General features: G+C 38.7%; 5 protein-coding genes across 5 annotated transcripts; 4 read left to right on the top strand and 1 right to left on the bottom strand.

Annotated features, from left to right (window-relative positions):
* The first annotated feature begins 14,649 nt into the window (after positions 1 to 14,649).
* Positions 14,650 to 16,048, top strand: LOC126617630 (uncharacterized). Its single transcript, XM_050285651.1, has one exon. The coding sequence runs from the start codon at positions 14,744 to 14,746 to the stop codon at positions 15,815 to 15,817; it is 1,074 nt and encodes a 357-aa protein (XP_050141608.1). The 5' UTR covers positions 14,650 to 14,743; the 3' UTR covers positions 15,818 to 16,048.
* A 1,779-nt stretch (positions 16,049 to 17,827) lies between these two features.
* On the top strand, positions 17,828 to 18,899 carry LOC126618106 (E3 ubiquitin-protein ligase SIRP1-like). The gene is made up of 2 exons (XM_050286203.1): positions 17,828 to 18,209; positions 18,295 to 18,899. The coding sequence occupies exons 1-2, from the start codon at positions 17,828 to 17,830 to the stop codon at positions 18,897 to 18,899; spliced, it is 987 nt and encodes a 328-aa protein (XP_050142160.1).
* A 17,474-nt stretch (positions 18,900 to 36,373) lies between these two features.
* LOC126619595 (uncharacterized) lies at positions 36,374 to 39,747 on the top strand. Its single transcript, XM_050288004.1, has 4 exons — positions 36,374 to 36,915; positions 37,676 to 37,912; positions 38,021 to 38,238; positions 39,204 to 39,747. Exons 1-4 carry the CDS (start codon positions 36,640 to 36,642, stop codon positions 39,382 to 39,384), a joined length of 912 nt encoding a protein of 303 aa, XP_050143961.1. The 5' UTR covers positions 36,374 to 36,639; the 3' UTR covers positions 39,385 to 39,747.
* Positions 39,748 to 55,933: 16,186 nt separating this feature from the next.
* On the top strand, positions 55,934 to 59,911 carry LOC126620170 (probable LRR receptor-like serine/threonine-protein kinase At1g12460). Its single transcript, XM_050288666.1, has 2 exons — positions 55,934 to 58,067; positions 58,159 to 59,911. The coding sequence occupies exons 1-2, from the start codon at positions 56,896 to 56,898 to the stop codon at positions 59,642 to 59,644; spliced, it is 2,658 nt and encodes an 885-aa protein (XP_050144623.1). The 5' UTR covers positions 55,934 to 56,895; the 3' UTR covers positions 59,645 to 59,911.
* Positions 59,912 to 60,895: 984 nt separating this feature from the next.
* LOC126620130 (probable aminotransferase ACS10) lies at positions 60,896 to 63,693 on the bottom strand. The gene is made up of 4 exons (XM_050288611.1): positions 62,999 to 63,693; positions 62,759 to 62,887; positions 61,878 to 62,038; positions 60,896 to 61,773 (listed from the first exon to the last, which is right to left on the bottom strand). The coding sequence occupies exons 1-4, from the start codon at positions 63,473 to 63,475 to the stop codon at positions 60,918 to 60,920; spliced, it is 1,623 nt and encodes a 540-aa protein (XP_050144568.1). The 5' UTR covers positions 63,476 to 63,693; the 3' UTR covers positions 60,896 to 60,917.
* Between the last annotated feature and the right edge of the window lie 8,396 nt (positions 63,694 to 72,089).

The following is a 72,089-nucleotide window of genomic DNA, read 5'->3' as shown; positions in this document are numbered from 1 at the left end:
AAGGGGAAAATTCCTACAAGCAATAACTCTCTAAATGTACTTCTTGCACACAATTGGTGCCCTTATAAAAGAAAAAGTAACAGGGCCGTTGGTTTAAAAATCAAATAGGCACCATTCTTCGGATTTCGAAGAGGCACCACTCTCCACACGTAATATCAGCTCCTCGGGTACCACAGATAACTTTACCAAAGATCTGTGACAAAGTTTAGACACATAAATTTTGAAGGTCCAGCTACCCTACTATTACCCACAAAGGTAAAGGAACAGCACCACTGCTTGATAACTAGAAAGTCCCTATGTGTGTCAACCTTCGTGCTCCATGGCAAGGTAGACTGGCAAAAATGCCCAACCTTTACTCATATTCGAGAAAACACTCCCAACAAGACTGCTTGTTCAAAAATCGAAGAGGCACCGCTCTTCGAATCTCAAGAGCCAGACTTCCAACATAATTACGTGCTCAAAAATTGAAGAGGTACCGCCCTCCGAATCTCTAGAGCCAGACTCCTAATATGATTACTTTCTCAAAAATCAAAGAGGCACCGCTCTCCAAATCTTAAGAGCCAGACTTCCAACTGGATTGCTTTCTCAAAAATCAAAGAAGCACCCTTCTCCAAATCTCGAGAGCCAGATCCCCGACAGGATTGCTTGTTCAAAAATTGAAGAGGCATCGCTCTCCGAACTTCAAGAGCCAGATTTCCTTAGATAAAGCTTGTCTGCAATCTTCACACGCAACATCAGCTTTTCAGATACCACATACCATTTTTTCAAAGTGCTCTGACAAAGTTAAAACACGTGAAGCTTGCAGCTCCCACTACATTGCTATGACCAAGACGGGTAAAGGAATAGCATTATTACTTGCTCAAAAATCGAAGAGGCACCGCCCTCCGACTCTCGAGAGCCAGACTCCCAACAGGATTACTTTCTCAAAAATCGAGAGGCACCGCTCTCCGAATCTTAAGAGCCAGACTCCCAACTGGATTGCTTTCTCAAAAATCGAAGAGGCACCGTTCTCCGAATCTCGAGAGCCAGATCCCTAATAGGATTGCTTGTTCAAAAACCGAAGAGGCATCGCTCTCCGAACTTCGAGAGCCAGATTTCCTTGGATAAAGCTTGTCTGCAATCTTCACACGCAACATCAGCTTTCTAGATACCACATACCACTTTTTTAAAGTGCTCTAACAAAGTTAAAACACGTGAAGCTTCACTACATTGCTACGACTAAGAAGGGTAAAGGAATAGCATTACTACTTGTTATTAGGGAGACTCCTATATATGTCGACCTCTATCCTCCACGGACAGGTAGACCTGCAAAAATGCTTAACCCTTCCTCATATTTGAGAGGGCACTCCCAATGAAGCCTCTCGAAATACTAAGCTTTCTTCCCCCCCCCCCAATAATACCTATGCAAACCAGCCACACCAAAGCAAGAGTATCTCATATTATCAAGGTCAAAAGCAAGAGTATCTCATATCATGCTTTTTCCTTGTCTTTTCTTTTACCCTTGTTCTTACCTGCAAGACAAGGAGAAAGATAGCAATAGTCAGCACTTGGAATCAAGCTTCCAGTCAGGAACTGACTGCCTGGAACCCTTTGCCTGATAACTTACTTGGCATCGCTCTCGAGTACTCATCTTCAACATCTTATGCTTCCAAAAAAGATACCACATCTGCCTGAGGAACAGATAGGGCAAGTGAGAAGGATACAAGGAAACATGTGAAGACAAGCGTAACAAAACACGTGTTGATTCATCTATTACTTCGTTAACAGCAAAAGTATCCCATATCATCAAGGTCGAACGTACTCTTGATTTGATGGACTTGTTTTGACCCTCAAATTCTTGAGTCAGCCTTATACTCTGGAGGAAACCAAAAAACCCTCCAGCCCAGTTCAAGAATAAGCCTATGGAAAGTTACTTCTTCAAAAGCAAAAGTATCTCATATCATCTCTTCTCCATTTGCTTCTCCTTATCCTTGTTGCTGTTTACGACACAAGGAGAAAGAGAACAATCAATCGGAAGCCGAAGTCGAATCTTCGATCCAGGTTGCTTTCTCGGAAGTTTGATTGCTTACCTTATTTGTTACCTCTTTCGGTAAATCTCCTAGCTCGGTGACTTAGGGGACTCCTACTATAGGGTTTTGTATCACACTTGACCAAGCCCGAAACTACAAGTAAGCTTCAAGCGAAATTGATACATTACCTTGTTCATCTTCATCGGTTAAAGATACCACCCTTGGATGAAGGAAAAGTGCTTTCAGAGAAGATGCCACATCTACATATGAGACAGATAAGGCAAATGAAAATGATACCACACTTCGGTACTTAGAAGTTTCGTGATTACTCAATGGCTTGGATCTTGCAAGTCCCCAGCTGAGGAGCTTCCTTTACTCGAGAACTTAGGGGAGTACTATTTGTACCATACTTGACCAATCTCGAAACTACTGAGCACCGATCAACGTTATACCATCAAGACCCAGAAGAGTTTCCCTCCAACCAGGAGGCCAATCACAGCGCGACACGTGTCGACATCAGAAGCCAATCATAGCGCGACACGTGTCAACATCAGAAGCCAATCACAACACGACATGTGTCAATGTCAGAATGAAACTAGAAACTCTCTTCTATAAATAGAGATCATTCTCTCACAATATTTCCTAATGTCATTTGTACTAAATCATTCACTAGTACTCACTAAAGGAGAGTTTGAACCTATGTACTTGTGTAAACCCTTCACAATTAATGAGAACTCCTCTACTCTGTGGACTTAGCCAATCTGGGTGAACCACGTACATCTTGTGTTTGCTTCCCTATCCCTATCCATTTACACACTTATCCACACTAGTGACCGGAGCAATCTAGCGAAGGTCACAAACTTAACACTTTTTGTTGTACCAAAGTCCCCACTGATTTTGTGCATCAACATATACAATGGGAAGTCTAGACAAATTAGATGAAGGCATAATACAATAAAGTAATGGCTCTCTAGTGGTGTAATTATTATTGACTTTGTCAAGTCAAAAGATAATTTTGCGGATCCGCTTACTAAAGGTTTATCTAGAAAGCAAGTTAAGCATACATCAAGGGGAATGGGTTTAAAGCCAATAGAGTAAAATGAAATTACCAAACGGAAACCTAACCTAGTTGATTGGAGATCCCATGGTCTAGGTTCAATAGGCAAACTGGTTTGGCTAGATTCAAGAAGAAACACACTTACATACCCATTCATATGATGGAAGAAGTGTGGTGACTGCTAATGGTGTAGGATACATTAGTTTAATGATAATGATACTTGTAAATCAAGTGGAATAGTAGCAGCCTATTCTTAATCAATATCACCTATATGAGAGTAAATGTGGGGTCACATTAATGAGAATTACATGGCTACATTCTCTAAAGCCCTCATGAACCGAGATTTGTTCAGGACCAAAAGGAACACAAACGTATGAATTTGCGATGTGTTGATGTGGCATATGTTTTGCTTATTGTCTTGGTGTACTGCGGAGATGAACAGTTCAAGATTTTATATTCACTGCGTCATCTAGTAAATCCGATAAGTATATACTAAGGTAGTTTCAAGTCCAAAAGACACCTCTCCTGATGTAAGTCACATCTTTTGCTTACTCTCGTATCTTAATTTCTCTAGGACCACATAATTGTCTCAAAATGTAGGGTATTGTAAGGGTTTTGAGACTTTTGGTGTCCCACATCAGGAAACACTAAAGGCTCATTGCCCTTTATATAGATTTAATGCTTTAGTCTAGTAATTAGAACATGGACCATTTGGAAATGGATTGAAGGCTTGGGCCTTATGGTTGTGTGGATTAGGCTTGTATAATATAGCCTAAATGCAATTAATATTAATTAATCAAGACAAGGGCCTTTGGGCCTTGGGGCACATGGTGCCTTGGAATTTAAAATTAATCTGATTCATTAATTTTAATTTTCGGATTAAGTTTTTAATTAATTTATTAATTAAAAACATTTTGATTAAAAGACACAGCTCTTAGAAAGAGTTGTGTACTTTCAAATACGCTGAACATGTATTTGAAAGGGTGTGAAACAACATATATATTTGCAATCACAGCATCCAAGTTAGATCATCCTTTCTTCCTCTTTTTCTTCCGTAGGAAATTTCCAGTGAGTAAGCTCACAAAGCAAATTCGCTAGATTTCTAAAACTCAGTGTGGGTTGTAGAATTAGGTAGTTGAATCCTGGTCGAGCAAACGTTGTAGAACCACAAGCACAAGAGTGGGATGGAAATATTGTTCGAAAGACATAACTTTTACGCTAGCCTCTACCTTCTGTAATCAAGTTAGTACCATTGATATTCTTATATTAATTTTTGTATTTATTGTGTAATTTCATTCTGCAGATCAAGTATTTTTTGTTAATAAAATATTAGAATTTCAAGTTCTGTTTATTTCTGTTATTTTTGGTTATTTATGAATTGTTCTCCAACAATAACAAACACTACTATAAAGCAGGAATTAATCCTAATAATCCCAAGATTAAAACCCCGAGTAGTGGTTAAGCTAATGACTCAATATATAGTTCATATCAGAACCGGTGGTTATGGAGTTGGGCAAGGGTAAATCGAGCGAGTTGATGGAATCGGTGGCTGAGTCAAAGGGACGAAGTCATCTTGGAACGTCTGCAATTGACAAAAAAAAATTGCCAAAAAAATAAAAATAAAGACAAGTGGACCTGTTTCAAACTCGTTGAGTTAGGCCCGTCTTTATATTTTCAAAGGAAGACTTTTGATGCGGTCCTTAATTATGAATATTGTTTGATTGAAACCTTGTTGGTTTTTAATTTTTGATCGAGGTCCCTAAAATTAATATGATAATTTATTTCTATGTACGTTACTATATTTATTAAATTAAAAATTAGAAATTTTAGTTGTTTATATAAATGAGATTTTAAATTAAAAAACCCATAATTTGTGGGATCAAAAATATTAAAATATAAATATACCGTTGTGTGTGTGTATATATATAAACATGGGCACATTCATCACAACTAACCAAAAAATTTATTGTATCAAAACATGGGTACATTCTTCAAAATCACAAAAAAAAAGAAAAAGATATTAGGCTTAATAACATTAGTAAATTTCTTCAATTAAACTTGACATGGATACATTTTAAAATCAAAGAAAAAAGAATGCATCCATATAAGTTTAAAAATGGATTAGAAAAAAATTGAATAGAATATATATATATATATAAGTGAACATTTTACATATAACAAATTGGTATATTTAAGAATGAGTACGTTTTAAGATTAAAAAGTTTTACATGAATGGGTACATATAATTAGAATGGGTACATATAATTAGCATGGGTACATTTAGCAAAATAAAAAGTACAAATACAAATAAACTTTTAAAAATATGGGCACAAAAAGAAATTAATATATGTGTACAAATTAAAACCGAAAAGAAAATTGGTGCAAGTTAAAAAAGAATTACAAATTAGAAATGGGTACAAACTAAAACTAAAAATATATGATAAAAAATTTAGTCATAAATATAAATATACTAATTCTAACATTTTTAACATTAAATGAATATATTTAGAAAAAAATTATTATTGAAATAATTAATGATTTATTAATACCCAAATACCAGGACAAGCACATGTTGGCCGACTGACACACCCCGACCGAGATCGAGGCATGCTGGCCATCATCGGAGGGTGACGTAGCCATGTGCATAGTGCAAAGCAATAAAGATAAGAAATATACGAATAAATAAAAACCGAAAGCTACTAATGTGCACTAACAAACAGGAAGTGCTATGAGTGAGATACAAGTGTAAATACTTATAATCAGAGCATAGAAAGTCTAGGTGCAGTCCAGTAAGACAAGTCCTAGTTATACAGTACCAGAAGATGTCCTACAAATATTTTATTCTGTTAGAACCGCCAAGATCCTCGTATGCCGCCAACAACAAGTCTACCTAAAACCTGGAGGGGCGCAAAACCAAAAATGTGAGTGGGCAAAAACAAATCTTTTCAAAATCATTTCATTTATCAAATGCTCTAACCCCCTCGCCGTAAAACATGTATAATTTTCCCAGAAATAGAATATAAACATATGCATAATATAAATAAATAAATATATATATATATATATCATTTAAAATCATGCTTCACATAACCATATTCATAAGTATGTCACACCAAAATATAACCAAAATAAGTAGCTCAGGTGAAAATAAATTCATGAAAAATAACATATTAGCTGGAACCCCTGTAGAAGTCCATACAGTCGAAGTCATAGCTTATTAATCAATCTAGTCAGAGTCACTGCAAGTGACCTATACGGCACTGCACTGCACACGAGTTGGAACCATAGTAAAGGTCTGTACAACAAGACTGGGTGTAATATAGTTATGCTTAATATTACGCTCTCATAATAGCTGTGCGATAAATCGCTAGTCACCTACGAGTCGGAACCACCTATAATGGTCTGTACGACAAGACTGTGCACCTCAATTAGATCCAATGTGACCATGTGGTGCGAAAGGTGACATTATATACAGGCCTGTGTCATATCTCTGGCTAAATCAATAACACCGAGGTGTAGGTTTATGAGCTCAAAGTTTCTCAAATTAATCACAACCGTTATTCACATGCACAATTCATGAACTCACCTGGAACTACTTGACTGTCCTCAACACCACAATTATATATATATGCAACATCATATGCATAATCTAAATATAAAACCTTCGGCATGGCAATGTAAATCATAACTCATTTAAATGCATTTTCTGGGAAAATATCAAGCATATACATATATACTTAAAACCAAAAGCCCACTCACTGGTATGTCGAAGGGTCGTAGCCCCCGAGTCGCCCTTGATTGCGCTCGTCCTCGGGATAAGTCTCCCCTATATGCGAAACAACTATAAAAAGGTTAATTTAAAGCACATAACCAATACTAGCTAATAACTTCTCATACATTGTTCAAATGGAATGTTTGAATATACCAACGTGATCTACACAACCTCACAAACATCCCCCTATTTTTAGAAAAATTTTCGAACCACCCACGCGCCGCCACGCGCCGACCAAGGCAAGGCCAGACGCGCCGCCCATGTGCGGGCACGTGCCAGGCACACTGACGATAACAATGATGCCGTGAGGAATATTCTATTAAAAAGTAACAGAATCTGTTAGTTTTACCTGACAGCATCAGAATATTCCATCAAAGTTGACGGAATATTCTCCTCCTTCTTCCTTGGTTCGCCTGAGTCCGGCGCCGGTGACCTCTGTGTTGCCGGTTTCTGGAAATTAGAAAAACCTTTATTTCTCTTCCATTTCTTAACCAATTTCCATGAAAATTGAACCAAATAGATCCTTATAACAAGTAGAACAAAATCTTACCAATTTTAGAACCTAAAGTTCACGGGATCTTGCCGGAAAAGCTTCGATAATCCGGCCACATTTTTGAACTCGTCGATCTCCACTTCCCGACGTCCAAATCACCTCGTTTGTCTTCTCCGAGCTTCGTGGAGATGATCTAAAGCTCCCTAGAAGCTTAAAATCTCCTAAAAATCCCGCATTTACGTGTGCATAAACAGTACCTAAATCGGAGCTCGTGAGAAACTAGGGTTTTCGAAGGTTTCAGGCCTAAAAATGGTATATATGAACTCAGAAATTTGCAAGGAGTTTGAATCTTACCTTCTTGACGTCGATCCGTGCGTGTATGGTTGGTTTCAAAGTTCTTCCGTACATTTTGTACGGATTTTCTGAAAAATTCGAGAGGGATGAGAGAGAGAGTTAACGGGACAGAGGGAGAGTGTGTGTGTGTGTGTGTGTATCCACATGGGTCACCAACCAAAACCAAAGAAAACACTTTGAGTCCTAAGTGTTCCAAGACTTAGGAAAAATTAAAATTTGTGCAAATAAAACTTAACCCACATAACCACACAAAACGTCCAATGGTAAATAGGTAATTTCACGCCTAGAAATATAATATTTTGGGATGGGCTGTGACATTGACACTCGAGGGTGACGAAGTCATTTTAAACATGCATACACTTAAGAATACATAATTAGAACGAATTAAACCAAAGCACAATCGTGTTCAGAGCATACAACTAACCAAGAATAATGTAAAAAAAAAATATTATAGAAAGGTACGAATCGAGAAATGGGCCCTACATAGAGGAGACTCGAAGGTGCCTAAGCGAAAGTGCCCTGATGCCGGGATCATGTTCCCCGACTATAACTCCTGAGGGGGCGCAAAACAGAAAATGTGAGTGGACCAAAGTTTATACTAATAATATTAATAATAAGAAAACCATTTTCTTTATGAACATACTAACCCCCAATTTTGAAAACACATATAATACTGAAAACTCTAGCATGCAATGGAAAAGGTTCGTAAAACATGTACGTGTAAAACAATACTCGATGACGATGTTATCGCCGCCCGAAGGCAAATTTGTAAATCTCGATAACTCTGTACTCACTAAGGGTATCATAATGGCCCGAAGGAATAACCATCACCAAAGGTGAAGTTGCACGACACTGAGTTACGTCGGTGAAGAAACCATAGTCCATCACTCGAAGGTGAAGCTGTATGACTCCGGGTTACGCCAGAGAAGAAGATAACACACATATATATATATATATGTATGTATGTATGTATGTATATGCAGTGGGTCCATCACCCGAAGGTGAAGTTGTACAACTCCGGGTTACACCGCTGAAGAAATGAGGGATCCATCACTCGAAAGTGAAGCTATACAACTCCGAGTTACGTTGAAGAAGAAACATATACATATAACATATCACATCGACACTAGCCCCGGGATAGTGAAAGTGGGGTTATGTCATCAATATCATCAACTGTGTCCTATGGCCATAGACATCTATATACCCAGTTGTGTGTATGTGTTATATGATAACCTGTTAGATAAGCACCAAAAATATATCTCAAAATCTTCATATCAAACCGGAGCTCAAAATCTCAAAGCCTCAACTCATAAATCCATAATAAATTATATTCAAAAGCCATAAAATTCCATATATGAGAATCCAATCATTTATATCCTATAGTAAAACGTAATTTTGATAAATCATAATATTTCGTAAAAGCAATTTAAATAAATCATAAGTATGGAAATCCGTAAAAAAACATAATATAAAGCATATTCCATGCATGAAATATGCATGCAAGCCTAATATTTTATAAAAATATACAAATTTAGAAAAGGTCCACTCACAGATATTTTGTTGCGCGGAAGCCGCTCGAGCTAGGTAGGATGGAGTCACTTCCCATTGATGCACCTAAACACACATAGGGACCATTTAGTAAAACTATACTAAAACAAAGGAATTTGGGAAAACGAACAATGGATTTGGATTCGGCATGTCGAAAAACCTAAGGAGGGACTTTGGGTTTCCCCAAGTGCCGAGTTAAGTCGCCGACGCCGCGCATGGTTGCCACAGTGAATAGTGGCAGATCATAGTACCTCTAGCGGAGGTGCATGTGCTTCATGCGGTGACCATGGCAGACCTCTATACGTGTCCACACGTCGACCATGGAACTTAGGTCCGGCTCGGGTCGGGTCGGATATGCGCTAGGGTAAATGGGTTAGGCCTGGGTTACTGGTTAATAGGCAAGGGTTAATGGGTTGGGCCGATTACATGGCCCAAAGGTTTGGGCCGGGTTTTGGATTGGGTTTGGGCCTGGATTAGTAGCTGGGTTACGCCGGTTTGGGTTGCATGTCAGGTTTGACTCGATTAGCTCGTGGGTCGTCAAACCCAATGAAGGAAAAAGCCGGATTTTGGGATTTTGGCCTGGAAACTCTCAAGCTCAAAACTAAACCAAACCTTGCAACCCAATATATCAAATTGAAGCTCGGGAGATAAGGAATCGAACTTGTCGAAAAACTGGGGAAGTTCCCTCGATGTATTTTTGTGCTATTTCGTTCGTTCAAGACATGTACACAAGATCAGTATCAAACCATAGGAATAAAATGAAAGGTTTTTTAGGATTTCTGGAGGTTTACCCCTAATCGGAAATGCAAGAGACTTGACGAAGAATCCTTTGAAAAATGTGATGAATAGTATCATAAGCTCCTGCACAATGTCAAGCTTTAGCTCTAAGGTGTTGATCCTAATTTAGTGGTTGTGGCAGGTCTTAGTTCATGGTGGTGTGCTCGTCAGAACAACGAATGTTGGTGGTGGTGTGGCATCCATACTCGTGGCGAGGGAGAAAGTGATGGTGGTGGGGTCGTTGTTGCTGTTGTATGTTTGTATCTGTGTATGTGTGTTGCTCGGGAATGGAGGGGAAGAGGGTTGCAAAGAAGAGAGGTGAGGGAGAGTGTTTCCCAGGGGAAGACAAGGAGGAAGAGAGGGAAAAAAAGAGAGAGATGGAGAGAGAGAGAGAAAGTTCTAGTGAGAGAGAATTCTAAAGAGAAGTCACGGCAAAAGGAACACCCCAGAAAATGGGGAGAAATCTGCCACATGTTGCCATCCTTATGGTCCATGATGGAAATATCTCCAATTGTAAAATTACCAAAATACCCTTATTGTTCTGAGTCCCGTAAAGTTTTTGTTTTAGCTCCAAATTCACTTCCGCTTGCGCCCACACATTCGTAACGATGAGTATTACGAGGCTACGCCAAGGGAATGAATCTTACGTGACACGACAATGCGGTCGATAAAAGTCAACATTTTTGCCTTGGAGGGCATTTTCATAAATTCACGCATTAAAATTATAAAAACCGTAATATTTGGGAACGGATCGTTACAAACAGTATGTGGGTTGTTTTTAAAAGTTACTTTAATAAAAAGCGAAATTGAGTCTTTAATGAATATTTTCAATTCCTTTAATATCCTCAAATTTAAAAAAATTGACATTGTTTAATCTTATATACTCACTTTACCGCTTAGAGAACAAAGTGATCGTCACCACCTACTAGTACAAACACTAACCTTACAATGAGTTTGATATTTCATAGGCGATGAGTTTAATACTAAGTTATTCTCATATCCCTAGTATAAATATAACGTTGCATAAAAAAAACAAAAACTACCAGATATACCTTAATTCTTAAAGTATTTCAAATTAGATTTGTCAATTAAATATCACTTAATTCTTAAAAGATTTCAAACTCAAATTGAAATTTAGTTTTAGAAGCCAATAAGGTGGCCTTTCATGTATTTCTTAGTAATAAGTTTCAATGTACTATAAACAAACCTATTCATATAGTAAAAAGGAATTCCTATTCCTAGTAGGAATTGGATCAAACCCTATACCTATTCATATTGAAAAATGTCACCTATTCATATATATAGCTAACAGCACCTCAGCTGCCATATACACAACAAACTTTATTTGTTATAGTTAAGATGCAGGACCTTAGTAACTATGCTATACATATCATAGCAGAAGAAAGGGATTGCCCCGATTATCAATCGCTTGAGGCTCCTTATGGCTCACTTTTTTGGAATTTGACAAGAAGCGACGGTTTAAATACTTGAGGCGTCACGCCAGACGTTACCCTCGAAAGAACACAAGAATTTGGTTTTGATCCATATCAAGCGAATCAGGATCAAGCTGCGGAAGCAATGGATCGAAGCAGAGAACTGACTCGACTGGAACAAGAGTTGGACTCACTGTTTGTCAGGCTGAATGATAGGCTTTCTTTTCATGATCTTTTGCCACTGGACGAAAGGGCCACAAGGCTGAGGGAAGAGTGGGAGTCACTAACTGTAAGACAAAGGAATAATGACGTGCTTTCTGCTGATATTCAAAGACTGGATTCGTTTCAACTTTCGCATATTGAGCGTTGGGGTTGAAATATTAAGCAATACTACTGAAGCTGCGCTTGCAAGAAAACGGAATAGGAGGGCTGTTGATATTGTGTTAGAAGCGGCTAGGATCGAGTCGTTAAATGAAGCAGTAGCGTTGATGCCAAGGCCTGCAAGCAAAGCAGCGGTTTGGAGAAGTTGGTATTTGATGAACGAGCAGATGGTTCGAGCAGCAATCAATACTTTGTGGTTTGCTAGGAAAAGATGTTGAGTGGAGAGCAAGTTACTCGGTTGCCGTGCTCTCATATGTTTCACTGAGACTGCATTGAGGAATGGTTAAACCAGTGTCATACGTGCCCGGTGTGTAGGTTCAAGTTGCCAGCAGAAGCAAACTCAAACTGATGATGATTTTACAAATAAATGTATGGATACGATTACTGGGAGACAGATCAATTACTGTATAATTCAAATAATTAGATTGAATTAGCTTGGAAATTTCAATTTTTTCTTGAAGATAATCTCTACGAAAAATCATTCGAATTGAAAGCCGTTTAGTCAATCAAATGTACCAAATAAATCAGCGATGTAGGTACCACTAGAATATTGTTAGAACTCAACATCTTATCCACTCGAATATTGGACCACGCGTCCACTAGGATATTGGACCTTTAAGGTTGATTTTATGTTGATTCCAAAGGTTATTGAAGATTTTACTTGATAAAGTTTGTGTTGTATCTATAGGGATCAGCTTAGTTATACTATTCTCTCTTCTTATTTTTCATTGAAATTTTCTTCTTCTTTCTTCTTCTTTTTTGTTTGTGACATTCATGTTTCTTCCCTCTTCTACAATCAATAAGCCAGTATCCGCCTCTTCGGGAAACCTATCAGCGAGTGCTGAGTTTATCCACTGCCTCAAACTCAATTCTTCAGCAAACATTTCATCTGTTACTCCTTTGACGTTAAGCACAAGCTCTTACATCTCTGTTCTGTTAGATAAAATAAGCTGCATCAGAAGACATTTTGATACATTAACATAACTCATAACACAGGTGTGATTGCAGACATACAAGTTTAGGTTAGGTGATCTCACCTCTTTCACATTTTTGATGTTTTGATGTAAATATCTTTCCGTAAGTGTCCTGTTCGACTTTTATGAAGCCCTGAGCAGCAAGAACTGCAGAGATATGCATTATGCTCCCATCCTAGTTTGTTACTAGGTTAAGATGTGTTAAACGTTACTTGTGGACCAAGCAATGTAACTGATCTCAAAGACAACCGTACCTTGTAACAGACTCAGTTGTTTTGTCAAGCAGGTAATCGACGATAGGTTTTTGGGTTTGTATTGGTCCTGTTTTCACCAAGAGTTCTGCAAAAATAGTCAAGGCGGTGATTGAAACCTCACCAAGAGTTCTTACTTGAATGGTGAAGTAAATTTAGTTTCGACTTGGTAACATAGGATCTAAAGTTTTTTTTCATACGTCTTTGGAACGAAAGTGATGTCTAATTCCACTAATTGCAACTGGAAGGTAACCGATCCTATCCCTTCAAATTAAAGTTAGTATGCAGGCATGCAGTTTCCGTTGCTTGTCACATTAAGCTGGGTGGTTAAACTTCACTACTTGCACTAAATAGACCGGCAGAAACTGAAGGATCCAACTTAGAGAAGGGGGGAGGTAATACCACCATTGTACGGTGGGAGTTTAAGTGTTGAGTGAGGCATGCATCAACTGTGGGTGTCACTCAAGTGTAAAGGGTATAGATGTGGTTAAAGCCAAAGTCAACATGAGAATCTATTATGAAATGGTCAAAAATCAAACTCTAATAGTTGAACAGATCAAAATCAAATAATCAACTGCATGTTCATCAAACATTAACGATATATAACTAAGATACTAACGATAAAGAGAAAATGGTATTGACATAGCAATCAAATTCCTAAAATATACTAAAAACCCGTTTATTTCAGAAACTAAGATTTGAAAAAAAATGATCATTCCGCCCAATTTCTAACAAAATAAGATGGTAAGTAAGTGATGCTTAACAATAAGGGATAATATTTGGAGTGTATTCAACTTTTGGTTTTGTCCAATAATATTTTAACATTTATTTTATCGTTTTAAAAAATAATGGACATGTTATTTAATTTTTCTTGAATTTTAGAAACAAATAAAGGTTCTTTTCACAACAAAAAAAAAGAAAAAAAGGAAAAAGAAAAAAAAAGATGTTTGTTTAAACATCGACAAAATTCGAGTCATGCTGTATAAAAGAACTTAACTCTTCTCCACCACTATAATAAAGGGAACTTTAACGAAAAGCACCCGGTACTGTTCACTTTAACGAAAAACCACATTTTTACACTAAAAAGTCAATCCTGGTACTATTCACTTTACCCTTTATTTTGTCCTTATCATTAAAACTCAAAGTTTTCAAGCCCTTTTCATTAGTTTTCCTTATAATAAATGGTCTCTTGTGAATCAAAAAGTGAGTACATAACTCACCATTGAGTTATAGAATTTAGCTTAAGAGTAAACTGTAACAATGGTCCCTCAATTTTAATCAAATTTGAGTAATGGTCCTTCAACTAAAAATCTATTATCATTGGTCCCTCAACTCATCAAAATATGTAGCTATGGTCATTTTCGTCAACTTGGTCAGAATTTAGTCAAAATGAGTTATGTTGGAAGGACCATTCCTATAATTGGATTAAAGTTGAGGGATCATTGCTCCAATTAGGTTAAAGTTAAGGGACAATTTCGTCATTTGGATTAAAGTTGAGGAACTAATGGTAATAAATTTTTAGTTAAGGGATCATAGCTGCACATTTTGATGAGTTAAGGGATCAAAGATAACGAATTTTTAATTGAGAGAATTAAATTAAAGTTCCGCAATCATTGCAACCATTTCCTCCCCAGCTAAATATTCCGTATACATCGCGAAGACGGAGAACCTGCAAATCTCTGAGAGCGACAGATATGCAAGCTTTCAATTCCAACAACGACGGTGACTATGAAGTTTTTGTCACGGTAGAGAATACAGTTATCCCACTTGACGAGTCGCCTCCGACTCCGCTTCCGCTTCCTCGGATCACGATTCTTTTCAACGTGGTCATAAGCTACAATGTCGATTCGGATATCACCGGGCCGATCAGAGCCTACAATGCAAGGCTCCGACTTGATCACCCTTTTCACTCCTTCACATCCTGTCCACGAGATGCTGTATCCAACATGATCGCCGCCATGCAAATCCCCTTCCCGTTAGATCGTCTCCGGTGGAAAACGCAGAGTTTTGGCGGGAGCACCGAGCCATTAGAGAGCGTGGAAGCCATGATAAGCAAAATAGTTAATGGGGTCGATGCCATGGTGAGTGATGGGAAGCTGGGCATAATTGTTACAATAGAGAAGGAGATTAAAATGGTTGCACACCAAGTGTTTGATGAAATGCAGATGTTGGAAGTTCAGGCCAGGGAACTGCGGGATGAGTTGGAATCAGAAATACTGGGCAACCATCAGGACAATCGTGCATTGCTTGCGATTTACGATGATGGACTTCAACTTCCACAAGAGGGTTGGGCCGGGCAACTGCGTGAAGAGTGGGGATCCGCGGTATCACGGCTTAATCACATTAGTGTTATGCTTTCTGCTGACGATATGCATGGATTGGAGGGTGCTATAGAAACCCTATTAGGACTTCGGGATAGTGTGATAAGAACCTGTGCGAAAATGCGCCTAGTCTTGGCCTTGTTGCGGCAAAATACAAGGGATAGCGATGATAGGTTGTTGACAGAAGCGGTTATGAGGGAGTCATTAGATCAGGCTGTGTTCAGGCCAATGCCTGCAACCAAAGCATCGGTCGACGCCTTGAACAAGTTTGTGTTTGATGGTTCGAGTTGTGATCAGTTGTGCGTGGTTTGCTTGGAAAAGATGTTGAGTGGGGATCAAGTCACTTGCTTGCCGTGCTCTCATATTTTTCACGGAGACTGTATCATACAGTGGCTCAACTCGGGTCACACCTGCCCTGTTTGTAGATTCAGATTTCCGACAAACTGATGACCGGCACAGGTATATCGGATTTTAAGAGTGCCATTAAACTTTGAATTTTACTTTATAACAGTTTGCTTAAGAACATTTCGGAAAATGTCTAGCGGGAAGCTATATTGTGGCAGTTCAAATTTGGTTCCATTGGGCATCATTTTTCAACAAATATACTCTGGCGTACATATCTTTTTCAGTGTTTGTAAACTTCAGTTTCATCTTTGTAATTGAAAGAAATTAACTTCAGTTCCAGTTAGCATCCTTAGCGGAGCCCGAACATTAGGACATTTAGCTTGTTGAAACCGAAAATTAGTCATCCACTTCCTACGGCAAATTAGAAATCCTAGTCCCTAAAAGGAAACTAATTCGTTCATCCTAATCGTAGAAGAGTAAGACACTGACGAGCTTATATATGAGTTTACTAAGGCTAAATCATGAGTTTAGCCGATATGAAGAGAATATGACTTTCCCAGATGCTCTTGTACATCTACAAGGCACGTCCTTGGACCAATTTGGCCTTGTTTATGCAATCAGGATGTGCCCATTTGATATGATACATAGACGGTACACAGCTTCTTTACCACAGACTGGGTGGACTCTGTTGCATTTTCTGCATCTACGAGACTCCACCGTGCAAACCTCCTTTCAAGATTCATCTCTCTCTTGAAGAGCTCAAGTAAGAAACTCCCAAAGGTGGTTGTTGATGCAAACACAAAGGATTAAGAAGCGGTATCCGCTTTTGTTAAAAAAAATGTGTTCTTGTTAGGATTTGTAGACACAAATGGAGGCTCATTGACAGACAATAAACGAACTGAGACGATTACAGAATCTAAGATTGAGGACTTCGTCGAGATGGAAAAGATATATCTACAGGACCAACTGAAGGGGATAAAGCAAAATCTTATGACTCAAACGACACGAGGTTAGTGAACGACGACAAAAGGTTGATGAACGACGACAAGAACTTGATAGAAACGACGAGTAATTGAAGAATTGAAGGAGAAGCAACAACAATATTTGAGGAATTCGTGCGTAAAGATATCTCAGAAGTCAGAGCAGCAACCATTCAATTGTTAGTTTGGCATTGTTGTTGTCGCAGTTAAAATTTAAGTATTTGAATTCTTTTTCTTTTTCCTTACTATGAATTAGGATTATGGGAGGGAAAATTTCACACATTACAAAACAAAAACGCACGGCTGCAACTCTGAAATGAAGCCTGTACACAGTCCATGAAAAATCGCATGGCTGCAACTAGCATTTAAAATTTCGACGTGGCCAATATTTTCATGGAAATATCCAAAAAGTAAAAAAATATATATATATGGAGGCGGGGGAAGTCTAAACTTCATTTCATATTGTGTAAGTCCTTAAGTTTAGTCTAAAATCGACATATATCATCAATATTTCTATTACATTTTTTAAATATCGAAAAAACTCTTATATTTCGTCCAATATAATGTTTGATACTCCTTAAAGTTACATTTTAAATTTCCATCATTTACATAAAGCAACCGATATAGATATTTGATATATCCGTCGATATTTTCACAAATTTGCATATCGATCTTTCTACTGATACCGATATTTTCAACATCGGCTGCAACCTTAATTTCAACATGAAACAGTTATTCATCTACCTTCTCTCTCGACTTTTACTTCAATATTTCTCCATTAACTTCTGCATAGTTGACACCAGATTCATACGATAATTTTGGGTTGTCACTTTCTAATTAATATTTCCCACCGATTTCACTGTTTACTGCCCCAAATTGGCACACCCAATTTCCTAAAGGGATTTGGAAACCAGAAATATAAAGAAACCCTAAAATTAAACTAATTCTAAAACCTACTTGTCTTAGGTTTTTATTAATCAAGGCAAATAAGAAATCGCCGACACTCAATTTCCTAAAAGAAAACTAATTTCTAACCCTAGTAGGAGTGAGACTTCACTCAGCGATATATCACTATAAATACAATAATAAAGGCCACAAGCCGCAGCTTCACCTAATTCAAAGAAAACGTACCATGCAGTCATTCAATCCCAACCACGACCACGGCGACGACTACAACATAGTTGTGACGGTAGACAACTCAGGCCACCCAGATGATCACTTGCTTTCAAAGTTTCCTCAAGTCTCATTTTCTTGGGAGGTTTTCCAAAGCTACCATGTCACTGGCACCACCAGTTCGATTCGAGACCCGGTCGCAACACTAACATTCGATATACACTTGTTACCATCTCAGGACATCGTATCGAATATGTTACGTAACATACAGATCCCGTTCCCGTTGGATAGGCTACGATGGAAGACATGGCGTGGTGTTAAACACACTGATGATAAGCCATTGAACGACGTTAATGACATGCCTTTGCCATTGGATAAGCCACGATGGAAGAAGGGACGTGGTTAAACACACTGATGATCCACCAAACGGAGTTGATGATTTGATCAGCAACATATGTCACTCCGTTAAGGATATGCTTGTTGCAGGACGCAAGAAGCTGGTCGTGAGGATCAAGATTGAGAAGCAGATTAGTACGTCAAATCAACAATATGATACGATTAACATAAGAAGAGACCTCGAACACAAATTAAAGGATTTCCTTTCTGTGCTTTCGCGTTCAGGTTTGCTACAACAGCCACGTGACGAGGTGCACAGCCAAGCTTCGATGAGATCCGCTATGGCGTATTGGAATGAAATTAAGTCACGCGCAGCCGCTGCAGGGTTGATCAATGATATTAACAGTGCCAGTACTAGTCACAGAGGAAATTATGGAGTAGAGGATGTTAATGCATTACTGCTAGAGATAAGTATCGTGATGGAGGCTGCATCAGGTGAATATCAATCGTCACAGTCTAGGCCTAAGCCGGCGAGCAAGGTGTTCGTTGAGGCCTTGGACGCGTTTAAAATAACCGATGGAGTAAATCATGTTACGAATGCTGAATTATATGTGGTTTGCTTGGAGAAGATTTTGAGTGGGGAAGAAGTTACGCCCTTGCCATGCTCTCATATGTTTCATGCAAAATGTGTTGTTCAATGGTTCAAATCCGGTCATACGTGCCCTGTGTGTAGGTTCGAGTGTCCGACTGATTGACGTGGGTTCTAAATTTAATTATCGTAAGCAAGATTTCTCTGTATTATTTTCTATATAAAGTCGGACTAGTGTTCGAAATTATACCATTATATCCTTAAATATTTCGAAAACTTGCATAAAATCTCGATGCGTGTATTGACTTTGATCCATTTGCTCTTTGTTTGATAACAAATTAATTATATAATAATAATAATAATAATAATAATAATTAAGGACAAATTTAGAAGTTCGATGGCACACTTGCTTCTTGTAGCAATAACTTACGCATGAAAGGTGACGATATATTTATACATATTTATAGTTTGACTAGGCTAATCCTTCGTAACTTTTCATTTCTTTTCATTCGCTTCAAGTTTCCGTACTTTCTGTTTTTCTTCAACAATATTATGCCGATTTGGATTAAAAAAAACTTGTGTCTGGAAGACAATGTAAATTGGGGCATGGCCTGAGTACTAGATACCTTCTTTGTGTGCATTGCTTTACAAGCAAGGCACAATCTATTCCGTATCCTGCCAAAGCCTTAGTCGGCATTGTTCCCTTCTCAAAACCCAAATTTTCTCTTCAGCCTGGCTATGACACCGAGAGCAAATCTTCTACTCATTTTTTGTGTAGCCTCTCCGTGGTCCTCTTGATTAAAACGTGTAATTTTATAATTACAAAGTTTAAAAAAAAATTAAGTTGATAAAGACATATAGTATTAAATTGGCTTTTTAGCCAAAATGATTTTTGAGATTTGCATAACTCCTCATTTTGGGCCATTTAGTACTACGGTCTAGTGATATTCCTCTTCACTTATAAGTGAGGAGCCTTAGGTTCGATTCTCGTCAAAGATGAATTTGAACCAAATTTTAAAAATTATTATAACTTTTAAAAGTTTTTACTAACTTTTCTGTTTTTAGCCATTTGATCAAATTTTAAGGGCCCAGATCACTTGATCCCTTGGCTTTGGAGGGAAAGATTCGGAGATGATCTCTTTCCTATTTTCACAAACAAAAAGTGCATGATAACCCTTTTTTTTGTCAAATATAGATTTTGTTAGAATAGATGTTAGATTAGCGACTGACTGAGTTCAAACCCATGCCGTCATGTAAGGGTTCAACATCTTTCCATCACTGTGGTAAAAGGCCACTTGCAGTGCATAATAACTTTTTAGAATGCCAATAATAACACCTAAAATAAAATTAGCATATGGGCACACACAAAATGTGTGTGAAATTTTTTCATTGCTGTTTTTAAAACGGAAGGAGAGAGAAAGAGAGTGAGAAAGAACTTGGGAGAGAAGTGGGAGAGCTTTATTTTTTTATTTTTTATTTTTTAATTAGATATATGTTAAAATCACATGAAGGTGAGATTTTGAAAAAAAAAATTTGGTTGTGTGAAATTACATTACTACTCATATTTCTTATTTATGGTCAATTTTAATTAGAATGTTAGAATGATAATTTCATAGAATTTTAGTTGACAATGAGGTTCTATTAATATGTAGTTTAGATAAATATAAAACTTTGTCTAATCAAAGACCAATACAGAGCGAGGGAAAAGGATCCTCGCCATATCTTTTTCCTAGGAATCTGTTGACCCTAGAAACTACCAAGCCTACATGGCACGCAAGCCAAGTAACTAATGAGCTAACTACGTCATTCGGTTGTATGTGGACGTGCCAACTCATCAGCTAAGCTCGGTTGATGAGTAAAATATGTTGATGTTGCGTCAGATACGCTGTTGACTTCTCGATCTTACGATTGCGGCCAAGGAAGGAATATGTCTCGACCTTCGGGTTCTAGAGCCTGAAGACAAGGTTGCTAGTTCTACGAAGTTCACAAATCGTCGGTGTTGGATTCAATCACGGTGATTATATTTGTAAGAGTATAAGCACGCTGAATCGACACCAGACTATATGGACACAAGTATTCAAAGCAGATGTACGTCTTAATCGTAAATGTGGTTCAGCCGTCGGAATGCCGAACTCTAAATCCAACTTGTGAGTATCCAATTGTAAAACAACTCGACGTTCAATGCTCCGAGTCTAATGATTCGTAACACCTCACTTCGCCGATAAGGCTCGTGAGATGACCTTTGCCAATAAGGATTCGAAAACCCTTCTCGACCGAGACTTGGATAGATAACTGGTCGGCCTTGATGCAATGTTGTTTATCTAAACTGAAGGTGCTTTGCGGTCAACCGATTCTACGGCAGTAATGCTGTTTATCCAAACTGAAGATGTTCGCTGGTTGCCTTCACAATGCTGTTTATCTAAATTGAAGATGTGTTGGCGGAAAGGAAAATAAAAAAATCTCAAGGTTGTTAAGAGGTTTCGCGTAGAGCAAGAGTTTGAGCAGGGCAGTTTGTATGTTGAGTTGGAGACCTTCGAATGACGCACCCCCTCCTATTTATAGCAGTCAATCTCCTCTTGGTCGAAGCAGAATTATACTCGGATTTTGATTCTTTATCCTAATCTAACCAAGCTTCGGTCAATTCTACCTCCACTAGGACTCTGAAACAAACTCCTTAGCTGACCACCTTCACTTCTCAAATCTCAGCATCCTTATTCCATTAAGACTCCTTATCATACTAGGACTCGACCCATTCACTCTTATCCAAATTAATCATTTTTACAATAAGACACGACCGCCCTGACTGGGCAACCCATAACCCCTGGCCGGCCCATAGTATTTTCGAAAAAGCTTTGGACCAAACATAAACCTATGCTCGGCCTAATAATGTTTTTTTGGGCCCAAACATTGCCCCTTCATTTATGAGGTTTTCGACTTAGAACTCCTTAGCCGAGTTTCGACCTTGAAGAAGTGAACCCTAGGTATCTCTAAAGGATAATGAAAAGTTTCCAATATTCCATCCATCAGGCGCATTTATGAAACACAATCGCACGGTCCTAATCTTGTCAAACATCCTGCCACGTGGCATCTTCTGGGTACATTTTTCCTCTAATGATGACACTTGAAACGTGCATGCAAACGCTAAACATCACTTTGTCATTAACTCTGCAGCTACACATACCCATGCCACCTTGAACCACGAACTGTTAGGTTATCGAATTATCCTTTCAACATCAAAACCGCCGCCACACGTTACCACGTCACCTCAATTCCCAAGTTCTCCGGTCTCTTCACACGGGTTTCCCGAATATCATGACGATTGAGAAAACTGACTGCTTGATTTTACCATTTCTTTTCAAAATCGAATGATTGACCTCCTTCTAAAACTCTTATAAATACCCAAAATCCTTCATTTTCCCATTTACACTCTCAGAACTCTCAAACCTTTTATTCCCAGATCAACCTGCAAAAACTCATTTCCAACCAGAAAATTTCCTTTAAGTCCAAAACTACTTCAAGCTCTCAGCAATGACGTCCAACACCTTCATCTCCAAACTTTCCGACGAATGTGCCATGTGCTGAGACTTTATCGACTGGAGTGCCATAAAAAACCTACGATTCGAAGGTGACTCGAGCGCTTCTCACCAGATCCTGGGACCACTCTTTAAAGACAATGTCCCAGCGTCCATTACCAACCTCCTCAAGACAACTACCCGGCACCTTTGTTTCAAGGATATGACTAGTCGAAGTGGGAATTGACCAAACCCCAAAGAACCTAGCCTTCCATAACCGTGACCTGGGTAGCGTAGGTTGAGAGGATAGAGAAGTTCTTCAATAAAGAATGGAAGGTTCTTGGTATTTATGATGCCATCAAGCTCTCGACCATCAAGATTGCCATGGATAAAAAACTTCTCATGGCGGTTCTAGGTTTTTGGTGCTCAGCCACCAATACGATGGTCCTTCTACTCGGCCATATTGGCCCTACTATTCTCGACATCTCAACCATCCTCGGGATCTCCCTTTCAAATCTCTCGATTGACATCTCCATTTCTGAGTGTCCCTCCAACCTCCTCCAACCTCGACCTCAAAATGCTTTTCGATGAACGCATGGTCGAGTCGTTGAGGAAGAAAAATCAAGAGCCATTGAAATAAGAAGTTCAAAAGTTTCACAAGAACTTCTTCAACTAAAACACCCTTATTCAACACTTCATTGGCCGATGGGAAGAAAACCTTAAGAAGGGAGAACACAAAGCCTTCCTTTTCTACTGGTACAACAAATGAATTTGTTGTACCAAGTCAAATAAATGTTTGGTCGAGAACATGCCGGTCGCTGAGGCGTTAGTCAATGGTCATGTCCTGGCTCTTAGCTCGACTATCCTTGCCAACCTCACATTCTGCCTAGCCGAGGCGACGGTCAACATGATTAACCCCCACCAGACTGGCCCAATCTGGGTCTTTCAACTTTGGTTGCAAGTTTATTTTGCCATCCTCAGGCCAGAAGTCCCCAACTTCAGACCCACTGAAGCATTAGGCCTGCAATTGAGCTCTAGACCCACTCCTCCTCACTCGGCCGAAGAAGTTTTTAAATTTTTTTCGCCCTAAAAGACCTTTCTGATAACGAGTTTTTGATCTGCTTTCATCAAGAATACCCTTTTCCATCAAGCTCTCATCTTCGTCCTGGAATGAAGTCGACGACGCTGTCCTCCGAAAAAGCTGGGGACTGTTTGTGTTGATGCCCGACCTTTTCCTCGAATGTAATGCCAAACGTGCAAGTTGGGAAGTTTACTATCCCCATTTCACTGCATGGCAACTTGGCTACCTCCAAGGCTACCCACTGCCTCTATTTACCTCCCGTTCTCTCCTGAGCCGATGATGCTTCTCTAGTTCTTCAGAAAGAGAATGCAAGGAGGCCAAGCAAGAATTTTAAGAAAGATGCAAGAATTTCCACCTTCGGCCGAACATCCTAAAGACATTCAATACTGCCACCTTTGTTGAATGGTGGGCCGTATATACCCAAGACTTTTTGGGCGCATCGGTCGAAAACGTTATCAAGAAAACTTTTAGTGACAGCCATAAAAAGACTTTTGCCCCGATCCCTAAAGAAACAGCTCAAGGTATTTGTTTGTATCTATCATTTCACTTTAGTCATTTGTTCAAACTTACTGTTTTAATTTGAGCTTCTTCAGGTAGTCATGCGGACGCAGCAGCTACGGTCGTGAGCAAGAAAAAGCTGGCCCATTTGCTAAAGAAAAATGTGACCGCCTCACTGATTTACCGAGCAAATGGTCTCGCCCAGAGGCCGAAACAGCTAGCGATGCTCCCCATCCTAAAAAACATGTCCAGAAGTTGGCGAGAAAAGGGGAACAGGAGATTCATGTCATCTCTAGCTAGACTATAGGAACCACCGTTGAGTCTCATCGCGCTCATATCATTCGTGCCTTGATGAATATGCAAACGAAACCCCCCACTGGTCAAGTTCCTGAGGTTTGTCCTGTTGAACAAGTTGTGGTCGAGCCGATTGTTGATCTGGTGGTCAAGAAACCCTCAGCTCTAGGGTCGACCGTTGCTCCCGTCTTGAAGGAAAATGCCACCTTGGCAGAGAAAACTCTCTCCCCAAATCCAAAAACAAAAACAACGGTCGTTCTGAAGGAAGAGGTATGACTATGTTGTTAGTAACTTTTACTTCCACTAGATTCTGAATCCAAAACTATTCTTATTTCAAGATGACGACAGCGAAGAATTACTGCTAACGAGTCGCCATCGACCAACTACTCTTCCTACCAACAATCATCCACATGTGGTTGAGGCGACTGACCAGGTTGAACCTCCTGTAGCCGACCATGGAAAAAAGCCCCTTGTCAAACCTGAAGTGGCGGCAGAGACACCAATCTATCCGCAAGATTAGGACCTTGGCATCCTCATCAAGAAGTTACTTTGGCTTTTGTAAGGCTTGATCCATTTCTTTCGTTGATTTTACTATAACAAGTCTGAATCGAGAATAATATTAAATGTCAGGTGCCCGATTATTCATTTCACCGAAAATTCTATGCGTCGAAGGGTGTTATCTATATTTCATGGCCACCTTAGTGGCCATCGAACGTAGATAACCTTCATCGACCGCTTGAATTGAGAAGTTGTCTTAAATACTGGGCTTAGCCATTAAGATCTCTAAGTTCGAGCAATAAACCAGAGGACATGGCCGAAGTTTCCTCCCAGCAGGTCTAAAGCAAATTCTTTCTGTTATATTCTTTACAATTTTCCTTTCGTCTAAAACATTTTCATATGCAGCCTTCATGGGAAGTTGGGCTCGATGTTCTCCTTTCAAATATTGCGGGAGTAGCTGGATCATCTACTACGTCGGCCAAGCCTTCGACAACCGAGGTCGATTCCAATTCCTTCGCCAAGTTGCAAGAACTCATATCCCTTTCTGCTTCACAAATCCTTCAATGTAACGACCTTAACTCCATAGGAAAGTGCCTGAACGTTTTTGCAGCTAGTGGTCTGCTGAGTACCGAGAATGTCATCCATCTATCCGATATCTTGAAGTGGACTCGGTAGTTCTTTATTACTTTTGAACTGGCTTTCTGGGCTGAAAACGACCTAAAGGCTGCCACGACCTCTCACAAAGCCAGTCGGCCAAAGGTAGAGGCCATTAAAGCAAAGAAAACGTAGTTGGCCGACTTTGATCATCAAATCGTCGAGCTGCAACGTCAAATTGCCGAACTTCAACGGCAAAGGTTGGCCGTTGCTTCGGACCTCGAAAAGAATTTTGAAGCAAATAAGGTTTAACGAACGGACTTCGCAGCTGGCGCAAGGCAGATCCAGTAATTTCAGCTTAATAGAAGGACAAGGCAAGCCAAAGTCACCATGGGTGAAGTAAGGTGGTTAGTGATGTGGTAAGAACTAACACACAAATTAAACCCTTTTTAGACAGTTGTAACATGAGCAAATAGGGATCATTCTAGACGGGGATTAGGAGGGCTGCTAATCTACACAAATTAAACTTTAAATCACTAAAATAGACTCAAAAATAGAAAACTAAACTTAACTACTCAAAATAAGCTAAATTGACTCAAAACACACAATCTAAGTTAAATTGACTCGAAACAAGAACTAAAGGAATGTTTGGACAAAAAATTAAACTAAAAAGACTCAGAATACTAAATTGGGGGTTGTTTGGACGAAATTTAAAACTAAAACTAAGTAACTTGCAAAAAACAAACTAATTGATATGAAATCGGGGTGAATAAAGGGATGAATGGCAAGCTAGAGGGTCATTCTCCACATATGACATATATGCATACAAATCGATTTCTAGTTATTTTTCCTACAAACCATGAATGACAATGCCCCAAGTTAACCATAAACTGCACAAATTAACCATCATATTTTCCTAAATTCATTAAATTAGACTCAGCGACACAACCAAATTATTCTTATCAAGTTCCCTACATGAACTGCATAATAGAGATACATATCAAAGATCATTAAGTTCTGTGAAAATCATAAGCATTGACATGGTATTCGTAACTATGAACTGCATGATACTCCTGCCAGGAATTTACTTAACACAATCGTGACTTGCAACATTCACTACTTGTAAATATAAGTTCATAACTATTAGGTGAAACTCCCTTATATTTTCGCATCAAATCCCTGCATGCAAACTAAGTATGCAACCTTAATCAACACACAAGAACAAGTTATCAATCAAACAGATAAGTAAATTGCATTCACGATTTATGAAACAATAACTGGATGTAAACAATTCATATCACACATATGTTCATGGCTTTGAATTATCCTTTAGCTAAAACGAAATTAATTCCACATGTTTGCAATTAAACAAAGACAATTAAAATTAAACATTGAAAACAAAAGATAGAATACACCTAGAAACGCTCAAACAATCCAAAGGTTTTGAATGGCAGGCACGGCTCCAAGCTTCTTCTTCTCATCCCTTGCAAAGTTGTGGCACTATGTATATATTTTTATCTCTGAATTTCTCTCTAACAACTCTCCCCTGAATTTTGCGGCAAGGGTGTATTTATAGGGGTAGGGCACGACACAAAGTTGTAAAGGAGAATGATTAGTAGTTAGCATTGTTTTAGGACTCCTAGAAATCAGATAAGAGGTGGTTTAATATGAAAATGAGTCCTCCTTGCAATTGGAATTAGGATAAGATTAGGATAGGATAAGATAAAAGAAGGTTAGTTTGGATAATGTTGGATAAGATAAGGTTGGTTAAGATAATGTTCCTACTTTTTAGCTGATTCCTTATCCTCCAAGTCTTGATTTGATTTCTCCAGATTTGTAGCACATTCCTAGCCTCTTTAAACTTCAAAAACGTCCATCCATTATGCTTCATTCATATGTTGTCCATTCCAAGCCCAAAACTGCTTTAAAATGCTCCAAATTGCCTTTTCTTGCCACTTTTGCCATTTGGACCTAAAAACACACAAAAATAGCTTAAATCATTATAACAAACAGAAACTAACTCACTAAATGCAAAGAAACAAGATAATAAAGTCGCATAAATATGCTCCTATCAGTTGGAACTGAAGGCCGCTCTTGAAGCCTTCCTTCCTTCAACCCCTTAGGATTTTGGTCTTTAGGAATCTTTTGTAACTTCACTTGTACATCCCTTTGCAAAATCAATGAAATGATCTTTTATTTTCACATCTCCCAAGTGACTGGATAGTATTTTTTTTTAAAATTTCCCATTGATTGACAACTTGCGAATTAAACCAGTTCGATCCTTGAGGTCGTATGCCCCCTTGCCGAGAACTTTGTGAACGATGAGCGGTCCTTCCCAATTCGACGACCATTTGCCGAACTTGGGGTCATTAATTCCTACGGGCAACACAGTTTGCCAAACCAACTTGCCCTCTCCGAATGTTTTTTGTCTGACTCACTGATTATAAGCTCGCTCGGCAATCTTTTTCTGTGCCACCAATAAATTATAAGCATCAAGCTGATTTTCTTCCAAATCTTCTAACTCTTGTCTCATGGCCTGACTGTACTCGGCACTGAACAAAATACTTTGTTCAATCACTCGTAACGAGTTTATACTTAGCTCGACTGGTAACATAGCATCGTGGCCATAGGTTAACGCGTCTGGAGTCGTTCCAGTGGCCATCGGGGTGAAGTTCGATAAGCCCATAATGCTTCGTTTAACTTTAAATGCCACATACCAGGCCTTTCTTTTACCATTGTCTCGAGAATACCAATTAAAACCTTATTACTTGCTTCGGCCTGTTTGTTCGCCTGCGGGTAATTAGTGTAAACTACTCGAGTCAAATTTTTAGATTTGCCGTATACTCCTGAAACCTACCAGATGTAAAGATCATACCCTTATCTGTTATGATTGTTTCTGGTACGCCGAATCTAGTCATGATGTTTCTTCTACAAAATTATAGACTTCTTTAGATGTTAACTCGGCATATGACTTGGCTTCGACCCATTTGGTGAAGTAATTTGTTGCAACAAGTATCCACACATTCTTTGCTAACTCAGAAGATGGTGCAATTTTGCTGATTACATCCATGGCTCATCCCTTGAACGACCATGGTTTAGTGACCGAATTGAGCAATTTGGGCAGAACTCTCTGTATAGGCCCATGAATTTGACATTGTACACATCCCTTTGCGTACTCAATACAATCCTTCAGAATGCTCGGCCAGAAATAGTCGTGTTGCCGAAGCAACCAACGCATCTTTCATCTAGATTGATGAGCCTCGCAAATACCTTTATGGACCTCTGTGATTGCTTGAGTAGCCTCCTGAGGGCCAAGGCATAACAATAATAGACCGTCCTCACCCCTTCGGTACAATTCATTTTGGTACATTACATAATTCGTGGAGTAAACCCTTGTCTTACGGTCGTGTTTGCCATTGGGATTGTCAAGATATCGTATAATTGACTTTCTCCAGTCATCTGGCATTACTTCGACTGCGCAAACCTTTATAGGGTCCTTCCATTCTAACAACGATGGTAATGACATGACTCGTGTATGGATCACGTAATCATATTGGAGAACTTGTTGATTAACAAATGACGGGTATGCTCGTCGTGTCACAAGTATTTCTCGACCTAGTTTGCCCTCTAGGAGTTGTGCTCCAGAGGTTATTTGAGCTAATTTTTCAGCATTAGTGTTTCGAACCCGTGAAATGTGTTTGAAGGTAAAGTCGTCGAAAGACTCGGCCAAATAGTTAGCAACCATGTGATATGGTGCCAGAGTACAACTCATGCAACGAAAAGTCCCATTAAGTTGGTTAATCACAAGTTCGAAATCACCAAGAATAAGGACTCGAGTTGCCCGCAAATCGTGAAGGACACTAAGGCCGATAAGGAGGCCTTCGTATTCGGCTTGATTATTTGTGCACTTTAACTCAAGCTTGAGAGAAAAATACCAGCGGTTGTGATTGGGGGATTGAATAACGATCCCAACGCCAGCTGAGATGGAAGTACTAGAGCCATCAAAGTACATTGTCCAGTAATTGTCACATGTTTGCAACATGCCGATTTCCACGTCATTGCCCCCAAAATCATATAGTGAAGGATGTTGGGCCAAGAAATCGGCCAACGCTTGGCCTTTAACAACTTTTTAGGGCACATACTGCAAACTGAATTAGGACAACGCCATTGTCCATTTTCCAATTCAGCCTTTTACTATCGGCTGAGTAAGCATGTAATGAATGACATCGATTTTGGTGATAACCTGAGTGACCGACGGGAGCATGTAATGCCTGAGTTTTGATGCGGCGAAAAATAAGGTTAGGCAAAGCTTCTCGACGGCGGAATAATTAATCTCTGGTAGGTTGAGATTTCGGCTAAGATAAAAAAATTGCATGTTCGTGCCCAACATCATTGTCTTGTGCAAGAAGGCATTAGATAGACTCCTCGGCCGCGGAGATGTATGGCTTGAGAGGTTTGCCACGTCGTGGTGGGACCAAGACGTGTAAAGTTGTGAGGGAGACCTTAATTTGTGTGAACACCTTTTGATGTTCGACACGTCATTCAAAGATGTCAATATCCTTAAGTTTCAAGAGCGTGTAGAAAGCTTTCATTTTTCCTGCCGAGTTGGCAATGAATCGGCGGAGAAAGTTAATCTTGCCGAGCAACTACTGTAGTTGTTTCTTGGTAGTCGAGGGTGGAACGTTGATGATTGATCATGCCTTATTCTCGTCCACCTCAATGCCACGATGATGTATAAGGAATCCTAAGAAATTGGCGGCTGATACACCGAAAGCACATTTGGCCAGATTTATTTTAAGGATATGGTGGCGCATATACAAGAAAGCATGTCGAAGATCGTTTAGATGTGTCTGCCGATGCTCTGATTTGATTACAACATCATCAATGTAGACTTCAACGGTGGCACCAATCAAATCATGGAATATAGTATTTGTATGTGTCGGGTGCCCCCGGACAACGAAAAGCAATCTTATGAACATCGGCCTCGGCGATGAAAATTTAGTTATAACCAGCATATCCATCCATAAAGGATAAGATCTCATGGTTTTCTGTAGCATCGATTAACAAATCTAAAATTAGCATTGGATATTCATCTTTAGGAGTTGCTAGATTCAAATTACGGAAATCAATACAGATACGTAGGGCACCACTTTTCTTTAATACTGGGACAATGTTCGCCAACCATTCGACGTATCGAGCTGTCCGAATAAACCCAGATTTTAAAAGTCAAACAAGTTTATCCTTTATGCCGAGTTATACTTCGATGGAGAATCATCGAGGTGGTTGGCGAAATGGTTTGCAACCAGGTTTGATGTGTAATTCATGTTCAACCAACGTTCGATCCAATCCAGGCATCTCATGGTAACTCCAAGCAAAACAATCCTTAAATTCTTTAAGCAAATTACAAAGCTTAGTTTTTACATGTTGGGGTAACGAAGTACTAATGAACAAAGGTCGTGGGTCTTTACCCGTTCTAACATTTATTACCTCTAGAGGATCCTTGACTTGAGGTTGATTATCCTCGAGCTCGGCTGGTGCAGCCTAAACTTTGTTTAGTGAAATCACTGGGCCATTGTCTCATTCGACCAAAATACTAACTAAGTTGACGCTCAAATTTGGTTGTTCGGAGATAACACACCAATGGGCCCATAGTCGTTCCATGGTAGATAAAACCACGACACGTTGTTTGTCCTAGCAATTTTCAGACATTAGTATCTGCGATCAGATCGGCCAATCCAAGCCTCGTCGAATCTTGATGGACAGTCTCGGCGCCTACCTCGATTGCTTTCTATACCGAAATTCAAGTCGGTCGTCCTTCCTCGTTCAACCCTGTAGGGTAATATAATCGACGTGATCATCGTAATACCATGCTTGAATCATATTGGCTTCAAAAGGTTGATTATCGGCAGGATGCACCACAATGGATTTACAGTCCCAAAAAATGAGAACCTGATATAGTGAAAAGTGAATGCAGTTTATTTGATGGATCCAATCCCGACTAAGCAATGCATTGTACTTGGTCTTGGAGTCAACGATAAAGAATGCGGTCATGTGATTGCGACCTGCAACGCTTACCTCCAAATGAAGCATTTCTTTGGTCTTAGACTTGTCACCGATAAAGTTATTCATGGTTATTCCTAATGGGATAAGTTCATCGTTGGACCGTCGTAGTGCCTTCATGACGGATACTGGCATGATATTGACCATAGCCCCACAATCAACGAAGATTTTAGAGATTGGATAACCTTCGATGTGAGCCGTGACATACAACCACTTCAAACGTTGAAAATTAACCGAAGAAAAGTGGGGAAACAGTATGGCCAGAGCTGCTTTAAGTTTGTCAGCTTTACTAGCTTGCCCATCTTCTTCAATAGTGATGAAATCAACTTGTGTTGCTTCCTCGGCAACTACAACCCCATCCAAGGAATTTGGTTAGGGTGTAGTTGGTTGAAATTCAGCAAGTAGGACATAGACCATGTTGATTTCCATATCGTCGAAGACTGAAGGGCCCATCGGGTCTTGGTCATCGTCCACTGGGTTATCGAGTATGGTATCATGCTTTGGAGCTTCTTTGACCTGATCATCTTTTGCCTCATTGAGTACCTACTCATATGGTGTGTCAACTCAACCTGTTTCATTCTGGCTGTCATCTTCGAGCTCGGTCGTTGTTGGGGCTTAGTTTTGTCCTTGCAGAGCTTTACGGGCTCGTTCTTCATAGGCGATTCGAACGTCCCTTGTGTCTAAGTAGGCATCCAAATATGCCACATGATCCTTCTCATTAGCCGTAAGGCTGAAAAGACATACGACTGAGAAAACTTCAAAATGATGTCATAAGTACTCAAAGTCTTCAAAAAAGAAAGGGAGCTCGGCGATGTCTATGTTCGTGTACGGGTCGACCTTGAAGCCAAAGACCTGAGCTTTACATATATGCTGGAACCTGGCCTTCATTGATGGGTCAGTAGTTTTCTGAATAATCTGTTCAACATCAAGGCAAGTGAATGCCAGGTCAAGGGCTTCTTACGACGCCTTGGGTAGGCCGTATAAGTCATTGGCAGAATGTGTCTTGTGAAATTCTCGCATGTATTTCAAAGATTCTCATAGGAATGGAGGATGTAAATTCCATCGGACTTTTGTTAACAGCTCTCGCTAGGGTAGTGGGGGAAACTTGATTTCGGCTTCTTGTCTGAAATGCTCAAAAAGAGCTTTCATCTCCCCGGGCCAAATGAGGAGTTTGATGCACTTCTCGGATTCATCGATGATGGTTTCAAAGTCGCGATCAATTACCTTTTTCCCTTGAAGTAATTTGGCCATGATTATTGGGGTTTGTTGATCATTTATGCTGCCTGCTGCTTCTTTCGGCTGCCATTTGGTAGCCGAAGTAGCTTGTGCTACCTGTCGTCGAGCCATGCAGTCTATCCACTAGTGTCAATGTTTCTGAGATTTGGATAATGCAATATACACGCCAGTAGGAGAATTGTAACTATACCAACATTGGTCGCGTGGCTCATGTGGCTTAAAGGTTTTCTGATTCACCGATGAACTCGAGCTACTGGAGTTACGTGAATAATAATCCTCATCATAAAATGGCGTGTTGAAATCAAGACACCGTCTGGCTGAGGGGGGGCGTCCGTTCGTGCTTGATAGCTGAGTCTATCAAACAACTTATGGCGCTGGCCTCCGCCAAGTTCATTTGAAGGTGTTGCCGCGGCCTTGGATGGTTGTCTTGGTGTTTGAGCCTGAGGTAGTTTCTCATTTGGCTCGATTAGGACGACGCATGATTTAAAACAGCTACACAAAACCATCGATCCCTCAGTTTCCTCTGCACTAGCATCTGACATGGATCCACTATGGCCAATCCCGAAAACTCTGTTGGTGGCTCGTTTGAAAATAGATCAATCTTGAGTCACGCCCGAGAGTTCTACTTTGGGACGTGTCGTATTGCAACAAACTCGACCTTCCTTTCCTTTTGTTTTTGGATAAATGAGCATCTACCATGCCAACTGTCGCCGAAGGGAAGGGATCAACGTCAACAATCATTTTTTTCTTAGGAAATTTTAGCTTGCCTTTATCAATCCAGCTTTGAATAGCATCCTGGAACACGGTGCAGTTGTTTGTGGTATGCTTATTCCAGTTATGGTACTTACAATAAGTTTTGTCTTTCAGCTCTTTGGCCTTATGAATGTTATGTCCTCGCCGAAGTTTGATGATCTTTGCCAGCAACAACTAGTGGAAAATTGCATCGGCCTTGGTGATGTCGAAAGTGTAAACTTTTGATGCTTTATTTATCTCTTCAGGGACCGAGCGAGTTTTAGTATCCTTATAATTAATTTGAGCCAATGCCTTGTATACATATGGCTTATCTATCATTATCTCGGCCACGTTCACATTGGCGTATTGGGAATCTTCGCCCTCAGCCGATGCGTAGCTAACCGTAGGATTCTTGTAAATTGTTCCCCGGGATAGGGACTTCGAGATCTTTTTTTCTCAGAGTAAATAATCATATTGCTCGACGTGCTGGGCCAGCTCGTACATATCTCGGAAGTTTTCCCCCAAGAATTTATTTTTATATTCCATATCCAAGCCGTTCAGAGCGATTCTGACAAATTCAACTTCGAGGAAAGGTACTCGGCACCAATTTCTAGCCGACTTAAACCTCGTTAAGTATTCTATTAGCTACTCGTCAAATGCTTGAGCCATCCTGGCCAGTGATGAAACTGACATTTCCATCCCTGGCCGATAGAATTGTTCATGGAACTTTTCGACCAGTTCCTCCCAACTTTGGATGAAGTTAAGCGGGAGGTTGATGTACCAAGCAAATGCTGAACCTGTTAGTAAGAAGTTGAATAGTCGCAGTTTATGGAAGTCGCTATTAACATCTCCGCATTGTGCAGTAAACTGAGCCACATGTTCTAACGAAGATAGGGACGACTCGCGAGTAAAAAGGCTGAAGTCGGGGATCTTAAAGCCTTTAGGATATTCAAACCTTTCCATATAAGCCGGATATGAATGGATGAATTTCGGGAACTTCGGCCCTTTTTTCAATGCCGAGTCGATCATCATTTGGACCTCGATCATATTGACAGATGTTGTTTTCTTTCTCGGGTCGGATCCATCTGATCTACTGCTCGATCCTCCTTTTTTTTCCAATTCAATTATTTTGAGCCAAGAAGATCCTGTTTCGACTTGTGGCGAATTACTCCTAAATGGAAATTGTTGAAGCTGACCAACGGGTCCATCTTCGAAGGCTTTACTGACCAATAGCTCACACAATCTGGTATATATGTCACCATTACTTCGTATCACATCGAGCAAACTGTTCATTTTTTTGCTGACTGACTGTTCAATCTGTCGAGATTGCTCATCAAGTCATCTTCGAAGAAACAACCTAGTCGGGGGATCAAAGCGTTCACCACCATCTTCATCCCAGTCTTCCATTATCCCTTCAATTAAAATGCCTGTGGTTTTGTCGGGCATTTCTGTGTTGCAAGGCTAACCGCCGAGGCAAACTTCCCTCTCCGATGTGTTGCACTTGTAGCCTCAGGTGTCGCAGTGACAAGAGGATTTTGTACCTGTGACAAATCTTGTCCGGGGCCCTGAACTGGTAAGTCGGTCGTTGACTTTCCCATGACTGTTTTCTTTTTTACTGACCGTGTCTTAATGGTCATGAACTCCAAAGTTTTAGCACTTGGTCCCATTGGGCGTGCCAAAATGTTGACCCTAAAAACTACCAAGCTTACGTGGCGGGCAGACCGAGTAACTAATTAGCTAATTACGTCATTCGGTTTTATGCAGGCGTGCCAACTCCTCGGCCGAGAAGTAAAATATGTTGATGTTGCGTCGGATGCGCTGATAACTTCTCGATCTTGTGATTGCGGTCGAGGAATGAACACGTCTCGACCTTCGGGTTCTAGAGCTTGAAGACAAGGCTGCTAGTTCTACGAAGTTTACAAATCGTCGGTGTCGGATTCGGTCATTGTGATTATATTTGTAAGAGTATAAACACGCTGAATCGACACCAGACTATATGGACATAAGTATTCAAAGCAGATGTACATCTTAATCGTAAATGTGGTTCGGTCGTCGGAATGCAGAACTCTAAATCCAACTTGTGAGTATCCAATCATAAAACAACTTGACATTCAATGCGCCGAGTCTAGTGATTCATAACACCTCACTTCGCTGAGAATGATCGTGGGATGACCTTTGCCAATAAGGATTCGAAAACCCTTCTCGACCAAGACTTGGATAGATAATCAATTGGCCTTGATGCAATGCTATTTATCCAAACTGAAAGGGCTTCGCGGTCAGCTGATTCTACGGTGGCAATGTTGTTTATCCAAACTGAAGATGCTCACTGGTTGCCTTCACAATGATGTTTATCCAAACTGAAGATGTGTTGGCGTAAAAGAAAATAAAAAAATCTCAAGGTTGTTGAGAGGTTTCGCGTAAAGCGAGAGTTTGCGCAAGGCAATTTGTGTGTTGAGCTGGAGACCTTCGCATGACGCACCCCCTCCTATTTATAGCAGTCAATCTCCTCTTGGCTGAATCAAAACTATACTCGGATTATGATTCTTTATCCTAATCCAACCAGGCCTCGGTCAATCCTACCTCCACTAGGACTTTGAAACAAACTCTTTATCCGGCGACCTTCACTTCTCAAATCTTAGCATCCTTATTCCATTAAGACTCCTTATCATACCAGGACTCGACCCATTCGCTCTTATCCAGATTAATCCTTCTTATAATAAGACTCAACCGCCCTGACTGGGCAGCCCATGACCCCTGGCCGGCCCACAATATTTTCGAAAAAGCTTTGGACCGAACATAAACCTATGCTCGGCCCAATAATGTTATTTTGAACCCAAACAGAATCCTGAAAATTCCATGATAGTGACCGTTCATCGTATATCATTCCTAGAGCGAGTGCTTGAAAAATAAATAAATACAAATTCACCCAAGTCATTGAGCCCCAAACCTACCGTGGCGGTGAGGAAACGGCAATCCAAAACCCGATCCCATGTGGCCCCGCTTACATATTACCGTTACTCCACCTGTTGCTTCCTTCGTTCTCATCGCGCCATTAAAACGTTACCGTTTCTTCGGGTGGCAGTCTCGTAAATGCAGCTTCTACGTTATATAATATCTATATCGCTGTATATAAATGTTCGCCATGTATTCCTATAGGCTGTGAGAGTTTGGGTGTTCGTTTGCGTGTGCTTTTCGGTTCCAATTCGTACATTCGATCGCCTCTGCGCAGCTACCGGTCTTCATGGACTCGCGGGCTTTCTGATCCATTACCAAACATTCGCATTGAGCACACTCTCTCTCTCCTAGGGCTCCAATTTCCCCCAAATTTCTCGCAATTTGGAACCGAAATTGGGACCAATTGGGGGTTTTCTGCGGCCTGATAAAATTCCTAGGGTTTTCCGATGACCTATGACGATTGTAAGGATCGGGGAGAGGTGGTGCCGGAGCTGATTTTGAGAATTGGGGGCGAAGACGGCAAAGGGGACTATATGAAGTTGGGGGATGGTGATCGTGGCGGTTGTGGGACGGCGGAGGGGTTTGAGGCGGAGGTGGAGCCACCTTCTACTAGAAAGTTAGCTTCTTTGTGGTATTGGGTTAGGTTGGTACTGTTGGTTATGTGCTTGGGGTTGTTGGCTGGGGTTTTTGCAAAATGGGTCGGACCATATTTCATGGATAACGTAAATTGTTCCCCTTCTTTTATTTTTCGTCTGTGTTTTTGTTTTGGATTTTGCTTAATTGTTATCATAGGGCTTTTATGTAAAACTTTGGTTGATTGTGTTTCGGTATTCGGTATCCTTATTTCTGTAATTTTGGTCCATGTTAATGAAGCGATGTGTGAGTTTTTTTATTGGAATTCATCAATTTGTTGTTCTGAATATACAGTCAACCCAACTTGCTGATTTTGTTACTGCTGTTGTCTTTGATTAAATGGTTTTCGTTTCTTTTTTCGGAAGAATTTGTACATTTGAGAATGCCCTTTTTCCTTTTTTTGGCAATTCCTATGTTCCTGGAATGAAAGACACTGCTAATTTGTGAAGAATTAAGCTTTTTGGTGAAATGGGTAGTCATGTGCTACATTTGGGATTATAGTTGGGAGCTTGTATTTTCGGTGACTTTGGCAATGTTGATGGCTGTAGTCATTTATGTGGCAGTGACATTAAGTACCGAAGCACACTCACTATGTTTCACTTTTAAGCGGATTTCGAATATTTTAGACTAGACAGTAAATAATTGCATCTTGCCGTTAATTCATTGCATGGTGTCTGCCTAAAACCATTGCTGCTTTAGTGAATAAACATAGGAGATTAAGACTACATCATGATTATTAGATGTTATAATCCAGCGGTCTTGTTTATGATTTCTGTATATTCTTCCTATTTCAGCTAGCTTTGTCATAATGTCTTATACTATGCTGACTATTGATGAAATCATTTATAGGAGATTATTCCAATTCTTAACTGGGAGACAAGAACATTCAGTCCTCCAGTGCTTGCAGTTCTAGTCTTTGCTTCTGTGGCATTATTTCCCACTGTACTTTTACCATCGTCACCTTCTATGTGGGTGGCTGGCATGACTTTTGGTTATGGCTATGGATTTCTTCTAATCATATCAGCAGCAGCTGTGGGTGTATCACTTCCATTTTTCGTTGGCTCTCTCTTCTATCACAAAATTCAAGTGCGTAACATTCCATTTAACATATTGTTTTTTTTTTCTTTCAGGTTTATGCTCTGTGTTTGCGTGCACGCACTTAATGTGGTTTAACATTTCTTGATGCTTATGCAGGGGTGGTTAGAAAAATATCCAAAGAGAGCATCTGTTTTAAGATCAGCTGGGGAAGGAGACTGGTTTCATCAGTTTCGAGCTGTAACATTAATCAGGATTTCTCCATTCCCTTACATTATCTATAATTATGCTGCTGTGGCAACAAATGTCAAGTACGTTCCTTACCTGTTAGGGTCATTGGCGGGAATGGTGCCAGAAACATTTGCCGCCATCTACACGTATGTTAAATCCACTCCCCCTCTCTCACTCATAGGTTCAGCCATGTCTTTATGTCCATCGTTTTAGGACTCTTGCATTTTTTAACACATCTTATGGAATAAATATACGTATGAGTATATTGGCAACAAGACATGTTCACATGTGCATAGGTACCTGGATTGTATTTATTTGTATAATTCTTCTATGTTTGAAAATCTTATGAGGAGTCCAGGAAATTAATGTTTTCGTAAAATGAGATCTTCTGGTAGATGGGGGTTTGTGCTTAATCTATACATGTTGAACTGATTTAGTAGTTTTAAGAATATAAGCATATAAGTGCCTCATGTATTAAGGTGATTTTGGAAGTGCATTAAATCTGTTTCCAGAGCTAGATTCACAATTAGGAATTTCCTTGTTTGAGAAAGAATGCCAACTGATTCAAATATCTTTTATTGGTGAACCTCCATTGATCGTGTTCAATGTAAATGTGGCGTTGTAAACGCATTAAACAATATAGTTTCACTGGGTTGGATGGTTGAAAGTTGCAGTTACTGTCCTGGCCTTCTTTAGTAGTTCCCTGCACCAGTATGCACTTGGTGTCTTCACACCACGTCACTATTAATTTCTGATTATTGGTAATGGTAGCTAAGGGAGTTATCTTGTTTACTGCAGTAGAATATGCCTAAACATTTATACCGAGTTGTAGTGGCCTTGTTCCGATCAATTGTAAAGGCATCTTCTCTGGTGTCTCAATTCATTGTAACCAGTTTGTTAATTATTCATACCATTCTTCCTAATCTGGAGGCAAGACTTTTTCATGCTTTCATGTTATACTGGTTTGTTTTCTGGAGTGTGAAGCTGAATAATAGTTGAAGTACTTAGCCATCTCCCGTCTTTTTCTCATGAAAATTGCTCCGTTTAGATTTTGGACCAATCAATTGTGCTTTAACTTATCCTCAAACTTCCTCTCCTATTTTCATTGCAGTGGGATCCTGATACGGACGTTGGCAGACGCTTCACATGAGCGCCATGGTCTTTCAGCCCCACAGATAATCTTCACTGTAGTTGGCTTCTCTTTGACTGTGGCTACCACAATTTTCTTCACGGTTTATGCCAAAAGGCAGCTTAAGGAATTACAAAAGGACGAAGAGCCACTGCTGCACTAAAGCTTATGGTTCTAGTTTCGGTTGCAGGAAGACAGAAACGCGGTGCGGGGATGAAGTTATTTTACTATACGGCTTCTTCCGTTGATCTTGTCATTGTATTGAATTGATGCAAATATAAATAGTGTGGAAGACGCGGAGGAGAAGCAGCCATGACATGCATTCAAGATGCTTGACACTATTATACCAGGCAGGCATTTTTTCTTTAAAACAAGTGTTGATTTGTTCTCCCTCTCTCTCTCTCTCTCTTAATTATCTGATGTATATGATTGAAATGATGCTTCAATGATTGGAATTGAACTCTTGCAAGATTCTTGACTGTATATAACGAAGGACTCATTAGTATATTGATTTAGATTCCCCTCTCGCTCTCTAGCATGTTGATACGTTGGCTATTATCGATACTTTGATTACATAGTTGATGTGCGTCAAGTTTACCATTAGAAGTCTACTGGTAAATAGTAAATAGTTGTGGCCATAGCGTCATTTCATTGAATGGTAGGACGAGTCAGCTGGTTTGGCTTAAAGGTTTTCTCCTTCAAATAATGAAAACGAGAAACTGTAAGATGCCTTGTTACTTGCTAGTGGTCCTGATTACCGATTCGTGTTTACCTAAGAGAACAGAAAACAATTTCGGATTATCGAAATTTTCAACTTAAATTAAACTATTAAATATATAAAATTGTCATAACTTGCAAAGTGTATTCCGCCAGAGGTTATCATCTCTGGTTGGTCATCTTCTGTTGACCGAAAATCTATGAATTATAGCCAATAAAAGGTGGATCAATGGTTAGAGACGAATTTCAAATTCGTATTTCACAAGGCACGTTTTGGGTTTCATTCCGAGCGTTTGTGAATCACATAATGGTGGTTAAAAGGAGGCTGAAATGCTTATGAGTATTTGGACCCCTGGAAGGGTGGACTGCAATGACAAAGTCACCAGCTGATTTTTTTTCAAAAAAAAAACAAAAATCTATAGTAGATTATAACATGATTTATCATAAAAATGTTAATAGAATAGGACAGAGATCCCAGCCGAATCTCACCCCACCAAATCTTAAGAATCTGAAGATCTGGACAGTTGAAAATTGATCCAACGGCTACAAACAGGAGGCCCTCTAAAGGTGATAATAATTATAGCCGTTAGATCAAATTTAACGGTCTGAATCTCCTGATCCTTTGGACTTTGTGGGAGATATCCAACTGGGATCTCTATCCAATAGGGAACTGGATCATTTCCTGAGCTCAGGATTGGGATCCTCCTGAGCCGCTCATCCGGACTGTTAAAATTTAATCTAACGACTCCAAACAGAGGATCTCTCTAAAAGTTATAATAATTGCAGTCGTTAGATCAAGTTTGAAAGGCTCGAATGAGCTGTTTAGGAGGATCCCCATCTTGAGCTCAGGGGATCCAGTTCCGTCCAATAGAATAGGCGATTAACATAATGTGACAAGTATGGTACAGATTCTGATTCTTTGGTACCAAAAATACAAGTCATACCTTCAATTTTTTTATCTTCGATTCTTTTTTTTTTCTTTTGAAACTTTATCTTTGACTCTTTCTGCCGACAATTTAACAGAATTTATATATTGATTGATGTGCCAAGAGCATATGTATGCCACTGCCATTTAGTTTTTTAGTTTTTATTTTATTTTTTTTCGGTAAAAAGGTAAGTATATTACCAAACAAACGAACTTACTATCTGTACAACCAAAGGTCCAAAAATGAAAGTACATAAACAAGCAAACTGGACCAGCCAAACAAACCAAAGCAAAGCAAAGCCCAAAACAGAAAAAACTAAAGTAAGCGGAGAATTCGACGACAACCGCCATTACAACAGTACATCACGATCCGCCCAATTCCACGCCTCCAACCTCACGTCGACTCGCCGATTGTAGCATCCAACCCCAAGCACCACTTGGTACGCATCCACAATCGAAGAAATTCAGCTACCAGAAGAAAGAAGTCCGTGAAAATTCATGAACAACACTGCCAAGAAACATTAAATTAATACTTAATTCTTGACTTTTGTTGTATGCAAAACCAAACATTAACTAATTAAGTGGTTTCTATTCTATGGTTGTAGGGTTTTTATTCTCACACACGTAAAAAAATTAAATAAAGTTAAAAGGGCTTTAAACATTTTAGGGTTTTGGGAAATATTGTGCAATTTTCACACCAAGGATAATTTCTTCAATTTGGAACTTGCTATAGAAGTAAAACTCTCAATTGGGGATTTCTACAAGTTTAACTAGCAGAGCTTCCATATTCAAAACATATAATAAAAAAAAAACTAATGAAAAGGGTTTGAAAATTTTGAGTTTTAATGATAAGGACAAAATAAAGCGTAAAGTGAATAGTACCAGAATTGACTTTTTAATGTAAAAATGTGGTTTTTCGTTAAAGTGAACAGTACCGAGAGTTTTTCGTTAAAATTCTCAATAATAAAAGCAATCAACTAAATTTACAATATGCAAATAACACATCCTACAAGTTAGAAAGTTCTTCAAACCAAAATAACTCGTCCGGGAGACCCGAAACCCCAAAATTTGTCAAACGTTGTGCAACACTATTTACTTGCTACATTATTAAATTGAAAAATTAGCATATCATTAGCACCTAGCTTGTTGATTCATAAATTGGTGCGTATTTTGGTATTTGATTTTCTCATTAAAAAATTTAATTTCTTGTATGAATCGATACATGTATGAGAACTACTTATTATATCTTGGCTAGCAGTCAGAATTTGTCCAAATCTTAATAAAATTAATTGAACCAAAGCCTCTTGTTTCATCACATATTGTGTTTTGTTCACAACACACAATTCGTTCCAAGTTATTGTCCCATTACCACCTACAAAACAATACATATAAAATAGTTCCAATTACCAAATATAATAAATAATTGTATAAAAAAAAATATCTGAATTCAGGAATAAAGATGATGATTCCATGCAATGCAACAACAAATGTTGTGGAGTAAAAAATAATCAAGAAAATTATAGAGGCGACACGTGTACTTTTAGGTGAAAATAATAAAATTACTCTCGAGCCACACCATAACTCTCACGCACAAGCAGCGGGCAATCACAACTCAATCAAGGTCAAAAGTGATCAAAATAGGTATTTATTCAAAATCTAATTCATCCATTCTCATCAAATCCTCCCCACAAGGTAACCCTAAATTATTCATTCAAATTAGGATTAATTACCTAAATTAATTGATTAATTTTCTAATTAATTAATTAATTTCCTAATTGATTGCAAGATATTATTTTGACATAATATTTTGCAATTACACCAAAAAACCACCATAAGTGGCCAAACCCCTTTTCTCCAAATAGGGGCCAGCCACACCCTTATAAATAGCTCTTATTTCTCCCAAAAACCTAAGTCCAATTCTCTTCTAAAATTCTTCAAATTTCTCTATACACTTTCTCTCTCAAATTCTAACTCCCCCCCCCCAAGTCATCGTGGGCGCATGAGGCCTTGACCTAAGGTGTTAATTATTTTGCAGTGCATTTTCTTCTAAGAAGGAGAAGGTGGAAATTTGCATCCACAAATTGGTGCTTTCATTGAGAGTTTGATTCACACACTCGAAGAAGACTCTCACATTCAAAGTTTCATAGTTCTTGTTCATTTGTAGATTTTTCGTACGTTCTTATTCTTAGAAATTTTTTATAAAATTCTTTGAATAAACGTAAAAGAAAATTGTTGTCACAGCCCATCCCGAAACATGACACACCCCGGCCGAAGTCCAGACGTGTTAGTCATCACGTAAGCGTGATGTAGCCTTATGCGCAAAGCGGAAGTGATAAGGAATAAAGAAAACGACCAATTTAAAACCAAGCAACTAGCAATTCCGTTTAAGAAAGGATGCTAGTGAGGGTCTAAGTGTATAAATACACTTTCAGAGCAATAAGAAGATCTAGTTGCAGTCAAGTAGGACAATTACTAAGATACAACTCCTTAAGGTGAATCTTACTTTTCGGATTCTGTCCGAACACCGTTGGATTTCTCGTGGCCACCAAACTCGGCTACCTAAAACCTGGAGGGGCGAAAAACAAAGTTGAGTGGGTTAGTAAAACACATTTACACAAAAACCTTATTTTCCTTTGAATATACTAACCCCTCGCCGTAAAACAAGTATATAGATACTTTCCTAGAAAATAGAATACATAAATATGTATATATCTGAAATCATGCTCAAAATCAAGATTCATATTTGTATGTATGCCATGTCTATATATAACAGAATAAGCAATTTAGGTAAGAATAGTTTCATAAAAATATAACATGTTAGCCGGAACCCGTGTGGTAGTCTGTACAGCTGAATTCATAGCTCAAAAGTCAATCTAACCGGAGTCACTACAATGACCTATACGGCACTATACTGCACAAGAGTCGGAACCAAATGCAAAGGTCTGTACGACGATAATGGGTGTAATATAATTATGCTCAATACTACTCTCACATAATAGCCGAGCGATAAATCGTTAGTCATCTACGAGTCAGAACCATAAATAAGGTCTGTACGACAAGACTGTGCACCTAAATTGGATCCAATGTGAGCATATGGTGCGGGAGGTGACATAATAAATAGGCCTGTGTCATATCTTTGGCTAATCATAATCATCCTAAGTGCAGTTTTATGAGCTCCACAATATTCAATCACATATCACATCATCGACAATTCACATAACCAAACATAATTTACCTGAGCCTCCACACCATCATGCAACTATATGCATAATTATGATAATGCATTTACTAAAATAAAATATAGGCATGGCATTTCAATCACATTTCCTTAAATACGTTTTCTGGGAAAAACGTCAAGGTGTATATATATATATATACTGAAAATAACTGCCTACTCACTGATATGAAGCTGGGTCGTAACCCCCATGCCTAGCCTAGCTATGCTCGTCCTCCGGATAGGTCTCGCCTATAAGAGAAGCAACTATATAAACGTCACTTTAATGCACATATACCAAAATATGTAATAACCTCTCATACATAGCTCAAATTGGGTATATGAATATACCACAGTGACCTACACAACATCACGATCACCCAGGAATTTTTAAAATAATTTTTTGACCCCGCACGCGTCGCCACACGCCGGTGAGTGCACGGCAATACGGGCAGCCACGCGCAAGGAATCCTGACGGATTCTCTAACCCCGTTAGGAATATTCCGTTAAAAGCTAACATATTCTGTTAAGTTTACCTGACGATGTCAGAATATTCCGTTAACTCTGACGGAATATTCGCTCGTCTTCTCTGATTGCTCGCCGGACTCCTCGCCATCACCGAAAAATTGGGAAATTGAAAAACCTTCATATCTCAGCCAATTCAACACCATTTTAGATGAAATTTTCACCAAAATGAAGCCCTAATCATGAAGAACACAACCTTACCAATTTGAAGCTCCAAAAGTCACGGGATCTCGTCGGAGAAATTCCACAAAATCCGGCCAAGCTTGAAACTCATGATCCCGACGTCCAAAACACATCAATGGACTACTCTGAGCTTCCTGGAGACATCTAGAAGCTCCCTATGATCTCCAAAATCACTTAAACCTTCGATTTTACGTGTGCATGAACAGTGCACATTTTAGGGTTCTCGGGTTCTCAGGGAAAATGGAGGTTCTAATCCTAGAGAATAGTACCATTCAACTCGTAAGGTCACAAGGAACAAGATGGTGACCTTGAATCCCTCGATCTGTGAAGATTTGGCTTGGTTTAGGTGTGGTCCGTACAGAGAAGGAAGAGAGAGAGAAAGAGAGTCTGAGAGAGAGGGGGCACGAGAGTGAGAGAGAGAGAGAGAAAGTGGTACTTTTGTGTATGTGTGGTTTACAAACAACCAACCACACCACTAAATTCCTTTAGTTCCAATTGGTCCCAAAAACTTAGGAATTTAACATATTAGTCCACTTCTAATAACATGTCACACACAACACATCTTAACGCCTAAGGGCATTTTATTCTTTTCACACCGTCGATAATTAAATAATATACTTCTCCAGGACGGGCTGTGACAAAACATTTCCTAAATAGTGTGAAATGACTATAGTACCCTTGAACGTTTGTGGTGTAGTGTGGTTTAAGTTGTGTTGTGGACCAATTATTTTCTTTCCTAAGTACTTGACCCAATTAGAACTTAAGGTTTTATTTTTTTTTGGTTTGGTTGGCCAAACTTGGACCACACACAAACATACCCTCACTATCACCCTCTCGTTGACCCTTCTCTCTCATCCCTCAATCGAACTTCTTTCCATTTCTGTACAATTGTACGGACAAACCTTCAACCTTTACTTCCAGTCATGGATCGAGGTTGTAGTTGGCACCTTTAAACTCCCATTAAGTTCAGGAGTTGTTCTATACCATCTTTGGTACGTGAAACCCTCGAAAACCTGAGAACCCAAGAACCCCGATTTGGAGTACTGTTCATGCACTCGTGATTGTGAAGTTTTCAAGGAGTTTTAAGGTCATAGGGAGCCTTAAAACATCTTCACGAAGGTCGGGGAGTAATTTTGAAATGATTTGGATGTCGGGAAGCCCTAGTTTAGCGAGTTGCAGGTTTAGCCGGAATATCGAAGGTTTTTCAGCCAAATTTTTGTTTGTTTTAGGTCCCCCAAAGTGGTATGATCATGTTCTTCTCATCTTAAGCTTCATTTTGGTATAAATTTTGTGAATATTGGATGAGAGATGAAGAAGATATGAAGGTTTGATTATTTTCCAGTTTCCCGCGATAGCAGCGGCACCAACGCCGGACTCCAGTAAACCAAGGAAGAAATAAGAGAATATTCCGTCAAAGTTGACGGAATATTCTAACGCCGTCAGGTATAATTAACGGCATATACTTATATTTAACGGAATATTCCCCAACACCGTTAGGGAATCCGTTTGGTGTGCCAGGCACGTGCCTGCGTGTGGGCCGCGCATCTGGCGGTGCCTTGGCCGACGCGTGAGGGTGCATGGGGTAATGAAAAATATTTCTAAAAATATGGGGATGTTCCTAAGGTTGAGTAGGTCATGGTGGTATATTCAAATACCCCTTTTGAGCAATGTATGAGAAGTTATTTCCTAGTTTTACGTATGTGCTTCAAATAACGTTTATTCAATTATTTCGCATATAGGTGAGACCTATCCTGAGGACGAGCGCCGTCAATCAAGGCTTGGGGGCTACGACCTTTCGACATATCAGTGAGTGAGCTTTTGGTTTTCCGTGTATACCTATATACTTGAGATTTTTCCCAGAAAATGAATTTGAATACGTTTTAAAATGTCATGCAAAGTATCTACCTATTTTATTTATGCATTAGTAGTTGCATATATTTTTTATTGGTGTTGCAGACTCATAGGTAAGTGACAAGTAAGTTCATAAATTAAAGATATGAGGTTATTTTAGTTATGTGAGATATGATGTGATGTATTGAGAGCTCATAAACCTGCACCCCGATGTTAGTGCTCCCGCCCAGAGTTAGGGCATAGTCCTTCACGTGATGTTCACCTCCCGCACTATATGCTCACCTTGGATCTAAGTTAGGTGCACAGGCTTGTCGTACAGACCACTATAGGTGGTTCCAACTCATAGGTGACCCGCGATCATTTGCACAGTCTTCACATGATCGTAGCACTAGAGCATATTTATTTTACACATAGTCTTGTCGTACATACCACTTTAGGTGGTTCTGACTCGTGTGCAGAATTTGATATGATTGAGATTAGTTATGAGCTATAGACTCAGCCGTACATATTGAGTTAGAAGGATTTGGCTGATGCGATATCTGACATTGATATATTTTGTCTATATTACTTATGGCATTGCATTAAGATACTTTGGCATGGTATACTTCTATGGATTTTCATCTTGAGTATGATTTCTGATATAGCTTATTATTATTATTATTTTCTGGGAAATTATACAGGTTTTACGGCGAGGGGTTAGAACTTTTGAGAAATGAAATGATTTTGAAAAGCTTTGTTTTTGCCCACTCACTCTTTCTATTTTGCGCCCCTCCAGGTTTTAGGTAGAAGTGCTTTGGTGGCTCACGAGGATTTTGACGGTGGTTCTAACAGAGCATCATAAATGTAGGATCACCCTTGGTGTTGTATAGTTAGCACTTGTCATGCTTGACTGCACTTAGGCTATTTATGCTTTGGTTGTGTATTTCACACTTAATCTCACACTGGCACCTTATCTTATCTAGTATTCTAGTTGATTTGGTTTTTGTTTATTCGTAATTCCTTATATCTCTCTTGCTTTCGCACTGTACACATGGCTACGTCACCCCCACGTGACGACCAACATGCCCTGATTTAGGTCGGGATGTGTCAAGTGCAACGACTAGAAATTCGAAAACCATGACGAATGGAACTTCCTACGTTCAAAGATCCGAATCGAATGATGGAGGACAAGACGTAACCTCACCATGATGATCCACAAGACTTAATACAATGGCAAGACATGGAGACTACCATGGCAGTGGGGAGTGGGCCAGTTTTATGACAGTAATTCCACAGTGAGTAAGGGGCAGCAATGCGGCCACCAACCCAGGCTCATCCCACTTTTAAGCAGCGCAGGCCCAAGCCTCATTTACTTGGCACACGGCCCAATCTGCAGCCCACGCTGCAAGGCAGCCAAGCCAGGCCCAGCACAAGCCAGCCCGAGCCACTACCCCAGCAACGCAGGCCCAAGCCTCATCTACTTGGTGCACGGCTCAATCTGTAGCCCATGTTGCAAGGCAGCCAAGCCAAGCCCAACACGAGCCAGCCCGAGTCACTACCTCAGCAGCGCAAGCCCAAACAGTTGGGACAGTAGAAGCAGTCTAGTGCTCGCGGGCCTAAGGCCAGCGCAAGCCCAGCGCGTTCTCAAGCAAAGTCTAAGCCTAGCGCCCAAGCGCACCGCATACGAGGTAATCCAAGCTAATTGCCCGACCCGCTCCGGTGATCTGACCAAGCAATCATAATCGGTCCAACACCGATTCAACCATCTAGGCTTCAAATTTCTAGATCAACGATTGAACCAAGAGTATTTCCACCCCATTTATCCATAAATTTGACATCCCAACTCAAATCTCGCGCCCGGAGTCCATTACACTTCCACTACTCAATGAGATGTATATCATCCAAGCTCTTCCACCCTAAAATGGTGAACAACACTTGTCTCGACAAGTTATAGAATTGACAAGCGCCCTTGCACAACAGACTACCTTAGTGAATCAGCTCTTGCAGCGTGCCCCCTACAAGGTGTCTCAAAGTAGGACAAGGGAAGATGACGAACCTCTCCAGCAGCGTCCCGGCAAGCATCCACTCAACCAGTCACGAACCAAACGTTTTGGTAGTGTACACTCCCGACTATGCCCCCTATATAACGTATACTCTCGTCTTAGCACACGGAGAAGTGTGCACTCTCGGTTAGGCCCACAGATGAGCATACATTCATGGTTGGGGCCACACTCCGATAATCAACAATAAGCAACCTTCTAAGTGAAGTGTTCATTCACTGCTAGGCCTGCAAAGAGCATCATTCACCTCACATCGGAGTAGTCAACACGATGGACAGAGAGAAGTAGTCACTCAATCCGAAAGGGTTTACTCTCCAATGCGATAGGATACACTAATTGCTCTTTAATGCGAAAGGGTAAACTAATTCCTCGACACTCATATGGGTTTGCTCTTCAATGCAAGAGGATAAAATAATTGATCTCTAGTGCGAAAAGGCCACACGGCTCAAAAGATTGAATACTTGAAGACCAGCTAAGCAGTGAATAGTCAAGGGGCAGCAGCTACTTTGCACTCAACAGTTCGCTCATCCGACACTTCATCTTCATCAGCTCCGATCTTAGCAGCTCCATCCTTGGTTGCTCCATCTACGGCAGCTGAGAAATCAAACTCAAGCAATTTCATCATTTTTTGCAAGCAGCCTAGATGTGGTAGCCCAAACCTTGGCCCATGCCACGCCACTTCCTCAGCTCATGCTGAGCCAGCCCTTGACTTCAGTCAAGTCGAGCAGCACAAGCAGTGACCATTGCCACACCACCTCCTAGGCCCATGCTAAATCGACTCTTGGCCCCTGCCAGCCGACATGTCGCACCATCCTGATGGTTGCCCCGTGGCAACACCACCCAAGAAGAAGACAATGAGAATTAAGTTTTTCTTACATCAGTGCGGTGTGGATAAGACAAAGAAATCAACGGAAGACGATTCTTTGCACAGGCAAGCAAAGAAGAGTGCTAGGGGAGGAGGAACAAATATCCTTTAGCTTTTTCTCTTTCTTGTAGGCATAAATAATTACCCTCCGAAGTTGATTTAATCCCCTACTTAAGGTAGGCTTAAATAGGCTTTGGAGGCGATTTATTTCCCTTTCCTAGAAGAATCTAATTCCAAATCCAAGTGAGAATTTGCATCAAAGCTGGAGATCTCTACACCTACTGCCCTTTCCTACGAGCAGCTTAGCAAGCGTGGGGGTATTTGTGGAGTAAAAAATAATCAAGAAAATTATGGAGGTGACACGTGTACTTTTGGGTGAAAATGACAAAATTACCCTCAAGCTACACCAAAACTCTCACGTGCAAGCAACAGGCAATCACAACTCAATCAAGGTCAAAAGTGATCAAAATAGGTATTTATTCAAAACCTATTTCATCCATCCTCATCAAATCCTCGCCACAAGGTAACCCTCAATTATTCATTCAAATTAGGATTAATTACCTGAATTAATTAATTAATTTTCTAATTAATTTCCTAATTGATTGCTATTTTGACATAATATCTTACAATTACACCAAAAAAACCACCATAAGTGGCCGGACCCATTTTCTCCAAATAGGGGTCAGCCACACCCCTATAAATAGCTCCCATTTCTCCCAAAAACCTATATCCAATTCTCTTCTAAAATTCTCCAAATTTCTCTAAACTCTCAAATTCTAACTTTGGCATCGAAGGTTCTTCGGCCAAAGCCCCCCTCTCCCCAAATTCATCGTGGGCGCATGATGCTCTTGGCCTTAACCTAAAGTGGTAATTGTTTTGCATGTGCATTTTCGTCCAAGAATGAGAAGGCGGAAATTTGTATCCACAAATGTGTATAGCAAATTTTGTGTAGAGAGATAGTAGAAATTTTTGGGTGCATGGAGTACCCGGTACATTTTTGGTGTTTTAACTGTTAGATTAAGATTTTTTATTTTTTAAACAAAGATTTAACATCTATAACACTTGAAGTACCAGATACTCTGGAACACTTAAAAGAGTCCTAAGAAATAGACGAAATTTACAACTACCAAACCGTCCTCTGCAGTGCTTGCCAGACTAACCAACCAAATAATTCAATATTTTGTGGTGTAACCACAGTTCTGTTTTTTCATTTTCGGTTTTTCTTCTTGGTGAAGGGTTCGATGATGCAGATAGAGGAGGGCATTAAGTGGGCAAAAAGAATAGAAAATAAAAGATTCAAAAGGGTACGATAGGTCTATTTAGGACCACCAATGAAATAGCCAAATGTTGCCGTCACAGTATGTGTATTCTTTTTATACAAGCGATAGTGAAGAGCGGGGCGTCAAACTCGAGACTTTAGGTGTAATATTATTGTATTTGATGTAGCATAAGATTTTGGTCAATTTCGACATAAAAAGAAATAAAATAAAATATTTTAAATTTTGGATTAAAGACGAAATGGTAAGAATTAAGGTAGAGGTAATAGATTGAAGATGAAATGAGCTGAAGGAAGACAAGTGAATTTACAAATTTGATGTTCGACTCCCATAACAGCATTTGAAAGTTTGTAATAAAAATGAGATTTTTCGTTTTTCTATCCGATTAATGTCTTTTTATTTCCTAAGACCTCCTATGAACTTCCCAAGGTCTAATCTGAACTTTCCAAGGTCTGGTTATGTCTATTTAAGCCTTTTGGCTTCTATTTTATTTATCAATTAATAATTAATAACATAACTTTTTTAGTTCTCTCAAATTTTGATGGATCCTAGAAAACTTAGTTATTCAAGAGCATACGTTTATATCCCTCTTCGCTTGTGCAACGTCAGTATTAAAGACAATTTATTCATAGATTTTGGCATAGTCAAATTAACTAGCAAATATGTTTTACTCTATTCATTCAACTTCGAGTCTCCCTCTATGCACTTATTAATTTACAATGGAACATATTTTGTGTATAAAAATTACAAATAAAACAATCTTTTCTTCTTCAATTTTCTTTTAAAAGAAAATTTGAGGTGGGTCTGCAAAGTTTGCTGAGAAGATTCTTCCTATCTGAGTCAAATGCAAAGAGCAAAGATGTAAACATAGGCCTGGCAATTTCTGACACGATCCGATAACCCGATACGACACGACACGACACGATACGAAATTAACAGGTATTCGGGTCGACCGATAAAGAAACGGGTCGTTATCGGGTAACCCGATAAGCACCTGTTAAGATAATGGGTTGGTTCGGGTATACACGTGGATAACACGATACACGATAAGCATAATATTAATTTTATAATTTTATAACCCTAAAAAAATACTATAATAATTATATATATTAATTTAACAATTTTATACCCCTAAAACCTATAATAATTATATATATATATATATATTATGCACTTATTAATTTACAATGGAACATATTTTGTGTATAAAAATTACAAATAAAACAATCTTTTCTTCTTCAATTTTCTTTTAAAAGAAAATTTGAGGTGGGTCTGCAAAGTTTGCTGGGAAGATTCTTCCTATCTGAGTCAAATGCAAAGAGCAAAGATGTAAACATGTACTCGATTGCGGGGAAAGTAAAACAGAGATGGAAAAGACAAATTGACACAGTCAGCCACGTGTAAGGATCTAAAATATCTCCAATAGAAATGTGCAAATATGGGATGTAAAAAACCCATTTAATTTTCAGAAAATGCTAGAGATATTAAATTTTTAAACTAAATTTACAAATTAAATTATGTGTCACCAATAGGAAACAAGCAAATTAACCAACATTTAAGTAATAATCCAATCATCAACGTCCAAATTATTTGGTTTAAAAAATTTAGTTTAGAAGTCTAGTCTCCCTAACATTACCCTTAGTTCTCATTTTACATTTTTGAAAGATATCAATGTGAGTTCTATTTTGATTTGGGAGATGAACTTGGGATCTCATTTATGAGAAATTTTTCATTGTGACAGGAACACAAGTGGTACACCACGTGTTTTAATAGAAGTAGTGGAAAATTTTTCATCAAAACATCAAATTTTAATTTGATGGTGACTTGGCAATTTGACATATTGTCCATATTTTTCTTCCACCTGAAATCCCAAAATTTATTTATTCATTTATGTTTAATAAAAATAATAAAAGTTGTGTGGTTACTGGTTTAAAAATAAAAATAAAACACTTAAATATGCTAGGCATTTGATGTAAGACCAACTCCAACCTTTAGAGTAAAACCTATAATTTCCCTTATATTCCCCCCCCTAATTCCATTCCAACCATAGTTCTAATTTGAAGTTAGAAGCTAAAACCGGAAAAAATGCTAGATTTCGGCCAGGATATAGCCTAGAAAATGGTGTGGACCCTACCAGCGAGAGTGGAACTTGGCACTTGAACGCCAGACGAACACTTCGAAGGTACGTACGCGAGTGACGCGCCAAGGGTAGGGAATGGCATGCCCCCACCCACGTGGGCATGTCGGCCACTTGCGTCAAACTCCAATGACTAGTTTTTTATCGAACGACTGAGATCAATTGGGCCGTTGGTTGATCCAACAGCCTACATTCAATTTTTTTTTAGTTTTATATTTATATATTTATTGAATCCAATGGCTGCGATTGAATATAATCAAATCTAATGGTAAAAAAAAAAAAAAAAAAGATCTAACGGCCCAAATTTAAATCAAACAGCTAAAATAATTAAAAAAAATTATTTAACTCAAAATTCATCCAAAAACTCTATAAATATCCAAAATCCACCCATCTCTATCATGATAAAATGTTCATAAAATTAATTTAGGATGGTCTACATAATTTTTTTTAAAGTTAATTTTAAAAAAAAATTAGCCTAAATTCATTCTTTAATAATATGGAGCTAAAATTTTAGGCGAGAAGGGTTTGAGCAAAAAAGCAGTTTCTGGGTTAAAACCTAAGGGCTTGTTTGGTATCCTATTTAAATTTTGTATCATTTCTCAAAACATTTCTTAAAAACATTTCTTGAAAACAATTTTCTTTAAGACTCAAAAACTTGATTGGTTTGCAATTTAAAAATTTTAAATTTTATGACTTAAACTATACAAAAAGATCTAAAAAGAACGGGTCGCAGGAGAGGGAGAAAGAGGAGAGATGAGGAAATAAAGTAAGAAATGGTTGAAGGAAAGAGAAAGAAGGAAGAGGATCGGACGAGATAGATAGGAAGAGGAGTGAGAGAATAAAGAGAGCGGATTGAAGGACAGACGAAAGAGGTAAAAAATAAAAATAAAAATAAAAAGAGGAAAGAGAAATAAGAAAAGAAAGAGAGATAGATTTGGAGTGAGAGGGGAGGAGGGAGAAAAAAGCAAGGAGTGAGTGTAACATCCCACATCGCCCAGGGGAGTGATCCTTAAATGTATATTCTCATCTCTACCTAGCACAAGGCCTTTTGAGAGCTCACTAGCTTCGGGTTCCGTCAGAACTCCGAAGTGGAACTCCGAAGTTAAGCAAAAGGTGGTCAGAGCACTCCCATGATGGGTAACCCACTGGGAAGTTGCTCGTGAGTTCCCAAAAACAAAACCGTGAGGGCGTGGTTGGGGCCCAAAGCGGACAATATCGTGCTACGGTGGTGGAGCCGGCCCAGGAAGTGGTCCGCCCCGGAGCGGGATGTGTCAATGAGTTTTAAATTTAAAAACTCTAAAAATTTACTTTTTATTTTTTTAAAGAATACACTATATTTTTTAGTTAATCTTGAGTTCATTTTTTGAAAATAGTCATACGAAACAAGTTTTTAAGGCCTAAAACTTGAAAATTATTTTTGAGTTTAAAAAGTTGGATTCAAGTAGAGTATCAAACAAACCCTAAATTTTCTGGGCTAAAAATTTTAGGTTTTACTTCAAGGGTTGGAGATGGTCTAAGGCAAGTTGAATGCCTTTAGAAATAACAAAAAGCTTATTTGACACCATTGCTTCATAGTGTCAATTTTGACATCCTAACTCTCAACCTTCTATTTTATGTCAGCTTTGATATCTCGGTTGGATTAAATGGTACATCATTTGTAATTGTTATATATTTATGTGACATTTTTAACATCTTCTTTGAAATCAGAGATGGTTTTACAAGACTTATTATATCTTCTATCTCTCCTTTGACATGCTTAGGCCATCTCCAACTGAAGGGTCCAGAGGGCCAGAGAGCCGAAAATAGCCCTAAAACCGTCTCCAACCGAGGGCTAGGCCAGAGGGCTCGAGAATCTGGGAGGGCCCCACGGAATTTCAAAGGGCCAAAGGGCCAAAGGGCTGGCTATTTTTTTTTTATAGTTTTGTTATTCCTGTCGGTTATAACCGACAGGATTGTTTTAAAAAAAATTCAAATGAAACGGCTACTAGCCGTTGCATTGATTTGATTTTTTTTTTTTACATTATTAGTATTTTTTTAAATTCCATTTTTTTCCTATAACTTCTATTTCACAAAATTTATTTCATATTTTTTTTAATTCCATTTTTTTCCTATAACTTCTATTTCACAAAATTTATTTCATATTTTTTTTTAAATTCCATTTTTTTCCTATAACTTATATTTCACAAAATTTGTTTCATATATTTTTTTAAATTCCATGTTTTTTCCTATAACTTCTATTTGACAAAATTTGTTTCATATTTTTTTTAAATTCTATTTTTTTTTCCTATAACTTCCTAAGCCATTATACAACATTAAATTAAATTAAATAACATGAAACAACATTAAATTAAATTAAGTAACATGAAACAACATTAAACAATATGAAACAACATTATGAAACAACATTAAATAACATTAACCAACATAAAAATTATACAACATGAAACTTAAACAACATTTTAGTTGTAGTTTTTAAATAATAAATTATGTTTGGCCCTTGGTTGGAGACGGTTTTTTGTGACAGGGCTAAAACGAGCCATCTGGCCCTTTGGCCCTTGGTTGGAGACGGAGACAAATATGGCATTGTACTGTTCATTAAAATATTAATATCTTGTGGAATCTTGGAGGACCAGATGGCTAAAATGAGCCATCTGACCAGCTTTCGATTAGAGATGGCCTTAAAGATGGGGAGTTGAGGGAACTTGACATCATAGTTAATGCAGACGATTGTCACATCCAGCTGGAAAATAGTAGGTATGCAAATGCAACGTTAAAGTAGACTTTTTCTTACTCCTCTTCTTTTATGGATTTCTAAATCAATTGTTGTTTTATTAAGAGAACAATATGCTTAATTAAGTAATTAATTAACTAATAATATTTGTTAAACAATTAAAAAAAAGCAACGAAACCAATGTCTTTTCAAAGTCTCAAAGTCGTTTACTTAGAACGGTTCAATGCAAAAGCAGAAGACAGATAGAGATCGAGGGAGAGTTGTATACATGTCAATTAATAGTGTAGACAAATTAGAAACACCTTCTTCTTCTTTCTTCCTTTTTCTTTTTTCGTTTTTTTTTTCCTTGTAATTCTCTTTGGATAGTTTAGTGTGACTGGAATCGGTAGTTTGGTTGGTGGAGAAGAATGAATGCTGTGAGAGAGATGCAGACCCAACTTGGTCCTAGAGAGAGAAACACACACTTTGCTCTCTCTCTCTCTCTCCCTGTCTCCCTCTCTCCTCTCTCCTCTCTCCTCTCTCTCTCCTCATTGTTAATTGAACATTATCATTGTGTTTAGACAGAACATAGTACACAGAGCTTAGAGAGAGAGAGAGAGCATGCACGTGGTTGAGCATCAGTTTAAGTGGAGGCAGAAAACCTGCTGAGCTTCCCGACTATTATAAGCAGTGACATTAATTTTTGGCTCCCACTCTCTCATCTGCTTCTTTCCAGCCAACCCAAACCCCCACAGCTCACACACTGACACACACACTATTTTCCTCCATTTTTCTTTTCCCTTTCACAATTAACCCCATAACTGCCTGCCTCCTATTACTTCTCTTTGTCCCTCCTCCATTCTTTCAAGTCAAAAAGCTCAAATTTTGGTGCTTTGATTCGACCCAGAATCCAAAACGCTTCTTAAATTTTGGATCTTTCGTTATTCCTGAATCCTGAGCCTTCACTGAGACAAACCCAGAAGCCAAAATTGTCTCTTTCTGTGCAAATGTGGTGGAACTCTCGGAGATTTCTGCAATTCCAGCAAAACCCAGAAGTGAAAAATGCTGATTTTTTTACCATGATCGTGACGGGGCGTTTCGGATACTCGAAAACAAGTGCAACAATGGCAGCAAAGTAGGAATCGGATCTTATCTGCTTCAGATCCAATTACCATAATGCCAAACGGGTACCCCTTTTTTACTGCACATATTTACTGTGTAAGTAATTAGCATGAGAAAGCTTCATACATTTCGCCTTTCTCATGCCCTTTTGTGCTTTGTTGTTGCTTTATTTTTGGCAATCATTGGTGTTAATTCAGTAACTGAGAAGGAGATTTTACTTCAGTTCAAAGGGAATGTAACAAATGATCCGTACAATAGTTTAGGCTCATGGGATTTTACTGGGAATCCTTGCAAGGATTATGGTGGTGTGTTCTGTAACTCTGCTGGGTTTGTGGATAAGATAGTCTTGTGGAATACTAGCATTGGTGGAGTGTTGTCTACGGCTTTGTCCGGGTTGAAATATCTGAGGGTTTTGACATTGTTTGGGAACAGATTTTCAGGAAGTATACCAAACGAGTATGCCAATATTCAATCATTGTATAAGATCAATTTTAGCTCAAATGCGCTATCTGGGTCGGTTCCTGAGTTTATAGGTGACTTGCCTAGCATTAGGCTTCTTGACCTGTCGAGGAATGGTTTTACTGGGCAGATTCCATCGGCTTTGTTTAAGTACTGTTACAAAACCAAGTTTGTTTCTTTGTCTCATAACTTTCTTTTGGGTTCAATTCCGGATTCATTGGCAAATTGCTCGAATCTTGAAGGGTTTGATTTCTCTTTCAACAACCTCAGCGGTGGCATTCCTCTGCGAATTTGCGATATTCCCAGGTTAGATTATTTGTCACTGAGAAGGAATGGCTTATCAGGGAGTGTTGTACAGCAGCTTTCAGCGTGCCAGAGCTTGAAGCTATTGGATCTCAGTAGCAATTTGTTTACTGGTTCAGCACCATTTGGGGTTCTTGGATCGAGCAATCTTACTTATTTCAATGTATCGCATAATGAGTTTACTGGGAAGCTTCCTGATATTACAACTTGTAGTGAGAGAATGGAGTATTTGGATGCTTCATGGAATGAGTTGGATGGAGAGGTTCCTCCGAGCATTACAAACTGTAGAAGTCTCAGGGTTTTGGAGTTGGGGTACAATAGGTTGAGTGGGAGTATCCCAGAAGTTCTTGGAAATCTGGATACGCTTGTCGTGATTGAATTGAGTAATAATTCATTAAGCGGAACTATTCCAGAAAGCCTTGCAAGCATTCAGCTGCTTCAGGTCTTGGATTTGCACAATCTCAACCTTGTTGGTGAAATACCCCATGATATAAGAAATTGCATGTTTCTTCGTGAGTTGTGAGTCCAAATACATTACTAACTTGTTTACATTTACATGAAAATGCATTTGAATCTAAGCGAAAATATCTTATGTTTGTTGTTTCTGCAGGGATGTTTCTGGTAATGCCTTGGAGGGAGAAATTCCTCAAGGTCTTTACAACATGACTTACCTTGAAATCCTTGATCTCCATAAAAACCAGCTCAATGGAAGCATCCCGCCAGACGTAGGAAACCTGTCCAGATTACAATATCTGGATCTTTCACAAAATTCACTTTCGGGACCAATTCCTTCTTCCCTTGGAAACCTAACAAAGTTAACCTATTTTAATCTCTCCTCCAATAAGCTTTCAGGCACCATTCCTACAGCTATTCAAGGTTATGGCTCCTATGCATTTATAAACAACCCCTTCCTCTGTGGTGCTCCTTTGGACACACCTTGCTCAGCAACTGGTAATGGTACTATGACTCCCACTTTGAGAAAACCCAAGGCTCTTCGTGTGCCTGCCATCATCGCAATTGCTGCAGCTGCAGTGATTCTTATTGGAGTATGTCTCGTATGCATTATGAACATCAAAGCCCATAGAAAGAAGCAAGCCGATGTGACATTGGTTGTTGAGAGCACGCCACTTGGCTCGACCGATTCAAATGTTATAATCGGTAAGCTGGTTCTCTTCAGCCAAAGTTTGCCTTCAAGGTATGAAGACTGGGAGTCCGGCACAAAAGCATTGCTTGACAAAGAATGTATAATAGGTGGTGGATCAATTGGTACAGTCTACAGGACAAATTTTGAAGGTGGCGTCTCAATTGCAGTGAAGAAGCTCGAGACTCTGGGAAGGATCAGAAACCAAGATGAATTTGAGCAAGAAATTGGACGACTGGGCAACCTTCAGCATCCCAATTTAGTAGCATTTCAAGGCTACTACTGGTCCTCGACGATGCAGTTGATGCTATCAGAATTTGTTCCAAATGGGAATTTGTATGACAATCTACACAGCCTTCATTATCCAGGTCCGAGCACTAGCAGAGGCAATAGTAAGTTGTACTGGTCCAGGCGATTTAAGATTGCTGTGGGAACAGCAAAAGCACTTGCCTACCTTCACCATGACTGTAGGCCTCCTATTCTGCATCTCAACATTAAATCCACCAACATACTGTTAGATGAGAAATACGAGCCAAAGTTATCAGATTATGGGTTAGGGAAATTGCTTCCCATCTTGGATAATTACGGTTTAACCAAATTCCACAATGCTGTTGGATATGTTGCACCAGAGTTGGCTCAGAGTCTGAGACTAAGTGAGAAGTGTGATGTGTATAGCTACGGAGTGATTCTTTTGGAACTGGTCACAGGGAGGAAACCGGTAGAGAGTCCAACTGCAAACGAGGTGGTGGTTCTGTGTGAATATGTTAGGGGGTTATTGGAGAATGGCTTTGCTTCAGATTGCTTCGACAGAAGCTTAAGGGATTTTGTAGAGAATGAACTGATCCAGGTTATGAAATTAGGGTTGATTTGTACATCCGAGCTCCCTTCGAAAAGACCAAGCATGGCTGAGGTTATTCAGGTTCTTGAATCCATCAGAAACGGATTGGAGGCTTAGTTTGCCTCAGCATCGGATCAACGATGCATCTTCACCGGAGCAGAGGTCAGGATGATAGTAGTTAACTTGAAATGAAGGTTGGATTAGTCGGGGAGAGTAGGAGGGTTTTGCATATAGGGAAAAAAAGATACAATTCATTGTATTCATTTGGGGTTTACCAAAACCAATTGTTTTCTTACATTCTTCAAGCCTGCAAATAAAAACATTCATTTACTGTATGTCATTGATAGACTAATACTTATTAAGAAATGTAGTAGCATTTTGTTCTGGTTTCATGTGCACAAATGGAGAGAGAGAGAGAGAGAGAGAGAGAGAGAGAGAGAGAGAGAGAGAGGAAAGAATGAAATTTTCCTGAAAATCTTCGATGAGAATTAACTGCAAGTAATTCTTTGCAGTGAGTCACACCAATGCAGCTTCCACGTACGTTATAGCACGTCTATATTTGTTAATACCGTGCGGAAATTGGTTTTTGTTCCCTTTTTCTCTCCATGCATACCTCTGTTTGATTTTAACCTTTAAATTGAATAAATCACAGGAGACTCAATGACAGAAACAAACTAAGGTGTGTAGGAGAAAAATGGTGTCTGAAAAGCATTTCACTACTACACCCTAAGTACATAACATTTCAACTATGTTGTTCATCCATATTATAACGTGTGAATTAGTAAAACCTTGTAATAGTGAGCAGTTCAGTAGAGAATTTCTCGTTTTTAGTTGCAAGATAAACCAATAACCAAGTGTCTTCTATTTGGGTTAAGTGCTTTTACAGTTTTACTCCTACCCTTCATGACTTCTCAGCTCATGCCCCTCTATATAAACTTATCTCAAATTTAAAGGCCTAATTGCTTAGAAATGCAATGAGCTATGAGTCCTCTTTAAACTAGCACATGAAAAGCACTAAAATTTGAGAGCAATCTGTATGGCGCGCATAAATTGCCACAATAGCGTCCTATGCCGATGATACATGAACACATGAAGAAAAATTAATACATGTCCTTGTGCCGATTATACAAGAACATATGAAGAAAAACTAATGCATGTCCGTATGTTATTGGCACGGAACACCACCACAGTGGTATACTCATGCCATCCGGTTCCTCAGGAGCTATTATATTGGACTTGGTCAATTGGAATTTTGATTGTGCTTAGTTCTTGGATCCAGTGTAAAGCTCTGTAATGACCTAAAACAAGAGTGTCTCTGAAGCCACAGCAAGAGCTATTTCTTAAGAAAAATTCTACGCAACCTGAACCTGGAGAATGAATGAACAATATTTCAACTGTGCGATTTACAGGTTTCGGAAATTTTCCGAATTCGTTCCATAACAACCGGAATATCTTTTTCAGTCAACGTTGTAAAACAAAACCGAAACCATCCGGGTTCAATACAATGACATGATGAACCGGGAGTTACATTTAGCTTAGCTACATTCAACAACCTATCCCAGAGCTCAAGCTCCCCTTTCTCGCTGTAAGAGCGGATTAACCCGCTCATGTCAGCCCAACAGCTGAAACCCCCATTGCTCTTTGTGCACTCAATGCCCAATTGCTTCAAACCTGTCACAAATTTTAGGTACATTGCACGGAGCCTTTCCCTACTAGTATCAATGAACTTCCGGATAAATTTGGTGTCTGAAAGCATAGAGATGAGCAACCGTTGGGATGGGGAGGAAATGGACGAGAACCTTGTCAACTTTTTAGCGGCAGCCAGAACATTCTTGTTATAGGAGTAGATAGCGCCAGCCCTAAAACCTGGAAGAGAGAGGTCTTTCGATAGACCATATACTATATGAACTCTGTTCTGGTCCAGATCTTCCAATTCAACAATTTCTGCCATGCTTACAAACTCTTCACTACCATGCATGGATCCAGAAAATATTTCATTCGAGATTATATGTATGTTCTTCTCTCGGGCAAAGTCTAGAAGGTTGTAAAGTGATTCACGACTATATAAACTGCCAACGGGATTTGAAGGATTTGAAATTATAATCCCACGAACCTTTAAACCGCGTTTCTTTGCCTGGTTGAATGCGCGGTCAAGAGTAGTTATGCTCAAGTTGAATTTGTCAGCACTACGGCATGGAACAGGTATAATCTCTACTCCAGTTCGCCACTTTACATCTCTGTCCAAACTGCATATCACATTCAAAAAGTCACGATTCTTAGAGCTAGAGAGTAGAGATACCTAGCGACAGAAACTTTCTAGAAATGTTGACATTAATTTAATAGTTATTACCCAGGGTAATATGGCGCCGGAACAAGAAATGCATTTCCACTGTCTGCTAGGCAGAAACTTAGTATCTCAATTGCAGGTGTTGCACCAGCTGTCAATACTATTTGCGAGGGGTCGAAGAAAACTGACTTCCCCATGACTTGAGACATGAATCCTGCCATTGCCTACAGGTCTGGAAAAATTAGAGAGGGCACAGAAACTCAATGCAGGGCAAAGAAAACTGACTGCAACTGTTTATATGGAGTGCTTATAACTGTTAGTCAGTTATAAGAAAACAGACTCGCATTCGACCAACAACTGCTAGTTCTAGTCTTCTAGAAAGATATAACATTTTCTAGCCGATTTGTGCAGATTATCAACTATAAAGTTTACAAGCAATTAATTGTATTCTACAGGCAATAAATCATGCGGAGAAACATTGAAACCACATTCAGTTAGCCACTTAACACCGATTGTCTCAAGTGACTTTGCTATTCTGATATTCCCCAAATTATTGAATCGGACCTAGACTAGGATAAAACTTTTGAACATTAGGTACATTTTGCACCAAAAACTCAACCATTTTGAGTCATAAATTGGACACACTTTCTGAAAAGTTAGGTGCATATTCCACCAAAAGCTCAACCATTTTGGACATCTCAATTTTTATTCAAATAGAAAGCCAAAGCCAAAAGTCAATTTCCCATATTAACCAAACAAACCATACGAATCGATACAGATAGTACAATGTTGAAACTCGAATCAGGTTCCCATGTTAGCCAACAAAAACAATATATTCGAAATTCGACTCGGACCATTACACGAAAGGACATAACTTCTAATATCAATTGGAATTTACATAACTTGTAATCACAAACTTGAAATAAGAGTAATATGAAACTTACCACTTTTAACTCCATCAATCCATCAAGAGGCTGGTAGCAAACAATACCACTAATTCCGAGCTCGTCGCCACCCAGAATCGCATCCTTTGCATTATCCACAAGCCAATCCCCAACCAAATCCAACGATAACTACACCATTAAATTCCCATGTTTAAACTTTAAATTTAATCCCAAAAAATTTTGAAATTTGAAAAAAGCTGAAGACTTGAAGCAATACAAGCCAAAGCAAGCTCGACCCACCTTGTTTTCATCCAAACCCAATTGAATAACCCCATTCTGATTACCCAACTCGTCATACGGATCCTCCGCCACCTTCCTCAACCCAACGTCGTAGGGCGACTCGCCACCTTTCAGAACCGAATTGGCCCGACCCGATACGTAAACGGGTCCACCCGCGCCCCTCGGGGATAGGAGCGTCCGAGACAGGGACCTGGGCAGGACTGGAAGTTCCACCAGCTGTCCGGCCTGCTCGGACTCGGATTCCGGCGAAGGCGGAGGCGTAGGCGGGTTGGGGTTGGAGCGGTGTCTTTTCAGGTAGAGCTGGAGGAAATAGAACAAGGCGCACGGTATGAGCGAGCCCAAAACCAGACCTCCCCTGCCTTGGACGACGCCCTGGAGAGGGACTATAACTCTCATGACGGTGGTTCCGCCGCCTCCGCCAGTGGATTTGGAGCGGTTGGTGTTTGGGTCGGCGGGCCGGGGCCGGGTCCGGGTCATATTGGAGACATGTGGGGCGGGGTTGAATTAGGTGTTGGGGTCGTCGGAGAGTACAAGGCTTGGAGAAGAAGGAGGCGGAGGAGGAAGACGAGCAGAGAGGCAGCAAAGGCCAAAAGGGTGGTGTGTGGGTGACAGCGTGGGAAGAGTGATTACAATATTTGGGGCTTATTTGATTTGAGGAACGATGATTTTGTTATGTATGTGCGCCGTTCCTTTGTTTGAGGCGAAGATTGGATCTAGTCGTTGGGATTTTTGGTGGGATATTGGACCTCACTTTTACTCTTTTAGCCTTTTTCCCGGAAATTTTTTTTCCATAATTAGGAAGAAAAATTTATCTATGATAGGTGCTGATAAAATTTTTAGAGTGCTAATAGCAGTTCTTAAAGAAAATTATATATATATATATATATATTTATTTATTTAGCCTTTTTGTGCTTGTGACGGTTCAAACTTAGGCCTAGGCTTTAATCGACTCCAAATTTTTTATTATAACTCGTATCTAGCTCATTCAAACTTGATTTGTAACTTGCACGAACTAAGCTTAAATATTAGGCTTGTCCGATAAATAAGTCGAACTTGAGCTTTTAGTTCAGCTCATAAAACTCGTGAGCTACATTTATTTACTTCACTTGCTTCAAGTAATTAAAAAATGAGTGAGTGGTGATGTTGATTTTAAGCAAGATTTTGGATCATGGATTGAACTTTACAGTATGGAGAGAGGATTCTCGTCGAATCCTCCAATCACATACGTTCATTGTATATCGTGCGGCTAATTTTTGTTAGGTACTATTTATATTTAATTTTAAATAAAAAAAATTATAATAATTTCTGACCGCACGATGTACAATGCACATATGTGATTTGAGGATCCCGAGATCCTTACAAAGAATCCGGCGAGGATCCTCTCTCTATAGTATGTTTAGATTACGAGATTTGACTCAGAAGTGTCAAGAATTTTCATATTTAAAAATATGTCGCTACTTAGTACTACGGTCTAGTGGTATTTCTCTTCACTTGTAAGTGAGAGGTTTTAGATTCGATATTCGCTAAGGGCAAATTTGAACCACATTATTACTAGCATATTGTGAGGATTAGTCTACGCCCTCTCTCATAAAGTAGATAATATTATTTGTTCAAAAAAAAAAAAAAAATATATATATATATATATATATATGTCAAATCAGATTAAACCTTCTATGTTCAAGGTACTCCAAAAAATGTCTCTACTTAAAATAAGATCTCAAGATACTATCACGGGCTCATTGCCTATCTCCGCATCTCCCCACATGGAAATCAACTTTTTAAACTAGTCCTCAAATTTATACTTAAAAAATAAAAAATCGAGCAGTGGTTAAGAATTTTTTCTTTAACTCATTGTGCATTTTGTTTAAACTCTATTTCCTTTTCTTAGTGTAACTTAGAGTAGTAAAATTATTTGTAATAAAAATAAATAGCGTTTCGATGTTTTCTATACTAGACTTTATAATTGTTAGATCTTCGTTATTGTGTCTTTGAACGAAGATTTAGCAGTTTGCGAAAAAAGCACCCAACATTTTAGGTCAACGCCCCATTTCATATATTCTGCATCCTTTTCTTTTTGCTAAAAATGAGGTCATCCCATGAATTTCCATACAAACTACTTTGGGTTTTATAGTAATTTCCCCCACACTATAATTTAAGGAAAACTAATGAAAAGGGCTTGAAAACTTTGAGTTTTAATGATAAGGACAAAATAAAGGGTAAAGTGAATAGTACCAGGATTGACTTTTTAGTGTAAAAATGTGGTTTTTCGTTAAAGTGAACAGTACCGGAAGCTTTTCGTTAAAGTTCCCTATAATTTAATCATCCTCATATAGTATGCAATATATTAGGAGACAAAACATAGTTTACATCTGACTAACTTGTACGGTTCTCCATTCATTTGAAATCCCAAGGTGGCAAGGAATCTCCACACAAGCAAAGTGTAGAATCTATACAACTAATAATTGATCAATCCTGACAAGTCTTTGTCTTAACACTAGAAAAACAAGCTTTGGGTGTTGTCACTTATCATGTCCACCACAACCCACAAAGGTACAAGTTATGCAACCTAGAAGGAAGATTATGCGAGATTAACTTTTCAAGAAAATGAAACATTTCTTACGGCAAAACTAGTGGACGCAAAACCGCACATTGAAGATTTTTTTGTTTAACCGTTGTTTATCCTCTCATATTATTTTTTTGTCCTCATATTATGCAAATAATCAAAGGTTAAACAACCGATTACAAGCAAGATTCTGCTTCGGTCACAATTAATGAAACGAGGCTTACCTCTCCCTCTCGTTGTTTTCCATTCTCCTAGTACGTCTACGTGCATGTTGTGATAGTCCTGTAAACACTGAGTTGTCACTTTTGTAAACTTTAGGTTTTGTTTTTCTTTGAGAGTTAGACAAGCCTTTGCGTTAGGACCATTTATTTTTCCTTTCATTCTCTACTCTTTTTTTTATACCAAATTAATTATAAATAGATTGAAAAGTATTAAAATACATGAGTATTAAATATATATGAGCTTTGATCAAGCTTTGAGTGTAAAATGAGGTATTGGGGTCAGCATTCAACATGCAAGTATTGCAAGCAACGTACCCATTGTGGTTAAACTTCAAAAGATTGGATTATATTAATCCCGTCATATACTTTGGATCACGCAAGCTTTAATAAGATTGTGTTCATTCTTTTGAATGTGACTTATGGTTCTTGATTCTATACCATTTTTCGTTTTTAAATTCAAGGACATTTTTTTATTGGATTTTGATTTCAAAATGCTTCCAGATTCGACATCAAACATGTTGATATAGCTTTTGGATAAAATTTGTTCGGTATCTCTAAAAAATATATATATTATGCCTCATCAATTTGATGTGTGTGTGTGTGTGTTTTTTTTTTTTTTTTTTTGAAGCTGTTATATATTGCCAAGTGTGATGTAAGAAAAAAAATATGATCCCGCTGTATAATGACTTGTGTAAACATAAGAAAAAAAATTTATCGTGAAACTCATTGTCACACGATAGGAACAATTTGACGTAAAAATTGTTTCACTCAACACCGCATTATTTAGTTGAATTATGTGCAGAAAATTCCAGATAGTTTGACGTGGATGTTTGAGGCTTGTGTTGCATGCAAAACCTAGCTGGTTACGCATCTTCTAACAAAAAACAAAGACATCTTGTTCGGGAGGGATTAAGTCGGCTTGGAGGGTCTGAAGGAACGTAGTAATATGGCCTACTGGGTTGGCTTTTGTTAAAATCAAGTTCCAGCCGTAACTGTTGGCTTTATATTGGCATTAATATGGGACTTGCAACTTGTCTAAGAAAATGCTTTATATTTGTATACTTGGCGAGCACCACTAGTTTTGCAGCTTCATGCATGCGTGCAGCCTAATACATGATGATTTTTGGCCAAGATTAAAAACTGAAGACTACATATATAAAGCATCGTTCTAGAAACAAAATAGAAGTCGTACATGACGATTTATCATAATGGCAGAAAGCAGTCATATATATTATGGTGTGAGTTTGATTTTTACATATTCTCTTCTCTTTAACAACTAATCATCTAATCCACGTACCAATGCTATAGCTCTACTAAAAAAAGAAAGGCTTATATTTAGCTACGTTCCTTAGAACTTAATTTCAATGTCACTTTGCCCACTAGAACTCAAAAATCACCAATTTGCCACTTTTTTCCTTGGAACTAAATTTCAATACCACATTTGCTCCTGGAACTCAAAAGTCGCCACTTTACTTTTTGACGCTCAATGTTCACTTCACTTTGGCTTGTTTCTATATTCCATTAATAACCGTTATGTTTACTTATGTGGCAGAATTAGGTCCAACTTATGGATGATGTGGCACAAGTATAAAGCTCACATATTCAATCAAATGGTGCCACATAGAATGAAACAAAAACAAAAAAAACAAAAAAACAAAAAAAAAAACAAAATTCATGGGTTTCATATTCATCCCTTCTCCTCCACCTCCAATCACCTTATCATTAATTTCATTGATTTCGTTATTTCTTATGTTCTTACTATTCATTTATTTCAGCAGGAAATTAGGCATACTACCACTTATAAATTTTGAATGAATGAACTTATTTAAAAAAAAAAAATAGAAAGTTAAGCGTATTTTGAGTTTCAATGAGTAAAGTGGCGAGTTTTGAGTTCAGGGAGCAAAACGGGATCAAAATCGAATTTTAGACAGTAAAGTGGTGACTTTTGAGTTTCAGGGAACAAAATGGGATAAAAAATGAGTTCCAAGAAGTAAAGTGGTAGCTTTTTGCGTTTCAGACGGCAAAGTAGAATCGAAATCAAGTTCCAAAGAGCGTAGCTAAAAATAAGCCAAAGGGAAACAAAATGGACATCAATATAACCCTAAACCCTATGCCTATATAGATATAATTAATTTAAAAACCTAAAACGCAGACGTGAGTATAGCCATGTACTCATTCTTATGCTTCCAAGTTTGAATCCCCCAACTCCATAATTTAAATTAAATTAAAGTAGAGTGTCGTTTTTAAAACAAAAAAACTTAAACCTTAAAGTTCTAACAAGTTGCTAACTTATTGTATAATATAAAAAGAACTGGACATAGATCCATCTATAACAGAAGCAATAGGATTAAGAGATTTTTTTTGGCAAGCAAATAGGATTAAGAGATGAAGACTGAACAATATGATAATTCTATTTTTTGAAGAAGGTTTTCTTACTTTTGACCTTATTTATTAAGACTTGTAATATGACATAATGGATATAGAGTTTTCAAAAAATTTATCGATTAAAGTGCTGAGCCCAAAGGCCGTTTAGCCAGATAATGGACCAGCCCACATAATCTCTATGATAAAGACTCCAAGCCCACAGTTGTCCAAATTTTTATATGAAGATTTCACTCAAGTGAAAACCAATAAAAACCCCAAAAGGGACAAGAATCTGAGCGCCAATTAACTAATTTGTTTATCTTATTACAGGAACTATTTATGCAAATTTACACTAAGAGGAGGAGGTTTAAGAGAGAGACTCTCTAGCCACTGAGATAATTCACTATTACAACGGCAAAAATCTGTTAGAAAAAAAAAAGAAAAAAAAAAGGAAAACAAAGTAGCACACATGTTACAAGTCAAAGATCAAGGAGCAAGTTGAAGTATATTCTTGATAAGATTTTAAAAAGATTGATTAATAATTCACTACTAATCACCATTGATACTGTTCGTTAGTTTGCGTTTTACTAGGAGGATCCTCGCCGGATCCTCCACTCACATCAGTTCATCGTACATCGTGCGGTCAGAAATTATTATAAATTTTTTTATTTAAAATTGAATATAAACAGTACCTGACAAAAATTGACCGCACAATGTACAATGAACGGATATAATTGGAAGATCCTCGGGATCCTCACAAAGAGGATTTGGCGAGGATCCTCACTCTGCGTTTTACTACTTGTAAGATATGACTGACTTTTTTATTTTTTTAATGTAGGATTCTTGTTTTCTTTCACCAACATTGAACTTCTCATAGTAAAATCACCATCCTATACTTTTTTTTTTCCTTCTTATTTCTACACTAGGACAACGAAACATTATTTAGAATGCCAATAACAATTTACAACCTAAAAATTGCCAACATGATAATTGCAATTTACATGATCACTTCCATATTTTCTTTCCTCCTTAGCTAACTCTTTGCACATAAACTACGAAGTGATAATCCTTCTAGTTCAGTGCAGTTAATTACTACACTCCTCACTAACAATTTCTATTTTCGAGGGTTGTACTCATGTAATGTAACCTAAGAAAGGTCGTCATCTGATATATATTATGTTCAAGAGATTTTGGATGCTCGTCTACTCAACGATGAGTAGGAGTTTTTACTTAAAACTTTTCGTATTCGAATCACATTGTGCTCATTATCAGAACTGTTCATATTATGAATCATTATGTAAAGATCATCTTTGCTAAAAAAAAAAAAAAGAATTAAAACTAAGGTTGTTTAGTCAATCTACTGTAGCAAATACATATACAGTTTATAATACTTTTACCAATTCGTTCATATGTTTTTATACAGTTCGATGACTAAACGACCTTAGTTTTAATTCATTTTTTGCATTGCGATCTTTTCTAAATTAGATGAATTTAGATCAATCAAATACTGATATTTCAATAGAGTGATTTATAATATGAACAGTTCTGATCATAAATACAAAGTTCTATGAATTGAAAACGAACTATTTTAAGTAGGAACTTATACTCATTCTTTTAGTAACTAAATATTATTCATTAAACAATGTGACATCTATTATGCAGTAACCGTTGAATTCTTGACTACTCGCTATTGAATCTTTTTTTTTATTTTTTTTATTTTTTGTTGAAATTGAAACTTTCATCAGAATTACAAAACTAGCCTAGACTTACAAGGTTGCCCAGCCACAAAGTTAAATAAAATAAAATAAAATCTAAAGCAGCACATGCAACTAGAAACCGAAAATCAGAAAAAGACAAACAAAACACGCTCATGTTGATGAACGAAGTGTAATACTACACTTACGATTTATTTGTATTATTTTTTTAATAGAGATAAACCCTGTTAATGTTTGTGAGTCTTATTTCTATTAGAGAGATCATACTAATAATGATACAAATAGATGGTAAGAATATCATAAATCAACCACTCAAAGTTCACCAAAACCACCACTAGAATCGCAAATCCGACGGGACTTCAAACCACAACCTACCTCAAACATTCCTCTCCCTAACCTTCATAATAAACAGTTCAAAATCTGATCCAATATTCGTCACCGGAAGACCACACAAAACGAATTCTTCCTTGCACATCCAACGCGCTATTCCGGTGCATGACTTTACCCCGCTGCATAGTAGAACTTTCATATGAACAAAAAGGAAAAACAGCTGTATACTTCGTCACAACATCCATCGTCATCCATTTCGCGATCACATTCAGGACCATTGCTTCATGTGCTGTAATATTATGCATGCATATGCATATTAGTATATAGTAGGTAGCGGTAGGTGAAGGAAAGGTATCCGATATTCTGATGTTCGAACAAATTAATACCACATCAATGAATCCGTACTCCTCGTACCTAAATGGAATAAATGAATCACCGAAAAAAAATTGGAATAAATGAATAATCGATCATTTACGTTTTCTGTCAGGTCTGAAACTTTAAGCTACCAACTACTCTTTCTCTCATTCAAGCACAAAAACCACACCAAATGCTCAATTATTCATCATTTCTTTCCTGGAGGATTTACGTTTTTATGTATATAACCTATACAGCCCCTTATCCAAAAGAATCTCTATTTTTGGGTAAAAATAGGGACTTGTTATAACTCTACGTTGAGTTTCAGTGAATCGAATTGTCTGTTTTGTAAGTTTCGATTCATAGATCATCATTGCAAAAATTCAGTTTAATTCGAAATCATTTGCTTATTTAATTATCACGTTGAAATTTCATTGTTTCTTAAAGAAAAAAAAAATTTGTTAATTTCTTTGAGCTCAATTAGATGCCTCAAATATTTCCGAATTGACTACTATTTTGTAAGAATGATATATGAGGTGCAGCTTGAAAAACAGACCATTCGGATCGCTAAACCTCGATGCGGTGTGGGCCAAATAACTAATTCCCTTAGGCTTCCATAAACTATATATACAAACTATGATTACAAAATTGTCAACTTGACTTGCGTGTTTTGCATTCATAATCTTTTACACGAAAATAAAAATAAATATTATTGATTATTTGTACAATATTATTTTAGTCCCGTTTTCTTAGTCACTTGGTGATAAAAGATCACCAACTCTTAAGTTTGATATCAATGATCGAGGTTAAAACATTATAAGTATATCTGATTATTCCTCTACATTGATATCTAAAAGAGAGTGATCATATTTTTATGGTCGTCGAAAATATTTTTTTGAATCTTATTAATAAATTAATATGCACAAATTGTGTTTCCTTCTTCAAAATCCTATCCTTGTTGTAGGCTTATTTGACTGAACTGTATAAGGATAGAGAGGGAGAGGGGGTCGGCGGCAACAAGAGAGAAAGAGAGAGATTTAATTATGAGGTGTGTGTTGTATCACCCCCTCATGCTGATATGGTAGCAGAACGTTATGACGTCCATTATGGGGGATACGTCTCCTCATAATCAATCCCAGTGCGTTGAGAGAAGCCTTGTGCTACGAGGTGTGCTTTGTATCACACTATTTCATTATTTTCATTACGTTTCCTCACGAAAATCCACTTGTAGCCCACGAGCTTCTCATTACGCCAGTATACCTTGCCGTGTGGGAGGTAAGCCCACCCCACCTTCAGGGTCGGTTCGGCCTTCCACGACGGTTTTTCCGCTTATGTTAAATACGTTCATCCTTGCAAGTACGTTTGCAGCAAGTATATGTGATCTCGTCACCTTTAATAGATCAGTAAAAGCATCTGTAATGCTTTGAGCAATGCTCTGAAGATCTAGAATGCGTCGCACTTCAGTTTTAGACTGAGGTGTGTGGGGATCTAAATGAGACATAGTGGGAGTAATCCACAAAAAGTTGCGGCGTTCTACAGGAACG

The sequence above is a fragment of the Malus sylvestris genome, chromosome 4 (genome assembly GCF_916048215.2).
Source record: "Malus sylvestris chromosome 4, drMalSylv7.2, whole genome shotgun sequence".
NCBI lineage: Eukaryota > Viridiplantae > Streptophyta > Magnoliopsida > Rosales > Rosaceae > Malus > Malus sylvestris.
Note: the sequence above shows the minus strand (reverse complement) of the source record. Positions and strands in the feature narration are given on the sequence as shown.

Bases quoted from the DNA above. Each gene is read 5' to 3' on its own strand.
- LOC126617630 (XM_050285651.1), top strand. From the start codon at position 14,744: ATGCAAGCTTTCAATTCCAACAACGACGGTGACTATGAAGTTTTTGTC.
- LOC126618106 (XM_050286203.1), top strand. From the start codon at position 17,828: ATGCAGTCATTCAATCCCAACCACGACCACGGCGACGACTACAACATA. The intron at 18,210-18,294 runs GTTAAACACACT...TGCTTGTTGCAG, and splicing joins ACGATGGAAGAAGGGACGTG to GACGCAAGAAGCTGGTCGTG.
- LOC126619595 (XM_050288004.1), top strand. From the start codon at position 36,640: ATGACCTATGACGATTGTAAGGATCGGGGAGAGGTGGTGCCGGAGCTG. The intron at 36,916-37,675 runs GTAAATTGTTCC...AATCATTTATAG, and splicing joins GACCATATTTCATGGATAAC to GAGATTATTCCAATTCTTAA. The intron at 37,913-38,020 runs GTGCGTAACATT...ATGCTTATGCAG, and splicing joins TCTTCTATCACAAAATTCAA to GGGTGGTTAGAAAAATATCC.
- LOC126620170 (XM_050288666.1), top strand. From the start codon at position 56,896: ATGAGAAAGCTTCATACATTTCGCCTTTCTCATGCCCTTTTGTGCTTT. The intron at 58,068-58,158 runs GTGAGTCCAAAT...TTGTTTCTGCAG, and splicing joins TGCATGTTTCTTCGTGAGTT to GGATGTTTCTGGTAATGCCT.
- LOC126620130 (XM_050288611.1), bottom strand. From the start codon at position 63,475: ATGACCCGGACCCGGCCCCGGCCCGCCGACCCAAACACCAACCGCTCC. The intron at 62,039-62,758 runs GTAAGTTTCATA...CCAGACCTGTAG, and splicing joins GATTGATGGAGTTAAAAGTG to GCAATGGCAGGATTCATGTC. The intron at 61,774-61,877 runs GTAATAACTATT...TGTGATATGCAG, and splicing joins CCGGCGCCATATTACCCTGG to TTTGGACAGAGATGTAAAGT.